We start from the raw sequence: 72089 nt of genomic DNA, 5'->3' as shown, positions 1-72089 counted from the left end.
GTCCGATAGATATCAAACCTCGAAAAGGCACATCCGCGGGTCCCTGGCAATATTCCTGGCAAGTTTCAATGAGATCGGACTGGCGGTCGCAGACAAACAGACAGACACACAGAGATTGCTGGAATTATAGATAGATTATATCGGACCAACCGATAAATGGCCATAACTTGGGAAACATACTCAGGTCCCCAGCGTCAATTGTGACATCATAACAAACGAAGAAGCAGAAGAATTGTGACGCCCCCTCTCTCTCGCCCCCCCTCTCTCTCTCCCCTAGTCTCGCCCTCCTCTCTCCCCTCTAGTCTCGCCCCTCTCTCTGTTAATTGTGACGTCATTCGTGACGTCATAGCACCGTGTCTTGTCATTGGTTGACAGATAAATGGCCGTAACTTGGGAACCGCTCGTCCGATTAATATCAAAACCTTGAAAAGGCACATCCGCGGGTCCCCGGCAATATTCCTGGCAAGTTTCAATCAGATCGGACGGTGGTCATTGAGAAACGGCGGTCGCATAGACACACAGACAGACACACACACACAGAGATTGCTGGAATTATAGAGACGAGTACGTGCCCGTAAAAAAATAAATAAATAAATAAATATTCCAACTGCGAGCAACAAACACCAACCACACAGGCCGTTTCTTCGCTCTGCGTGCCCGTACGTGCGTGGCGCGGAAGTTCGCATATCACAGTTACGATGATTCGCAATTTAGGTTTTAATGGCCAATTATTCAATTAGCGCCAACGTATTTTGCCTTTTCGCAATGTCATCACAAGGAAAAACAAAAAGAGAAGAGAAGAGAGAGAAAAAAATTACTTCCTGTTTCGGAGCATACCAGCACTCTGATGTTACCGAAATTTATGCACCGTCTCATATGAAAACGATCATAACTTGCGGCATTGTGTTTATCTATAAATGCGCATAAGAAATCGAGAAATTATTAGAATACACGAAGTCATCACTCTCCGGAAGTCCGTACGTTGTAATCCGTAATGGGGAACGCAGCTGAGCTTCCCTTCCCCATGGGCCACGCCGACGCAACGTGTCTTGTCATTGGTTTGGTGAATAAATGGCCATAACTTGGGAAGCACTTGTCCGATTAATATCAAACCTTGAAAAAGCACATCCTCAGGGCCCCAGCAATATACCTGGCAAGTTTCAATTAGATCGGACCAGCGGTTGTCGAGAAACAGCGGTCACACACACACACACACAAACACACACACACACACACACACACACACACACACACACACACACACACACACACACTGCTGGAATTATAGTTAGATAATGGAAAATTTGTAATTTTGACAGATGACCATGACCCCCAAAACTTCGGACCCTCCCTATCTTCACAAATATGCATTTTTCACGATAGGAATGGGTAGGATTATAAGTGAGTAATAGAATAAGGTTCACTATAAGCGTAGTTTGAAGTAAATCAGATCATTTTTGACGAAGTTATGAGCGAAAAACGATCTTTTCGTGACCTTGACCTTTGATCCAATTGGACCCAAAAGTTAATGGGGTCATCCAGGGTTCATTGCCCACCTGTGGATTAAATTTGATAGTGTTTGCTAAAGCCGTTTTGTCGTAAAGTTGCTTACAGACAGACAAACAAACAGACAAACAAACCAGACGATTACAATATCCCGCTCCCTCCCGGAGAGTTGGTGTCAAAGCCACCCAATGCTCACCTGTTTATACATTTATCGTTTTTAAAAGACTCATCTAATAATTAATATTTTTTTAAAAAGCATTTCAGTGGTCTGATCCAAATAATTTTAAAGCAATATATGTATTTGTATATTGTAATCAGTAAAAAATAGTGTGGTAGATAAAAACATAAGAAAGGGAATAAGTTGCACCAAAAACGTCAACATTTTCACGCTCACGCTGGGAGTATCGCCACAGCTTTCTGATCTTCGAACAGGCTAGCTAAACATGATCTTTATCCTGTAATTACATCAAAAAATAAAAACGATCATTTTCCTGTAATTACATCAACTAATACAAACGATATTTATCCTGTAATTACATCAAATAATAAAAACGATATTTATCCTGTAATTACATCTATTATTATTATTTTTTTTTTTACGGGCATGCAGTAGTCTATCTATAATTCCAGCAATCTCTGTGTGTGTGTCTGTGTGTGTGTGACCGCTGTTTCTCGACAACCACTGGTCCGATCTAATTGAAACTTGCCAGGTATATTGCTGGGGACCTGAGGATGTGCCTTTTCAAGGTTTGATATTAATCGGACAAGTGCTTCCCAAGTTATGGCCATTTATTTACCAAACCAATGGGAAGACACGTTGTTGCGTGGGCGTGGCCGATGGGGAAGGGAAGCACAGCCACGTTCCCCATTACAGGTTACAACGTACTGGCTTCCGGAGAGTGATGACCTCATGTATTCTAATAATTTCTTGATTTCTTATGCGCATTTATAGATAAACACAATGGCCCAATTTATGATCGTTTTCATATTAGACGGTGTATAAATTTCGGGAACATCAGAGTGCTGGTATGCCACCGAACCAGGAAGTAAATTTTTTCTCTCTCTTCTCTTCTCTTTTTGTTTTTCCTTACCACGACATTGCGAAAAGGTAAAATACGTTGGCGCTAATTGAATAATTTTGTATCAAAAATAAATTGCGAATAATAGTAACTGCGAATAATATCGAACTTCGGGGTCACGCATGTACGGGCACGTGAGAGCGAAGAAACGGCCTGTGTGGTTTATTTATTTATTATTATTTTTTTATTATTACTATTTTTTTTTTTACGTGCATGCACTAGTCTATCTATAATTCCAGCAATCTCTGTGTGTGTGGGTGTGTGTGTCTATCTGTGTGGGTGTGTGTGTCTATCTGTCGACAACCACAGGTCCGATCTGATTGAAACTTGCCACGAATATTACCGGGGCCCTGCAGATGTGCCTTTTCGAAGTTTGATATCAATCGGACAAGCGGTTCCCAAGTTACGGCCATTTTACTGCCTTTTTAGTGTTGAAAAGGTGTATATATGGCAGCTGAAGGTGTCGTTCCACCTTCTCACCTTATCGTGCCAATTTTTCCCCAAATTATTAATAACCGGACGATCACCAGTCCGATCGGATTGAAACTTGCCAGGAATATTGCTGGGGACCCACTGATGTGCCTTTTCAAGGTTTGATATCAATTGGAGAAGCGGTTCCCAAGTTACGGCCATTTATCTGTCGACCAATGACAAGACACGGCGCCATGACATCACGAATGACGTCACAATTAATGTTTATTTATTTATTTATTATTTTTATTTTATTTGCACGATTGACGGTCCGATCTGATTGAAACTTGCCAGGAATATTGCTGGGGACCCGCTGATGTGCCTTTTCAAGGTTTGATATTAATTGGACAAGTGGTTCCCAAGTTACGGCCATTTATCTGTCGACCAATGACAAGACACGGTGCTATGACATCACAATTAATGTTTATTTATTTATTTATTTTTGATTTTTAAATTTTTTGTTTGCACGATTGACGGTCCGATCTGATTGAAACTTGCCAGGAATATTGCCGGGGCCCCGCGGATTTCCCTTTTCAACGTTTGATATCAATCGGACCAGTGGTTCCCAAGTTACGGCCATTTATCTGTCGACCAATGACAAGACACGGTGCTATGACATCACGAATGACGTCACAATTAATGTTTATTTATTTCTTTATTTTTATTTTTAAATTTTTTGTTTGCACGATTGACGGTCCGATCTGATTGAAACTTGCCAGGAATATTGCTGGGGACCCGCGGATGTGCCTTTTCGAGGTTTGATATTAATCAGACGAGCGGTTCCCAAGTTACGGCCATTTATCTGTCGACCAATATTTGCGAGAGAGATAAGAGGGGGACGGGAGAGGGGGGGATGAGAGTGGGAGCGAGAGAGAGGGGCGAGAGAGGAGGGGGGAGAGAGAGGAGGGGGAGAGAGAGGAGGGGGGAGAGAGGAGGGGGGAGAGAGGAGGGGGAGAGAGGAGGGGGAGAGAGGAGGGGGGAGAGAGGAGGGGGGATAGAGGGGGACAGAGAGGGGGAGAGAGAGAGGGGGGGGCAATTCTTCAACACAATTCTTCTTCGTTTGATATGACGTCACAATTGACGCTGGGGACCTGAGTATGTTCCTCAAGTTATGGCCATTTATGATACGGTTGGTCCAATCTAATTGAAATCATGTCCCAATCCAGTCGTCCTTTACACACCTACGGGCCCGTACTAGTCAAAGAATAAAAACGATATTTATCCTGTAATTACATCAAGTTATCCGAGATATGATGAACCAACTTGGGCCTGTCTTGAGTTTCTCGTTCGGAGACCTTTTTGAACACCTCACGGACAAACAACCCGCTAATTACATTCGCGTCGAAAACAAAATGGCGGACACGCCATGACATTTAAACACCTTCGAGGTAATGAAAGTTCGTTACATTCCATTGTTAAATCACCACGATTTCCACAGGAATGCCACGTACAGGATAGACAGTTTCGTTGTTAACCAAATAATCGTATTTTCGTTGTTTAAAAGAAGAAAAAAAAAACACAAACTCACGTTCGGTGGGTGAGGAACAAAACCGTTCCTTGAATATATGCGACGACGAGCCGCCATGTTCTGATCTTTTTCGAGTTGATCTCGAAAGATATTAAGTGAAGAAAACGAGCCGTAGCTCCCCAGAGCTCTTCACCCTCGCTGTTTTCCACTTGAATGAGCCGGTATTGGTGAAACAGCGACTTTATTACGGAAACAACAGTTATTGTCTCCCGTGGTTACAGAAGAAAACATCAACAAACAAACGTGTGAACACTGTGACGAACACAATAACATTCATGACGTCATTAACGTGTGAAGCGATTTTGGACCGCCCACATTGACGTCTTTGTTGTATTTATTTACCTGGCAAAAATATATCAACAAATGTAAAACGTGAAGTATGTCTTCTCTCTACAATAACGTCAAACATTGTAATTATAATATTTTTCCTCTTTTGTTTTTACGTTTGGAGCTTTTGTCGTTGGATGTGGGGAGAGATGTTCATTCCAACTATGCAAGCTTTCACTACGAGCCACGACGTTATAGTGCGCAGCAGTGTTGAACGGTGTGGAGTGTGAGGAGCACGTTTTTGGGTGTACTGTAATCCCCATCATGAATGTCGTGTTAATATTTTATCCCATGAGTTTTCTGAAAAGGAATTTCAACAGAAGGACATTGAGTCCATCAAAGGGATAACTTGAAACTTGCTCGTGTGTGGATGGATGGGTGATGGTACTTCTGTGTGTTCTGTTAGTAAGCAGCTTGCTATCGCTTGTCAAGCGGCTTGCTTGATTCAAAAGGCTGAAGAAAGCACTGCAACGGAACGGAGCGCTCGGAACCGCTTAACAACATGGCGGTCTCCTCGCAAACAATGGTGTCGCGAAACTCGAGCAAATGTTGTCCGGACGTCATTTTCAGGTTTACTCGATCCTCCAATGACAACAAGTTACCAAAACGAATTTATTGTGTTCGCAGCGACTCCAGCTTACGGAAAAGAAGGAAAGAAAGATAAGGAAATGGGGAATCAGGAGGAGGAGCTCCCTGCTAAGCTTATCTATTGGCCCGCCATTGTGCAATTGCTTACCGAGATCATCTCTTCGTAAACATTTACAACTTCTTATCCGAAACTGCTGAAGGGATTGTGACCAAACTTGGCTAAAATGATCTTTGATGTGGTAAACTCAAGTTTATTCCTGACAACTTCCCGCTCCACCGATGAGTAACCTTGGTCATGTTCCACCACCATCGTTTTCAACACCTCACACATTCTTAACTCATTACGGACGGTGGAGAAGTCATTATGCATCCATCAAAACAACCCACTGCGAACGTCTGTCAAATGAAGTATCATTGAGGTCTTGTAATCAACAATGGGGTTCTGTTGTAGTTATCGTAACCTCACCAGGTACTGCAGTCAGTTCGTCTGGTGTTGGCTTTGGGGTGACGGCTGGTTTTAGATCTTTGGGTGTTGAGTTCGAGCACCAGTTTCTTCATGAAATACTGTTACGAATCTGGAAGCCATTGCACACAAACAGCGGTCCCCGTAGCTCAGTTATTTCAATAAGTATGTGTTTATAGTCAGGGCCCCGTTCCTTCTGTCTCATGGGAATTTCGTGTGTGCGCTACGAGTTAATTTTTAGTTAAGTTTTTACAACAACAACAATTACAACAACTACTACGCCATCCACTACAACAACCCCACTGTCCTGCACTCGACCGGTCGCCATTGCCCACATGTTTTTGACTGAAGGCGTGGGCGGAGCCTCCATCGCCTCAGATCGAGGTCCGTCCCAAGGAAGGGCATGGACCGTTTCCTCCAGCCAATGAGCGAAGGGCGAGCATGACACGCACGCCCTAGCCAATTGGGAGGTGACCACGAGTCTTCCGACAACCCCTCGTCCAATCAGGAGGCGAGTGGGAGGAGAAGAGACCCCTCCCACCTCAGAAGGGTCACGTGTTGTCTGGACCAGTGTTGGGCAGACAAAAGTGCATTCTGCAGGATCGTGGCGATTGCGGTCTGTGGTCTTGGTGGCGAGTGCGGCTTGGTCTGGGTCGTGGGTTTGAGTCCCACCGTAGTGGTTTGCGTTGGAGCGCTCGAGCTGGGATCCCCATTCCCGTCACGGACTCCGAGCTCCACAAGTGCGGGTCCGGTGAAACCGCACGAGGCGGGGAGGTAACCTGCCCTCAGCTCGCTTTCCCTCCGAGCTGAAAGGCCGAAATAAAGAACCGACAGGGTCCTGTGTGTGTGTGTGTGTGTGTGTGTGTGTGTGTGTGTGTGTGTGTGTGTGTGCGTGCGTGCGTGCGTGCGTGCGTGCGTGCGTGCGTGCGTGCGTGCGTGCGTGTGTCACACCAGTCTGATAAGTAGAATTGTTAAGTGCCTTGTACATTGTGAATTACATTTCTTATTCGTGATAACCCTGCTCTGTGTCTCCCTCCCGATTAATGTAAAATAAAACCCCTGTTAAATGTTCCAGTTCGTTGTCCGTGCTTTACTTCATTGGCCAAGCAAAGTGTGTATTGAGAAATAGTAAAGCCGTTCGTGCCGTAAATTGTTCATTTGGTCCGGCGCGGCTTTGGTAACTTCCGCTCAGTTACGCCGGATCCGAGTCGATGATAGCGACTCGATTCGGACAAAGTCAGCCGAGGGTGTGGTTTCCCCGGTAGTTGGACGGTGTGAGTACTTAGGTAAATTGGAATTAGACAAGTGGACCCTACCTCACGCCGTCGAAATATTGGCGACCATGGTCCTCGAAGTGACCCGTGACCTTTCGGAGTTGTCCGAGAGTCACGACTTAAATTCCGGGTGTTCGGTGGGAGACGACTCTACTGCTCCCCCTGGTGGTCGTTTATCACCACCTAACCCCGGCCCACAACAATACCATCAGGTGGGTTGACTCAGCCTGTCATGAGTCAGCAAAATGAAGTCAGCAAAATGAGTACCAGCTTACTGGTCATGGGGGCACTGCATCAGCGGCACAGCTGCACCCCCAGAAAATGATGCAGTCAAGCAGTTCACAGGCTGCATGCGAATAAATATAAAATCAATTATATATTTTAAAAAAATGCTCTTTCTCTTTCTCTTTCTCTTTCTCTTTCTCTTTCTCTTTCTCTTTCTCTTTCTCTTTCTCTTTCTCTTTCTCTTTCTCTTTCTCTTTCTCTTTCTCTTTCTCTTTCTCTCTCTCTCTCCCTGCTGGTCGTTGGTGAGTTGTGCGTGGGTGTGGCGTCATGGTGGCTCCGTGTGTGCAGCTGTGAGTACTGTGTTGTTCCTATCCCCATTTCGTTTCCCTCTGTGTCCCCGTACGTGTTTGTGGAGTTTTTTTCCCTCTTTCCCTTCCTGTTGAGACGAGAGAGAGGGAGAGAGAGGGAGAGCGCACGGTAGGTGCTTTGTGTGTTTTCCTTGAAACCTTCGGGTTTCCGGGCCTACGTTTTCATCTGCCTTGTTTTCATAGGCCTGCCATTTATCGGTGGTTTTGCTTCTTCCTTACACTCTTCTTTTCCCTTATACTTCATTTGACCCACTTGCTAGTTGCTTGTGACGGTTTTCCTTTGTTAAACTTAAAAACTCTTCTTTTGTTTTCAGCTATGGCAAACAGTCGTTTGCAGAATAGCATTTACGAGTCACTTACTCGTAAGAATGGGATGTGAGTTAGTCCACCCGACCGGGTTCGGGTCGAGGATGCAGTGATGGGCTTGGCTAAATTCGTTGGTTTTAAAAATGTGCTCGCAGCTTCAAAGATGAACCAACGAGTTGTTGTGTTTCTTTCCGAGGAGCGCTATGTCGCTCAGGCGGTTGAAACCGGTTTGTCTTTACTGCCAGATATTTTCGTTAACGTTAGTATGTTGGACTCACCGGCGGTGAAAATCACTTTATCTAATTTACCACCTTTTGTTAAAAACGAACAGATCTTGTCCGTTTTGGGACAATTTGGCACGGTGGTGTCAAAAATCTCCATGATTCCCTTTCATTTGCGTTCGGATTCTTCAGTCCGCCATATCATGACCTTCCGGCGGCACTGTTACATGGTGTTAAAAAACAACGCTCAATCGCTCAATCGCTCAATGCCTCAGCTACATTGGAAGTTGAAAATCGAAATTATCGATGTACATTGCAACAGAGACAATGACGTGTTTCACGTGTGGTGCCTTCGGACATTTAAAAGGTGCTTGTCCGGAGTATATATCCGGTGGCACATCTAGACAGGAACAAACGCCAATTCTAGTGGCACATCTAGACACTCAGGAAGAAACGCCGATTCTAGTGGCACATCTTGACGGACAGAACCAGATGCCGATATTAGTAATAATAATGGCGCGTCGGGGACGGCAGATCAGCCTTCATTTTCGAGCTTAGAAATCAATAATTCTCCCGCTGATGACGTGGGTTTTATTACCATGTCCTCCAAGAGGAGTTATAAAAGAGGAAGTGGAAGTGAGGACACACAAGCGAGCTGTTCGAAGAAGATAGCACCGTCGAATGAACGTAATGTTTTCTTTTTAGAAACAGAAGCTTCCGCAGCTGGTCTTCTGCTGCAGAATAGGTTCAGTGTGTTAGCTGAAACGGAGGAAGACGCTTCCGTTCATCCCTCTCATGAACAAGGACCGAGCACAACGCCCCAATATGTTGTGGTCACCACTCCGGTCACTGAAACTAAAATCAAAAACCATAAACCTGCTCTCGTCCCGCTCCCTGCTGACGACGAAGTGTCTGAGGTAATGGAGGCAGAAGACATGGCAGCCCCAGAGGGAAAGTGCGAAACTTCCGATATAAAAATGGTAATCGCTGTTACGGTTTTTAAAACTCTGCTGTGTAAACAGCTACACTTTTAGTAGAAGACGATATTCCCGTTGTAAGAGCATCAGCTTCGGTGTGTGAGGAGAAAAATAAAGGCCACTCGGATTATGACTCAGATGCAGTGGCGTGCAGAGGTTTGGTGATGCCCGGGGCAAATCTTGATTGTATGCCCCAAAGACTCAAGTATAAGGCCTAATATACTGAGAAATATTATGAGAAAGCAAAACATTTTGAATATATAAACACAGATGAAACATGAAATAAATGCTTTATTCGATTTTTATATAAATCAATCAAATTTATTCAGTTATTTTCCCCAAATAATACCTCCTGTCACAAAACACCTGAACTACTTCACTTTTTACATCAGCTGTGAGAAATTCTTTTTCAATGCTTATTAAAGCCAGGTCGGTCAGTCGCTCCTGTGACATAGAAGACCTCAGATATGTTTTTATTAATTTCATTTTTGAAAATGACCTTTCACAGCTTGCGACTGAAAATGCGATTGTAAGCAGTAATCTGTATGAAACACACAGCGTCAGAAAGACATCCCTCCCATACTGCAGTAAAGACTCCAGAGCATCTTTAGGATCAGGGGGAACTCTATTCCCTCCAGCTCGAAGGAGCATCACAAAATCAATAATTTCGTCATGTAACTGAATTGCAACCACATCATTGTCATAGTAATTTGCAAAGTCTGAACATTCCTTTTTTAATTTCTCTCTTTCTTGTTCATCTTCAATCACTACTGAATTCAAGTTCAGAAGAAAAGAAAATCGGTCACTGAGTCTTTGAAGACGGACACTGCGGTCTTCAATTTCAGTTTTTAATCTGTTCACAATCTCCACCATTACTCTATTCATTTCTTCTTATGCCGTCAGTCCACTATCTCTTGCTGACTCTCCAGGCATTATTCTTCTTCTCCTTGTTTGTGCAATTGGTATTCCCCAATTTTCACAATATTCATTGGCTAAATCTATTGCATTGTGGATAATTTTGTCATTCTTCAAATTCAAGATATGAATAAGTCCTCTCAGATCACAAGAAGCTTCATGGAACCCCATTTTCGGATCCTGCAAACGTTTTGAGACTTTCTCCACTGATGATAAAACTGAGTACCAAAAATTTAATAAAGCTATAAACGGGAACTGTTGAATAGAGTTCAGTAGCGATCCTGCATCAGATTTAGTTTCCCTTGAAAATTCTCCTTCCAGCAGGTGTTGAAGGCTTGCAATAACGTTGTCACACTCTTCGTGGATTACTTGCACAGCATCATGGCTGAAACTCCATCTTGTGTCACACTGTCTTTTCACAGTCCGAGTGACAAAAGATTTTAATACTTCCCAACGAGAAGTAGATGAAGAAAAAAAAGTAAAGAGTTTTTCCAGAATGCCAAAAAATGTAACAACAGGTTGCACCTCACTTGCATGGACACAGGCCAAATTGTGGCTGTGGTTCTCACAGTTCACAAACACAGCTTTTGGGTTAACTTTAAGAATTTTTTGTTGAATACCTCCTCTCACTCCAGCCATAACTGCTGCATTATCATATGCTTGACCACGACAGTCATTCATGGAAATTTTGTCTTCTTCCAATTTTTCCTGAATTATATTTACCAGGCTGACTGCATCTTTCTTGTTGACTTGAAAAAATCCCAGAAATGTCTCCTTTATTTCTACTTTTCTGTTTTCATCAATATGAACGTAACGCAGAATTTCAGAAACCTGATCTTCATGGGCAATATCTAGAGTTGAATCCAGCATATTGCTAAAATATTTTGCATCCTTAATTTCGGAAATTATATTTTTCTTGACAGTTTCACCAAGAAGATTGATTATTTCGTTTTGAATTCTGTTGGACAAGTAGGTGACACTTTTTGGTTTCTCTTTCCCTCTCTGCAAGTGTTTTGCAAATATGTCATAATATTTGGCCAAAAGTCTGATTGTTGCGAGAAAGTTTCCTGTATTTTCACTGACTGTCTCCCCTGGCTCTGATAACCCAGATATTCCTTCTCCTCGATGTCCACGATAGGCCAGATTCTGTTTTGCCAGAAAGGATATAACCTCGACAATCCGTTCAGTTATAGCTTTCCATCTTTTCTTTTCAGCAGACATTTGCTGTTGAAGTTCAGCATCTATCGTAGTTGAATGATGGAGTCGAACTACGAGGTTCAGGTATTCCCTCATGTGAGCTCTATGAGAAGGGCTTTTCTCATGGTCAGGTATTCTTGGATTTAATTTTCTCCAAGTGGAGAAACCGTCTTCCTTTCCAAAGTTTGACACAGATGACAAATGCTCCTTTGAAAACAAAAAAACAAACAAAACGGTAGCATGCTTTCCGATATGGAGAGTATAACAACCATTTTCTCTCCACAATTTCTCCGTTTGTCGAAACTTTATCAAACCACTGTTTGGAAAATGATCTACCATCCTTCTCAGCAAATGGACCACTTTTATTCTGATATCTTTCAGGGCCATGTTGTAATATTGTCATCTTCAAATGATCTGGAATCAGTTTCTTCAAACAGCCAAAATCGCTTCTTTGCAAAAATATGCTAAAATCTTCTTTATTTTCTTCACATGGATCATCATCCTGACAACGAGACTGAGGACAGAGAGTATTATGTTCTGACCGAGCTGAATCCGTATCAGAAAAATCCTTATCTGCACCCACATCATCTTTTACTTCTCCAGGTTCTCCTACTTCTTCTTTACTTCTTTTTATCCATGCATCTAATGCCCCTCTTTGATGGGACTCATCTTCGACTCTGCCCCTCTTCTTTTCCTGTTCTGTGCTCCACTCGGTTGTACTTTCTTCATCTGAGACATCTGAAAAATATATATATATATATATATATATATATATATATATATATATATATATATATATATATATATATGTACAAAGTGATTACTAACTTATACACTTCTGAGACAAGCTTATTTTCTCTTGAACAAATATTCATTCTTGTATTTGTAGATAATAAGAGAACAAAAAATCTTAATTGGAGATAAAATCATTAAACCATTAAAATTAAAACAATAATATTGTTCTAGATAATAGCTCCACCACCAACTCCCTGCGAGTTGCCAACGCGGCTTTTTATAGCCCGAGGGGAGAAGCCATTGGAGGTTTCGCCACCTGAAATCGGCGCTTCCCCCTTTCACCTCTGAACCTTCACCTCAGGCAGGCTCCACCCCTTTCACCTCTGATTGGCTGGCCTATTCCAGGGCAAAGCCCGTCTTGATCCGTTTATGCAAATCAGCCATTTTGCCGCTGTTTGCTGAGGAGGGCGTTGTGTTGTGGAGATGGCGTGGTTGTGGAGAATAAGCTATACTGCAATAATTCTGAAACTCGATAATAATAAGCACACAAAATACTCGTAACATTTCATTTTCTATCTCAAAAACCGTAAGACTCATGAGAAAATGGGAAGAAAATGGTAAACAATCGGTCAGCTGCAGACAGATAAACCATATTTCATTTCTTTGTTCCTTCGTATCAAATTATTTCACACTGATCCTCCACTGATAATTTTGTGCAATTTATATCATAGACTTGCAAATTAGTGGTATCTGTATTCGAATATTAACATGTTAAGGAATAAATGTCTCCTATTCCGAGATTAAATGCCATAGCAGTCCTCTGATCATCCAGGCTTCACTCTTACTACATCTAACATAAATATTTCATTAAATATCACCAAAAAAACCTATAAAAACGTAGTTGCACCCGTTCTAGAGCTATTCACTGACTTTAGAAGGTAAAAGAACTAATCTCGATGCACAAAAAGCTGAAGAAAAGACGAGTTATGACTCGAGGAAACGCAGGAACAAACAGCCACGTCTGCTTGTTGCTTTTGATGGTTGCACCACGTACATCATGTGCATGAGTGTGGGGGGATGGGGAGAAGCACCATTTTCTCGAGACACAAAGGGTACACCATGTTAAAGGAATAAAGGGCTAACAACTGCCTCTGCAGTGCGGTGAGCCTCCAAAAATTGATTTATCACCGCTGAAATTTTCAAATTACGATCTTATTTCCTTCTCTGATTGAATGCCCCCATCCAATGGATGCCCGGGGCCAAGGCACCGTCGCCCCCACCACCCTCTGCACGCCACTGCTCAGATGGGGCCTCGTCGCTTGCCTCTAGTGCTGGTAGCGAAGTCTGGAATGACCCAGCAATAGCCAAGGAACTGGAGGGTGATGATGATGATGTATCGCCCATAGAAATGACTGATGATGTATGATGATGTATCGCCCATGGAAGTTTCTTCAGGACATTTTTCGAAAGAAAAACGTTAAAATGATAACCTTCTTCCCAAACCGGTCTGGCTTTATAAACTCCTCAAAACGTCTTCTCCTTCAGGCTGAAAAACTTGGTGTGACTGAGTCACAAGTTTTTCGCCTTAGAAAGTGTGTATTGAAAGCTCGGAAGGAGCTACAAGCGCAACCCAACTTTCCTTTACCTGACAAACCTTCCCTACCTACACGATGACCTTCTCTATTGTAACTTTAAATATAAATGGGAGACGTTCGCCCCTGCGTAAAGCTCAAGTAAAGTTGCTTGTCGAGCAAAAACATTTTGATCTTGTTCTTTTGCAAAAAACAAGATGTAGCTCCTCGTGCATGAGCGAATGGACTTGCATCATGAAAGGACAACGGTTCTTTAGCAACTTGACCTGTCCTAGTGCTGGAGTGGCTTTTTACTTAAATCCTTCTCTCTGTCCTGAAAATGTCACTTTTAAGGAGGTTATTAAAGGGCATTTAGCTTCAGTTAATTTCCTTTATAATGGTTATAAACACTCTTTAATAAATGTATACTCACCTAGTACGAGAATGGAAAGAATATAATTTTTCACACAGTTAGAAATGTTCCTCACACACCTTGATTTTTATGGTCTTGTTTGTCCGTGTGGGGACTTTAACTGCACATTGTATCCCACCCTTGACCGTAATGGAGAAGAGCCCCACCCATCAAGTGCAATACCCTTAAAGAGAGCATTGTCTAAATTCTCCTTTATGGATGTATGGAGACTCCAGAACCCATCTGCACGGCAATACACATGGCGCCGATGTGCAAATGGCCGGCCATCTCTTGCAAGGCTAGACATATTTTGCATTAATAATGACTCTTTAAATGTCATAGACCATGTTGACACCACTCCAAGTGGTTTTTAGGACCACCGCATGGTTGTTCTTCATATACTTTCCCCGGCTCGAAATCGTGGCACTGCCCATTGGACCTTCAATGTGAGTCTTCTGCAAGATGACGCTTTTTCTGTCGCCTTTCGAACCTTTTGGAGAGTTTTACTACTACGGAATCCTTCCTACTCCTGCCTCACACAATGGTGGGACAATGCCAAGACCCATATTAGAACCTTTTGTCAGCAATATAGCTCCTTTTGTACAAATAACAAATCCGCGCTGCAATCTCTAATTGCCAAAGAAATATTGTCGCTCCAGTCAAGCCTTCCAACTCCCAGTGCTGAAAGGACTGTTTCTCTAATTGTAACAAAGAAAGCCCTCCTTGCTCAACTCTGTACAAAACAAGCCAGAGGGGCTCTAATTAGGCTGCGAATGGAGAACTACAGCTCTATTGATACTCCTTCCAAATTTTTCTTTGCTTTGGAAGCGCAAAAAAAAGAGAAACCAGCAAATAACTTCGCTGCAGGCACCAGGAGGCCGAACAACACACGATCCAAAAGACATCAGAAGCTTGACGAAACAATACTTCTCTGACTTGTATTGCGTCAGAAACACGAAAGAAGACATGATTAGTTCCTTAACCACTTCTTTGCCCACCTTGTCCGAATCTGCATGCCAACAACTTGACAAGGAAGTGACTGTTGACAAACTTTTTACAGCTTTGCAAACTTTTCCCACAGGTAAAGTTTCTGGACTTGATGGAATCCCTGCAGAGTTCTACAAAGCCTTCTGGGATTTGTTGGGACCCGAGTTGCTTGACCTCTTAATTGATAGCCTACAATTAGGCTTGCTTCCACTCAACTGTCGCAGGGCTATACTTGCTCTCATACCGAAGAAAGGAGACCTCCAGCAACTTAAAAATTGGCGTCCCATTTCGCTCCTCTGCACGGACGACAAGATCTTCTCAAAAGTTCTTGCGAACCGCCTCAAACCTCTGATTGGGGAGATTTACACCCCGATCAATCTTATTGCATCCCTAAAAGGACAATACATGATAGCATTTTTATTGTACGTGATATGATCGATATTTGTATTGCTGAACATAGAAATGTTGGTGTCGTGTTTTTAGACCAAGAAAAAGCTTTTGACACGATTGATCATTCTTATCTCTTTGCTGTTTTACGGGGGTTTGGTTTTAAGAAAAATTTTATTTGTTATATTAAACTATTGTACAATAATATTTTTAGCTTGCTCAAAGTAAATAACATCTTAAGTCAGCCTTTCCCTATCACCAGGGGTATTCGTCAAGGGTGCCCCCTGTCTGGCCTTCTATACTCCCTATCAATTGAACCTTTACTACATTGTTTACGTACACGGCTACAAGGGTTTTATCCTCTGCCGTTAGAAAATCCCGTAAAGACCATTGCTTATGCGGATGATCTCTGCGCAATTGTGCACTCTGATGACGATGTTCGTGCTTTGGTTGAGTCTGTCAAGGAATTTAGCTTGGATCGCTCGACTAAAGTTAATTTGGAAAAGAGCAAAGCTTTTTACTTAGGTCCACGGAATGAAACTCCCCCTCCAACCCTCCCAGGGCAGCTTGAATGGACCAATGAAGGAATACGCTACCTCGGTGTCTTTCTTGGAACTCAAGATTTTATTTCAAAAAACTGGGAATCGCTGATTACTAAAACTGAGCAGCGGTTGATAAAATGGAGGGGATTATTGAGGCAGCTTTCCTCCCGGGGTCGTACTCTGGTCATTAATAATCTTGCGGCATCAATGCTATGGCATGTTTTCAAGGCACTGCAGGCCCCAGTTTTTATCCTTAAAAAACTTAAAAGCTTTTTTGTAGATTTTTTCTGGGGGGGAAAGCACTGGCTTTGGCCAGGAATACTAAGCCTGCCGACTGCAGAAGGTGGACAGGGGCTAATAGATGTGACGAGAAAAGTGATGGCTTTTCGCCTCCTTTCAGTACGAAGGCTTCTATACTCCGACGTCCCATGGAAAGCCTTTGCCCATTGCTTGCTGAAGCGAGCTGGGAAACTAGGCTATGGTGACGAGCTTTTTCTTCTTGATACGAAGCGCGTGGATATGACATCGATCCCTCTGTTTTACCGAAGCATGCTGGAAGCGTGGCAGGCTGTTTCTTTTCGCCGTGATGCCAGTGCTTACTCCCTTCAGATGTTTTTAAATGAACCAATATTTTTAAATTCTTTTTTTGATGGGGTCTGTCGTGACAGATCTTTCATGCAAAAGTTTATTGATGTCGGTGTTACCAGAGTAAAACACCTCAGGAACCCCCTTGTACATAGATGGAAGCCAGCTGCTGATATTGCCGTGGCCACCAGTGTGAGGTCCATCAGAGTTATTGGCAGAATTTTCTCTGTGATTTTACGGACTTTAAAGCAAACCGCGTTGAAATGGGACCCAGAATAGAAGATGCCCTCAATTTATCCCAATGTCCTTTCCCAAATATTTTAATTTTATTTCAAAGTTTTAGGTTTTTTAATCAGATTGAGAAATCCTCAGTGTACAATCTATGTGTTCTCACCCTTTTTTCTGGCAAACTCACAGAGCCACAATCTAATTGGCGAGCACTGCTTCAAGCTAACGTTTCCACAACAATTAAATGGCAGGTGATGAAAAAGAACCGATTGTCAAGCGCTCAGGCGATCTACAATGGCGGCGAGCGCACAACATCCTGCCTTGTAACATTCTGTCCCACCGTATGTGTCCTGAAAACTCGGAATTGTGCCCCTTTTGCGACACCCCAGAGACCATTTTTCACATTTTCATTGAATGTTCAAGGTTGGCCTCGCTTTTTGGAATTATGTCGCGTGTGATCCGGGGGCTCGGTTTGACTTTTACGCATTGTGTTTTTATATTTGGTTTCAATGTCTTGTATCAATGCAGAAATAATGTCTTTTAGCAAACTTTTTGTGTTCTGAGGCAAAACTAGCCATCAATTTATCGAGGAAACGAAAACTGCAGAACACTGACGTTTTAACTGATGATGTTTTAACTATTTTTAAAGCATTGGTTACATCGTGTGTTCTTTTTGAGTTTGAAATTCAAGATCCTGTTTAATTTAAAAACCGGTGGTGTGCGAAGCAATCTTAATGTGGCATGGTTGGTGGTGCTCTGACGATCAATTTGAAATTTTAAAATATTACTTCTTTGTTACCGCTTCCTTTCCTGGTTGTCTTTTTTTTTTGATGCCTGTACGAACTTCCTTGCAATAAAGGAGAAGAAAAGTCAAAAGTCTTTCTCTCTTTCTCTTTCTCTTTCTCTTTCTCTTTCTCTTTCTCTTTCTCTTTCTCTTTCTCTTTCTCTTTCTCTTTCTCTTTCTCTTTCTCTTTCTCTTTCTCTCTCTCTCTCTCTCTCTCTCTCTCTCTCTCTCTCTCTCTCTCTCTCTCTCTCTCTCTCTCTCTCTCTCTCTCTCTCTCTCTCTCTCTCTCTCTCTCTCTCTCTCTCTCTCTCTCTCTCTCTCTCTCTCTCTCTCTCTCTCTCTCTCTCTCTCTCTCTCTCTCTCTCTCTCTCTCTCTCTCTTTCTCTCTCTCTCTCTCTCTCTTTCTCTCTTTCTCTCTTTCTCTCTTTCTCTCTTTCTCTCTTTCTCTCTTTCTCTCTTTCTCTCTTTCTCTCTTTCTCTCTTTCTCTCTTTCTCTCTTTCTCTCTTTCTCTCTTTCTCTCTTTCTCTCTTTCTCTCTTTCTCTCTTTCTCTCTTTCTCTCTTTCTCTCTTTCTCTCTTTCTCTCTTTCTCTCTTTCTCTCTTTCTCTCTTTCTCTCTTTCTCTCTCTCTCATGTGGTGTGCCAGCCATATTGGAAAACGGAAAAAGTTTGGACCTCTGTATCTCTGAAACCACACCGAGGAAAAAATTGAAACTGGACACAGAGCAAGTACTCCTCATGCGTAATGAGTATGATTATTTGATGACATCATAATTGCATATGTAGAACGCCACATCCGATCAGTATGAAAATTTTTGAAGGTCATCTGAGGATAAAATGGTACCCAAAAATATTTTTTTGTTGACGTCATCGGTGATGTGATTCGGCAGCCTTATTGTTTAAAAAAAAAAACAAATCCCAAAATTCTTCTCTGAAATGTTTGAAGCAGTCATCACTGCCAGCATTTATAAAATGGCAGTTCTAATTAGGTCATGTCTTCGAGCATGACCTAATAATATGGGTGTCGATGTCCTTCGAACCGTCCGTCCGTTCACAATGAAGTTGAAGCGGGAGATCTGGTCATTAGTGATCCTGATAGAGGTCGATGAGACGTACACGATGGTATGACTGTCAAGGTCAAGGTTACGAGGCCTTTGAAGTTGCGAAAATGACGATTTTCAAATTCTATCTCCTCCGCCATTTCTCAAGCGATCTTGAATTTGATTGTAGCATATGAATCTATGGGACAATATCTAAATTTGGTCAGGCGGGATTTTCGATATTCGCTTTCCTTTTCGTGTCACGTGACTTCAAAGTTGGCAAAAAAATGCGAAAATGACGATTTTCAAAATCTATCTCTGACATTTCTCACGCGATCTTGAATTTGATTGTGGCATGTGAATGTATGGGACAATATCTAAATTTGGTCGGGACGGATTTTAGAATTTCGCTTTCGTTTTCACGTCACATGACTTCAAAGTTTGCAAAAACTGCCCTACCTTCAGGAGGCTATATATTCTCTACTGGGCATGGTAAAAGTTAGTGAATGGTGTCATTGCATAGCAGCTGACCTTGTATATTTATACATTTTCCGCCGAAGGTGCAAAAGTTTCAAAACCCGAAATGTAAACGTCGGCATTTATTTTCAAAATATAATTTCGTGTGCATACGCCAAAATGCCGAGTCATCTTTAACCAAACTGCGCAGTTCGAGCTGCGCAGTAGTCTTCGGTCATAACTGAACATTGAGAACTTGTGGTATTATAGAGATGACCGTCACCCCCACACGGGGGTAATTTTTTGTCTTATTAATAACGTAACACACCAGCACACAAACGCCACACAAAATACACCACACAAAACTACACACACACCTCACAACACACCATACAAAACAAGTCCTAGCGAGGGTCTGCAATCTCTGATTGCTCTTTTTCTTGTTTATTTATTTAATCAGGACTTTCACCATCATCTCCCTTTGACACCAACCTCTACCAATGAGCCCTTTTGGCCTTCCAGTGGCACATCCCAACCACAATTCCAGGTAAGTACTCCTCTGATTCAGCCCAGATAACTAAAGGAATAAACTCTGTTGGGGAGACAAAATAAGAGCTCAATAAATGTGAAACATTATCAGACATCATGGCAAATATATTCTTGTGGGAAAGCAGTTGGGGTGAAAGGGAGAAACGTAGCCGAGTTATTTCATTTTTAAATTGTCAGCATAAAATGTACAGTGTTTGTGTACAAGGCTCATAATGTGTTGGGGTATGTCTGGACAGCATTAGAGGTCACCCCTCCATTCTGTAATGTGTCTAAATGTCCAACCATTCCTCCCACACTAATCCTTGAAATGGATCCCTTCATAATCTGTCTAAATGTGCTTTAATCTCTTCTTGATCTGTGTGTGAACTCTTAATATGATTTCCACACCATTGCCACAGAAAACCAGAAACTGTGAGGAGTCTGCAACTCCTAGAAATTACACGAAACGTCGAGAAGGGTGTACGATGAGCCAATGAGCACGCAACGGGGTGGAAGCAGAACCAAATAAAACAAGGACAAACGTGTCCAAGAGCCATGTCATTCCACCAGTCAAGAAGAAGAAGACAAACAACGCCGAGCTCTCTTAGAGCCAGTGTTCGCGACTCGAGACGCGGCTAAAAATATATTTTTTGTTACGGCCCGGGTTTCAAGGTTCACCATGAGGAAAAGCACTCGAGTTTCTCCCGAACACCTGGTCCTGAGGTCACAGATAACTCTGCGGTCCAACGGGCTATACTTCTTACGCAGCCATACCCGCTTGATTTACACGACCGGCCTAGCAGAGTTATGCTTCAATGTTTCTGCGATAACTTTTTATTGGCATGGTAACCTAACTGGAGGCCACGCCCTCGGCGCTGCACCTGGTGATATTCTGCCGAGCAGAACAGATCGGTGCAACTCCAGCTAACACAGCAAATCAAGTGGGGTACAACTTCCCATCGAATTATACTTGTACACTGTGTCGGACCAATGAAGGAAAGGACAACCAAGACAAACAGGAAATGACAACCAACAATTATTTATTAACACACACACAAGCAAGCAATTATTTAAAAGTGAGTATGATAGACAAGAAAACAAAAGGCACAAAAATGCAGATTTAACTGTAACACATACTCTCCTTTTTTTACAATCTTATTTACACAAAAGACATGGCCATCTTTCAATCCGGGGAGGAGACAAGAAGAACTCAAGAAGAAAATCATAGTGTGGAGAAAAGAAAAGTAGGGTTGACTCTTTTTCCCTAACGTCACACAGTCCAACGGGGCTGGGCCAGTCCAAATATACGAGGAAGTGGAGGGGGGGGGACAAGGATGGGGAATATAGGCAGTGGAGTGACGATGCGACATGGTGGGATGCATAGCCGTGCCTCTGAGGTGTCCAGACGCAATAGGCAATTCCTCTCCAGTATGAAAAAATACGCAACGGCAAGCAGCTCGCTCCATTTCTGCTGGCCACCCGTGTCCAGAATCTCCCCACAAAACAAACCATGTTCTGCGCTTCTTATGCTGACCTCATTCACACTCTGGGCTACCTCCCTCTCTTTACACACTCTGAACACTCTCAGCTGCTCACTGGACAAAGTTTTGGCATCTCTGTTGATCCACTGTCTTCTCTCTCGGTCTGGCTTTCCCTCTCTCTCGAGGACGAGGACAAGCTACGAGGACCTATCTCCTGACAGGATCTCGTCTTTTTTCCATCTTGTCTCTTGCACTCCTGTCTTCTTCATCTTCATATAGCTTTCTCCATTTTAGCTCATGTGAGCCTCTTCCTCATTGGTGTACATCCGATCGGGGCAAGTCCATGATGCAGCTTGTAGAAAATGCCATTGGTTCTGAGGGAACGTTCAATGTTGCCCCCGCCACGTGAAAGACACCGCGGACGCCCTCGAGCACGTCCCTCGTGCGCAAACGTTCGCTGCACAGTGGTCCACTGCATCCTGCCTGCGAGATGCGTCACATCCCTCCACACACGGGAAAAGCACTGTACCCCTTGCCACGAACATGCATGGGAGAATGGACACAGTCCCAGATGGTGAAGGCAATCCGACTGGCCTAAAGGATGAGTGACCACAGATGGCCTGAATGTGCCCAATTAAACAATGCGCAAATAGAGTGAAAACAGAGAGGGATGGATGAAGGGACAGATGCGGGGCCAAAGGCAAGACCAATGGGGTGAATGAGGGACCGTCAAAATGAGGTTGAGGTTTGGAGAAGGGAACCACCAGGAGACGGAGAAAGGTGGGTGGGGGTGGGGGGGGTGGGTGATAGAACGATGGTATTAAGGAAGGATTGCTGACAGGAGCAGGGGTCGGGGAGGGGGAGGGGGAAAACAGACTGATGGGGGAGAGCAGGAAAGATTGAAAGGAGTCGGGGAGGGGGAGAGGGAAAACAGACTGATGGGGGAGAGGAAGAAAGATTGAAAGGAGCCAGGGGGGGTGGGGGGACAGACCAATGGGGAGCTGAAAGTTGCAGATGGTTTGGGACGGACCGATGGGTGAAGGAGGAAAGGTTGAAAGGAGGAGAGGGGGGAAAGGAAGACCACACCAGGGAAATACAAACTAACTTCAATGCATGCCCCCTGAAAAACCCTGAGACAAAGGGCCAAGGACTATCTACACAGTGACTGAAGAAATAACTAATCCTCGGGTCACCTACATGTCCATGTATGCTCACCGCCTGGGGTAAGTTTCCCAAACCATAACATGATATTGCAAATGCGTCTTGATGCAGAGATTTTTGTGCTATGCACAAGTCTCTTGGTGGACGGTTTCTCTGCGCATCCTCTCTTGGAAGTGACTCTGGGTTCCAGTGTCTCCCCAATGTTCATATACAACCCGACCCCTGCTGCACGGCCAGTGCTTTGGAGATCGGCGGGGAACAAGACCAGGCGGATGTAGCGATTGCCAAGACCCGAGGAACCGTTTCCACCCAAGTATCATGTGGGAGCGGATTCTATCTTTCCGTTTTGTCGATCTGTAATTCATACAATACCTGCGGCGTGAGTGGTTAAGTTACACGGTTCAGCCGATGTGGTTTAGTGGGCACGAGGAGAATTATTAACTTCTTGCTTGATCTCAAACCATCTTCTCTCCCCACACCATTTGCAACACATTACAAACCTGACTGGATCTCTGGATGAATTATCTTTGTTGTGGTGACATTACCTGGTGGTTATAAATAAGTCCTGTTAAAGGTGGATGGATGGGTTGTGGTCTCCAGAAACGCTAGATCAGATTGTGCCACGTGACCACGGTTTGCTTGGCCTTATTGGATTGGTCATGTGGTCACCTATCGGCATAGATCATGGCTGGCTAAGCTGTTCCAACGGGCATGGTAGCAGAGATAAAAGGCCTTGATCCGACCCGGAGCTGTTGACCCACGTAACAACTGCCGTCGTTTCGACACGACTCGCCAGATTCGGATCGGGCTTGGGAGTGACCGGCTGACCATTACAATATTTATGATCTTTCTGGTGAATCCAGCTTTACAATTTTGACCTTTTTAGTCGTCCCAGAGCCAAATCAACAATGATGATAATCAGTGCAAGTGGAATTTACACCACATTGTCTGTAAAACAATACCCGTGACATGGAATTGTTTCTTTGAGATTCGTTTATTTACATTTTATTATACATTATTACATTATTTCAATACTCGCTTTCTGTACAATGGAAACACAAAACGAGTGTGATGGAACCTTGTATTTGTCTGTATACCGTATTTCTCCAGTATGATGTCCATGAACGTCAGCGTTGGAAATGGTTTTTCAAAATGTTTCCCAAAATCGCATTTGATGTCTGTTGTTTTCTGGATGGTATTCCTGCAGTTGTGCCTCCACACAGCAGACAATGATGGAGAATCCTGCTGGCACAGCAACACGTTTGATCAATGGTGGTCATTCCTTTGATGGCAAAGTCGACGCGATCAGTCGAACGTTGGTTGACTAACATCCGACATTGGCTGAACAAAGTAACCACAAGGCCAACTGTCTTGTTCTGTCTAAAATCCAATGTCCAACCAACGTCAGCAATGTGTGCACCACCAACCATGACGACGCCAACCTCAGACCAATGGAGTTTGCTTCCTAGGATACTGTGTAACGAAAACAATATTTTCGACAGTGGCGAGATTTACGTTCGTATTACATTTTGAAATTTTTTTTGCACGTGGTGTAAATACAGGAAACTTCAAAGCACGACAGCTGCCCTTACCCTTAGGCAAATCGTCAATGACAATGTGCAATAAATCCTAAAACGTTAAAGTTGCAAACACCACAGTATGTGCTTCATCCCACCTACTTGGTTACATCTGCTTTCTGTGATGGATGGCGCTGTTTGCCACGTTTTGTGATGCCGAGTAATGGGTGTCATTCTTACTCTGGGTACACATGCCACAAAAGTTGCTCCCCTTCTTTTGCTTACACTCTTCCTGGCATCGAGCAGACGTGATACCTAAGAGTTTGCAGGACGAACACTCTGCCAATAAGCCTCACGCATCAGCTCAGGATTGATATTGTTAAAGGTTTTCATCGACCCCGAGGAGACGCATACCAACACACATTTTATCTATCAACATATCTATTTTATCTAGACACATACCAACATAGATGTAGTTATATCTGTTGTGTTTTATCGAGCTGAATTACCTCTTCCCTCATATCAGTAGAAATGGAAATGTGTTGTGTTTGTAGAGAAGATTAGAACCCCTTTGTGATTCTTCTCCGACTAAATTATGTCTTTCTCTGTCTTATCTCTCTCCTAGCTCTCTCAATCTCTCCCTCTCTCCACCGCATCCACACTTTGAAACACTCAACACTGACAACGAACACGACAAAACCACCAAAACGCCCCCATCTTCTTCTCTACCACTCTTAATTATCTCGTTTCCCCCAGACCGACTGATGCACCTGTGCGTGTAGACACTGTGATTAAGTTTACTGATTAGGTGGGCTTCTGTGCTCGAGGAGTTTTCTTTTGTGCCACTGTTTACCTTGTATACACAGTGCCTTCAGAAAGTATTGACACCCCTTGACTTTTGGCACATTTTGTGATGTTACAGCCTGAATTTACAATCCAATACATTTAAACTTTTTCTCATAAATATACACAAAATACCCCATAATGACAAAGTGAAAACATGTTTTTCGAAAATTTTCAAAGTAATTGAAAATGAAAAATGCTGAAATGTCTTGTGTCAATAAGTATTCAACCCCCTGAGTCAATAGTTAGTAAATTGTAGACGCACCATTGGCGGCGATTACAACTTCCAGTGTTCTTCGGTATGTCTTTATCAGCTTTGCACATCTGGATTTGGGGATTTTCTCACCTTCTTCCTTTCAGATTTGCTCAAGCTCTGTCAAGTTGGTTGGGGAATGTTGGTGAATAGCAATGTTCAATTCTCTCCACATATTCTGAATGGGATTAAAGTCTGGGCTTTGGCAGGGCCACTCAAAGACTTTCAGACTCTTGTTCTGAAGCCATTCCAGTGTTGCTTTGGCTGTATTCTGGTGCCATTGTCCTGTTGGAATGTAAATCTTTGCCACAGTCTAAGCCCTAAGGTCTTTTCCACTCTGAAGCAGGTTCCTCCTCAAGGATTTGCCTGTAATTGGCTCCATTCATTATTCCCTCTATCCTTACAAGTCTCCCAGTCCCTGCCACTAAAAAGCATCCCCATAGCATGATGCTGCCACCACCATGCTTCACGGTAGGGATGGTGTTAGATGGGTGATGTGATGTGACGTATCAGTGAGTGGATCATCACTTGGCTGGGATGTTAAGCTGGGATGCCATCTGCCAGTTTTTGCTGGTGTTGGTTAAAAAGTGACAGTGTTTTTCACAAAGAGTCGGCCTTTACTGCAAATCTGGCCAAATTCCTGCCCAAATCTACTTAACTGGAATTTGAATATCAGGAAGTGCAAGTTTGTGAAATCATTCAATTATAATCTTTTGAGATATTGTGCCATATATCATTTTTGGCCAAATCGCTCAATGGTAAAAAAAAAATCAACTAAAGAATACTCAGAGCCGGATCCGATTTCGGATCTTCACCAAAATTTAATGCCTTAATCGTTGTCACAAACTCAACGTGTACACAAAATTTCATCCGGATCCATCGACAACTTTTTGAGATATCCTGTACACAGACAAATAGACAAAGACAAACAGACAGAAATGGGTGAAAACATTACCTCCTTCACCGTCGGTGGCAGAGGTACTAAAGTAAAAGGGGAGTACAATGCACGTTATTCATTCAGATATTTAACAAAGTATGGTGTGGCACTGTTTTTGTACCTTTGGGTTTTACATGTAATTTGTGAAAGTTGAGACAAATTTCTGAGGGTATTGTGTGTTATCTTGCCTGAGGTTTGGAAGCCAATGTCAAAACACATTAGATGTTAGAAATTAACATGCAAATCTCAGACAAATTTCGAACCTCATTAGATGTTAGAAATTAACATGCAAATCTCAGATAAATTTCAAAAACAGACAACCAGCTCAACATCCCAGCCAATTGATGATTCACTCACTGATACGTCACATCACATCACCCATCTTACACCATCCCTACCATGAAGCATGGTGGTGGCAGCATCATGCTATGGGGATGCTTTTTAGTGGCAGCCGACTGGCAGGGTCTCCAAGCAGCCATCAAACTTATAGACTGGTCTCCTATCGCTACTTTCTCCAACATCAACTCATCCTGGGAATTCTTTCAAAGAAACTTGCTCTCCCTCATGCACAGATTTATCCCCTCTCGTCTTCAGTTGGCCTTCCCTTCCTCCCGCCCTTGGTTCACTGAAGTTTGTGGTGAGGCAGTTGTCCTGAAATAACTTGCCTTTTCCTCATGGAAAGCAAACCCAACTGAGGGCAATATCAGTTCCTTCCATAAAGCTTGGAACAAGTGTGTATCTACCCTCAGGAGAGCCAGAAAACAACATCTTTCTAATCTCAAGTCTGAACTCTCAAACCTCTCTCCCTCCTCAAAATCCTGGTGGCATCTAATCAAATCTGTTTATGGTGTATGTTCCTCCTCCATCCCCTCCCTTACCTCAAATGGCCGCACTGCTGATACCCCACGTGAATAGCTGAATGCCTAAACTCGGTGTTTGTAGCTAAATCTTGTGTCCAAAACCCATCACTTTCACTACCCACCTTACCCAGTCGCACCCAACTGTCCCTGGACTCTGTGTCCTTTTCTCCTGACAAGGTGGAGAGCTTGCTTTCAAACCTCGACTCAGATTCTGCAACCGGTCCAGACAGCATCAGCCCACGTGTCCTCAAAGCCTGCTCTTCTGCTCTTGCTCACTCTCTCTGTTCTATTCATCCTCTCATTTGCTCAAGGTCATCTGCCATCTGCTTGGAAATCAGCAAACATCACAACCCTGCACAAAAAGGTGCAAAAACAGATCCCTGCAACTGCAGACCAATCAGCCTTCTCCCAATCACCAGCAAGGTTCTGGAATCCATCATCGCTTCAGACATCAAATCCTTCCTCTTCTCCAATGGCTTGATTTCTGAGCATCAATTTGGTTTCAGACCAGGTCACTCCACCCTGGATATGCTGCTTCTGCTCTCCCATCAATGGATGGAGGTCCTCAATGCCAGACAGGAAATCCGAGCCCTATCCCTGGACATATCACTTGCTTTTGACACAGTCTGGCACACTGCCCCGCTCACCAAACTCTCTTCCTATGGTATCCAAGGCCATCTCCACTCATGGCTCACAGACTTCCTCTCCTGTCGCAGTCAACGTGTGGCCCTAAATGGAGTTTTTTATCCCCTCTTCCTGTCCAGGCTGGAGTTCCTCAAGGTAGCATTCTGGGCCCTGTTCTTTTTCTGGTTTTCATCAATGATCTCTACGACTCTCTGGAAATTCCTCCATATCTCTTTGTTGATTACTCCACCCTCTGCTGTACCATCGGTCATCCCTCAGACCGGCAAGCAGCAGCTTCTTCGCTCACTGCAGATCTGGATAAAATCACAAACTGGTCTAACACGTGGAACGTGTCTTTCAATCCGGACAAATCTCACACTCTCACGATGTCTCTTCGAAAGGACCATTTAGAACCCCCCCCCATCCACTTTCTCAACAATCCCCTGGAAGAAGTCCTTTCTTTCAAGCTTCTGGGTCTCACTATCTGCCATGACCTTTCCTGGGAAAGCCACATTTCAAACCTCGCCTCCAAAGCCAATCGCCGACTGAGAATCCTCCGTCGTGCAAAGTCCTTCCTCGGCCCACCTGAGCTCCTGACCACTTACAAAGCTTTGGTCCACAGCCTGATGGAGTACTGCTCTTCCCTCCGGGCTGGTGCTCCTGCCTCCCACCTTTCTCGGCTTCACGCTGCAGAAACCAGGGCATTTCAGATCATCGGCATCTCCCGCAATGAGGCTGAGTCTTTGGGCCTCGCACTCAATCACCACAGGTTGGTCGGTGGTCTTTCTGTCTTCGACCGTCTCCTCTCCAGCCTCACCCCCCCCCTGCTCTCTCTGCAATTTGTCCCCATCACATTTCTGCAGGGTGCTCAAGGTCCGCCAACAACCCCCTCTGGTAAAACTACCAAAATCACGAACCACTGCTCACCTTCACTCTTTCATTCCTCTTTTTCCCTGCCTTTGGAATAAACTCCTTCACTCTATTCATTCCCATTCTTCCCTCCAGGCCTTCAAAACAGCTGTTCACCACCACCTCTTGTCATCCCCCATCCAAATCCTCGATCTTTTCTACCCCCGATAATGCACCCAAGCCACCTCCTTCAAATTCCCTGCTTTCCTTCCTGAAAGTCCCTGTAATGTCCATCTTCTCTTCCCCATGTTCCCCGTCCTATCCCTCTCCCTTCCACAGATCTCCTAATGTCTCTGTTCCCCACTGTTTTGTCCTTCCCACTCCCTCCCCTCTTGTCTCCCCTTGCTGTGCGTTGTGTGTTAGCTCTCACACGAGCCTCGACAAGGTATAAAAAATTTAAAAACCTGCATTGTTTCCAGGTTGGAATGTCATAAGACTGAAGGGCCTCATCATAATCATTGTGTAATTGTCCTCGAATGATAAGGAGAGCCCTTTTCTGAACCTATTCCAATTCGTTACTTGGGTGTATTGTGAGGCCAGCATTCCAAACGAGAACAGCATCCTCTAAAAGTGATCTAACATATCCTTTATAAATGGTAAGCAAATCTTCCATGGCCAAGTTAAACTTTCTGAGCATCTCCAGCAGAAACAACTTTCCATTTGCTCTGGTGACAATATTGCGAATGTGAAGGTTCCACTTCAAATCAGATGAGATAATAATATCTCATATTTTCATCTGCTCAACCTTCTGCAGTGCAGTAGCTTGGATTGTCAATGGAGGCCTCGGTAGAGGTTCATCAATGAAACAAACTTCCATAAGGCCATACGTCAGTTTTCAACATCACGTAATTTGTCATTTCCCATTGAGTAAAAACATTCAAAGCAGATTGTAGTGTCATCTTCGGTTGCCTCTTCCTTGAATTCTCAATATGTGTCATGTCATCTGCATACTTAAGGGATAGGATATGAGCATAGTCATCGAGCTGAGTCATTGCATCATTAATTTGGGCCAGAAAACAAAGGGTCCTAATTTGGTATCCTGAGGCACCCCTCCATTGAGGGTTCGATTTCAGATAAGGTCCCCTTGTATCGAACACGTTGAGCTCTTTTTATCGAAGAAACTACATGTCCAAGGAATTAAGGCAGGCCTGACACCCATTTGTATCAACTTTATCACAAGCACATTGTGATTATTCAGATCAAATGCTTTAGAAAAATCTGCTGTTTATCAGCTTGCTCACATAAATTATTTATCAACTTAACAAGGCAGTCTGAAGTGGAATATAGATTATTTATCAACTTAACAAGGCAGTGTGAAATGGAACAACTTAACATGTGCAAAACCAACGCCAAAAGCTGGAAACCATTCAAGTCAAAGTGCTACGGTTGTGTCTGGGTGCCTTTAAAAGCACTCCAGTGTGTTCCCTCCTTGTGGAGGCTGGCGAGACGCCCTTGTCTCTCTGTTGGGAGGGGTCCAACTTGAGGTACTGGGCCAAGAGCATTTCTGCCAGGGACAACCACCCAGTTAAAGCACTGTTCTTGGACTGTTGGGAGTATAAAGTTCTCAGCAAATCCTCCCTCCCTCCTCCTTTTGGACTTGAGTGTGTGAGGGCAACTAAAGAAATGGGTTTGGATTCTTTACCGACTAATCCCCCGAACAAAGTGGCAATTCCCCCCCCCCTCCCCGGACTCTAGAAACACCTCCTATTCACTTGGATCTATTGGGGAAAACCAGTTGGGACAATGTGGTTGTGACTTGTAACCAGGCAGTGGAATATATCAACACGGTTTGGAGCCAATCCATACATGTCTATAGAGATGGCTCGAGATATCCGGAATGAGCTGGAATAGCGGCTGCTTTTTGTATTCCAGACGTTAAGGTGATCAAGTCCGTTCGGCTTTCAGACCATATTTCAGTACTCTTGGCTGAACTCTTTGCGATCGTCTTGGTCCTTGAATGGATAATTGATTTAATCCCCTGAGCGCAGTTATTTTCTCCAATTCTCTCTCTGGTCTGAAAGCCTTGGAGTCCCCACAGTCTGGGTTTAGGCAGGACCTGGTTCTTGAGGTGCTTCACCTTCTTAACATGGTCAGTTGGAGGGGCATGGTCATTGACCTGTGCTGGATACCTGCCCACATGGGCATTGGAAGCAATGAGGCCTGTGATAAGGCAGCCAAATGGGCACTAAGGTTTGATCTTGTAACCTCAATCTCTCTGGGCCCATCAGAACTCTCCAATCTAATTAGGATCCACATTAACAAGAAATGGCAATCTCAGTGGGTGACCACCACCAAGGGGAGATGGTGCTTTGAGGTGCACCTTTGGTCGAGTCCTCTGTCTCGTTTCCTCGACTCTCCCAAAGGGACCAGGGAATCCTCTACAGTCTACAGGCTCAGACTTGGACACTGCACTCTAAACGCCTATTTACATCGGATAGGGTGTAACCTGACGGGGTTCTGTAAGCAGTGTAAAGATCCCAAAGACCTGGAACACATTCTCACTCAATGCCCTCGGTTGGAATAACCCAAATCGCATCTTTTACATTGTCTCCAAGAGTTGGGGATCTCCTGGTCGGATGTACCGGATCTATCCATCCATTGGGACTATGCTCTGTGCAGAGTGTGGGAGCTGCCTAAGCATTTTCCTTGGCTATTGGGCACAATCTTGGACGGGTCACTGCTCCGAAACAGGATACCAGCAAGCTGGCACTCATTTTGCTGACCTCAGAAGGATGACAAGCAGAGTCAACCCTACCTGGTATCAATTCAACAGCTCAGCAGGATTTAATCTCAGGATCCGAGGATCCCTCGCCCACCACCCCAAACCATTAAGCCAACACCAGGCATACCGTGAGTACCCTCAGCACATATGTAAAATCTGGTGTGGATTGGGCTCGCCATACAGCTGAAAACCATAAGTGTGTTTATCACCCTCACAGGGGGGAGCCGGGGAGGAGGGATATTTCTTGTGATACCCATGACCTCATCTTAGGTACCCCGAACACATTTGCGAAATTAGGTGGAGATTGGCCCAGCCATTTCTTTTTCTGGGATTTTCAGGCCGAGACAAAGAAATATCGAGAGAAAATTTCGTTGTTGGGTGAAGGGGTTGTTGGCAGTGCCGGATTAAGCCTCGGATGGCCCGAAGGCACATTTTGAAATTTTAGAGAATGGCCTGAAAATTTTAAATTAGATCTTGAGCTCATGAAAATGGACCCCAGATAAAAGATGAACTGATTCAAGAACAAAATATTTAATACAAAAAAAGACAAATATTTAATGTGAAAAGAAAATCGTTTTATTTTTTTAATCCCTAGATACAATTTGCAGTGTATGAATATATGCATGACAAAAGACGTACAGATTTGGCACTTTGCTTTACAGTTTACTAGACCTTAGATGATTGCAAAGTTTGTGGCCCGAATTTTTGGCTGGCCTTAAGGCACATGCCTTGTCTGCCGAATGGTTAATCCAGCACTGGTTGTTGGGGTGGGGGTAGCTTAAAACCTTGCCCAGATTCTGAAGTACCCACACACACACAATTTGGGGATCTTGATCATGGGAGGTGTCAATTTATTAATGTAATCCTAGCCAACTGGGTTTAATTGATCAGGTGAGAGCCGATTGGCTATTCTCTCCATTCACAGGTGAGAGATGTGGGAGGGTCTTTCTTCATCATTTACCACCAAATACAACATGTCGGTTCGCTGATGGGGGTGTGAAGGGAAGGGGGTGGAAAAAGAGAGAATGAGAGAGGTTGATTCATTCCGCAAAACGCAAAAACGCAAAAAAATCTGAAAACCCACTCCGTGGGAGTACCTCCTGTGCAGCTTCCCTTCGCAGGGCAGCTCACCGGATGATGGGATTGGGGCAAAGCCTTCGGGACCCCCAATCTTTGATAGGAGGGAAACCACGGGGTAACATCCCTGGGTCAGATTGCGGGAGAGTGTGTCGGAGTGGTGCTGAGGTGTCGTCCACCAGACGGCGGTCTCCTTGGGTTAACCTGAGGCGGTCCCTTCGGGTGGGTGCCTGGAATGTCCTATCCCTAAGAGAGGATGATCACCTGTCTCTGTTATCATCTGAGCTCAAGCGTTTGGACATCGGGATTGCAGCTCTCTCTGAGGTTCGGAGACCGGATTGCGGCGAGATAATGGTGGGTGGTTACACCTACTATTGGTCTGGTCGCTCTGATGGTTACCATACCCAAGGAGTTGCTGTAGCTGTGTCCAATAAGCTGACCCCAATGATAATTGAGGTAACACCGGTCAACGAGCGTATTATGAGATTAAGGATTCGTCACTCCTTAGGTGTCATTTCCCTGGTCTCTATTTATGCTCCGACTGAGGCGAGTGATCTTACCGTGAAGGATGCATTCTACGCCACACTCGAGTCTGTGGTTGATCAGTGCCCCAGACGAGATACACTTCTAGTCTTGGGGGATTTCAATGCATCGACTGGAACTGATAGGGATGGTTATGAGGTGTGTGTTGGTCCCCATGGGTCAGGAACTATGAACCAGAATAGCACTAAGTTCCTTGACTTTGCAAGAAGTCATGGACTTAGGGTGGCTGGTTCATGGTTTCAGCGCCCGCAAGCTCATCGCTGGACTTGGTATTCCAACGCTGGCGGTGTGGCAAAGGAGATTGACCATGTCCTCATTGACGGTCGTTGGAGGATGATCCAGAACTGCAGGGTCTACCGGAGTGCTCAGTTCCTCAATACTGACCACAGGCTTGTTGTAGCAACTCTAAAGCTGTACCTTAAATCCTGGAGAATGGTACCATCCCAGCCTAGGCTGGATGTTGCCAAGCTCAGGGATGAGAGAGTAGCTGAGGAGTTTGCGAACAGGCTGAGTGGACACTTGGGGGGTCTGGGTGGTTTGGGGGTCCTGAAGAGTTGTGGAGCACCTTCAAGACCACCGTCCTTGATGTTGCCGGTGGATGCCTTGGAGTTCACCGCAGGGCAAAGAAGAATTTTGTCTCTCAAGGGACACTGGATACCATTGACCAGAGTCGCAGGGCCAGGCTGAATGGCAGAGCTGAGCTGTTCAGGGAGCTGAGGCGTAAAACTGTACGTGCACTGAGGGTGGACAAGGAGGCCTATGTGCGAGGAATCTGTGAGGGGTAGAGCATCACCTGTGGACAGGTGATTCTCGTCCCGCTTACAGGGGAATTCGCGCATTACGTTCATCCAAGCCCATCCCTCGGAGCACTGCAGTTCGAGCAGAGAGTGGTAGGCTCTTGACAGAGGAGTCTGAAGTGAAGGCCCGCTGGGCCGGTTACTTTGAGCGGTTGTACCAGGCTGATCCCCCAGCTGTCGAGTTGGACGTCAAGGGTGTTACAATCCCTGTTGCTGACCCTCGAATCAACTGTGGTCCACCATCGCTTGTGGAAACACGGGCTGCGGTGAACCAGTTGAAACGGGGCAAAGCTCCAGGGATCTGTGGCATCCATGCTGAACTTCTCAAGGCTGGTGGAAATGCTGCACTCGTGTCGTTGCATGCAGTTTTGTGCTCTGCCTGGAACACAGGCATCATCCCAACTGACTGGAAGAGGGGCCTTGTTGTCCCTCTCTGGAAAGGGAAGGGTGATCGCCAAGACTGCAACAACTACCGAGGGGTGACGCTGCTCTCAGTGCCGGGCAAGGTCTTTGCTCGGATAATTCTCGATAGGGTTCGCCACCATCTGCTTGAGCACCAGCGTCGAGAGCAGTCAGGCTTTACACCAAAGAGGTCAACGATTGACCGTATCCTTGCTCTTCGTGTCCTCACTGAACGCAGACGAGAGTTTCGGCAGGGGCTGCTTGCAGCCTATGTTGATCTCTGTAAAGCGTTCGATTCAGTGAATCGGGATGTCCTCTGGAGGATTCTTGGTCTTCGTGGGGTGCCACCGAAACTGATCGATCTGATGTCTGAACTCTACTCTGGTACTGAGAGTGCTGTGAAGTGTGGTGGTACCGCCTCTGACTTATTTCCAGTTGTTACTGGAGTTCGTCAGGGATGTGTACTTGCCCCCACACTTTTCAGCACTTGTATGGACTGGATTTTTGGGAGGATGTCGGAGAGATCAAGTTGCGGTGCATCGTTTGGCAATGTCAAGATCTCGGACCTTGATTTTGCAGATGATGCAGTCATCTTTGCGGAGACTTTAGACATCCTCTTGGGGGCCCTCGAGGTGCTGAATGAGGAGTCGGAGCCGTTGGGATTACGGATTTCTTGGGTCAAAACAAAGATCCAGGCTTTCGGTGACATCTTGGATGCTGCTGTCCTGTCTGTGTCTGTTTGTGGTGAGGATGTTGAGGTCGTGGATAGATTCACTTACCTTGGCAGTGATATTCATGTCTCCGCAGGTTGTGAGCCGGAGGTCAATAGACGTCTGGGTCGGGCCTGGGGAGTCATGGATTCACTGGATCATGGGGTGTGGCGCTGCCGGTACCTGTGCGGGAGGACGAAAGTCCGAGTCTTCAGGTCCTTGGTACTTCCAGTCTTGCTCTATGGGTGCGAGACTTGGACTTTGACCAAGGATCTGAGACGGAGACTTAATTCCTTTGGTACCAGGTCTCTTCGGAGAATCCTTGGCTATCGCTGGTCGGATTTTGTGTCCAACGAGCGGTTGCTGAGAGAGACTCGGATGAGATTTGTCACCTGCATAGTCCGTGAGCATCAGTTGCGGCTGTATGGACATGTGGCTCGTTTTCCTGACGCTGATCCTGCTCACCAGATTCTCTCAGCGAGGGAGTCTCATGAGTGGAGGAGGCCAGTGGGCCGACCACGTGCCTCATGGTTGCAGCAGGTTGACCATCATCTCAAGGAGATGGGGATGGGCCTGGCATCTGCCTGGGGGATGGCCAGACGGAGGCCCCTGGAGTACCGGCGGAAAGTGGACGCAGCGACGCGCTGTTCTGGCACATGCTCCCATACCTGACCTGACCTGAGAGGTTGAGGGGAGGAAGAGAGGGGAGGCAGAGAGGATGGAGGGAAGGGATGGGTGGGGAGAGTGAGGAGTGGTTGAAGAAGGGGAAGTGAAGAATGGGTGAAGAAGGGTAAGCGAGGAAGGGGAGAAGAGCGAGGAAGGGGGATGGAGGTGGGGAGAGCAGCACCTCACGAAACGTTGTCACACAATGCAGGAGGCAGGGGTGCAAGAGAAAAAGAAAGTGACTGAGGAGTGTGGGGAGAGTGCTGCATTTTATTCGGAGGGGGGAGCGAGCAGGGGAAAGACAGACAGAGAGAGGGGGGGGAGGAAAATAAAAAGAGGATGTATGTATGTATGTAAAAAAATATCCATCCATCCACCGGGATCGTATTCTGTGTTGAGCGTTGGTGCTGCCTAAGCAGTCTCCTTGTCTATTGGACACAATCCTGGACAGGTCACCACTCCGACACAGGATACCAGCAAGTATCTGCAATGGCACTCATTTTGCTGATCTCGGAAGGATGACAGGCTGAGTCAATCCCACCTGGTATTAATTCAACAACCAAGTAGGATTTGAACTCAGGATCCAATGATCCGAGTGCCCAACTGTGTCTGCGGACGTCCCCCTGCAGTTGGGTTACTTTTTTATTAAGAGGTTGGTGGCAGGATTTGCACTCCTGCCACCGTCAAACCCTTCATTCCGCAAAACACAAAAACGCAAAGAAATTTGAAAACCCACTCCGTGGGAGTACCTCCTGTGCCGCTTCCCTTCGCAGGGCAGCTCACCGGAAGACGGGATTGGGGCAAAGCCTTCGGGACCCCCAATTTTTGATGATAGGAGGGAAACCACGGGGTAACATTCCCGGGTCAGATTGCGGGAGAGTGTGTCGGAGTGGTGCTGAGGTGTCATCCACCAGATGGTGGTCTTCTTGGGTTATCCTGAGGCGGTCCCTTTGGGTGGGTGCCTGGAATGTCCTATCCCTAAGAGAGGATGATCACCTGTCTCTGTTATCATCTGAGCTCAAGCGTTTGGACATCGGTATTGTAGCACTCTCTGAGGTTCGGAGACCGGATTGCGGCGAGATCATGGCAGATGGTTACAGCTACTGTTGGTCTGGTCGCTCTGATGGCTACCATGCCCAAGGAGTTGCTGTAGCTGTGTCCAATAAGCTGACTCCAATGATAATTGAGGTAACACCGGTCAATGAGCGTATTATGAGATTAAGGATTCGTCACTCCTTTGGTGTTATTTCCCTGGTCTCTGTTTATGCTCTGACTGAGGCGAGTGATCTCACCGTGAAAGATGCATTCTCTGCCACTTTCGAGTCTGTGGTTGATCAGTGCCCCATAAGAGATACACTTCTAGTCTTGGGGGATTTCAATGCATCGACTGGAACTGATGAGGATGGTTATGAGACGTGTGTTGGTCCCCATGGGTCAGGAACTGTGAAGCTGAATAGCACTAAGTTCCTTGACTTTGCAAGAAGTCATGGAGTTATGGTGGCCGGTTCATGGTTTCAGCACCCACAAGCTCATCGCTGGACTTGGTATTCCAACGCTGGCGTTGTGGCAAAGGAGATTGACCATGTCCTCGTTGATGGTCGCTGGAGGATGATCCAGAACAGCATGGTCTACAGGAGTGCTCAGTTCCTCAATACTGACACCGGCTTGTTGTAGCAACTCTTAAGTTGCACCTGAAATCCAGGAGAATTGTACCATCCCAGCCGAGGCTGGATGTTGGCAAGCTCAAGGATGAGAGGGTAGCTGAGGAGTTTGCGAACAGACTGAGTGGAGATTTGAGGAGTCTGGGTGCTTTGGGAGGTCCTGAAGAGTTGTGGAGTGCCTTCAAGACCACCGTCCTTGATGTTGCCGGTGGATGTCTTGGAACTCACCGTAGAGCAAAGAAGAATTTTATCTCCCAAGGGACACTGGATACCATTGACCAGAGTCGCAGGGCCAGGCTGAGTCGTAGAGTTGAGCTGGAGCTGAAGCGTAAAACTGTACGTGCGCTAAGGGTGGACAAGGAGGCTTATGTGCGAGGAATCTTTGAGGGGGTAGAGCATCACCTGTGGTCAAGTGATTCTCGTCCTGCTTACAGGGGAATTCGCGCATTGCGTTCATCCAAGCCCATCCCTCGGTGTACTGCAGTTCGAGCAGAGGGTGGTAGGCTCTTGACACAGGAGTCCGAAGTGAAGGCCGGATGGGCCGGTTACTTTGAGCGGTTGTACCAGGCTGATCCCCCAGCTGTCGAGTTGGATGTCAGTGGTGTTACAATAACTGTTGCGGACCCTCCAATCAACTGTGGTCCACCTTCGCTTGTGGAAATACAGGCTGCGGTGAACCAGTTGAAATGGGGTAAAGCTCCAGGGATTTGTGGCATCCATGCTGAACTTCTCAAGGCTGGTGGAAATGCTGCACTCATATCATTGCATGCAGTTTTGTGCTCTGTGTGGAACACAGGCATCATCCCAACTGGCTGGAAGAGGGGCCTTGTTTTCCCTCTCTGGAAAGGGATACGTGATCGCCAAGACTGCAACAACTACCGAGGGGTGACGCTGCTCTCAGTGCCGGGCAAGGTCTTTGCTCGGTTAATTCTTTATAGGGTTCGCCACCATCTGCTTGAACACCAGCATTCAGAGCAGTCAGGCTTTACACCAAAGAAGTCAACGATTGACCATATTCTTGCTCTTCGTGTCCTCACTGAACGCACACGAGAGTTTCGGCAGGGGCTGCTTGCAGCTTTTGTTGATCTCTGTAAAGTGTTTGATTCAGTGAATCGGGATGTCCTCTGAAGGATTCTTGGTCTTCGTGGGGTGCCACCAAAACTGATCAATCTGATGTCTGAACTCTGCTGTCGTACTGAGAGTGCTGTGAGATGTGGTGATACCATCTCTGACTTATTTCCAGTTGTTACTGGAGTTTGTCAGGGGTGTGTCCTGGCCCCCACACTTTTCAGCACTTGTATGGACTGGATTTTAGGGAGGATGTCAGAGAGATCAAGCTGCGGTGCATCGTTTGGGAATGTCAAGATCTCTGACCTTGATTTTGCAGATGACGCAATCATCTTTGCGGAGATTTAAGATATCCTTTTGGGGGCCCTCGAGTGCTGAATGAGGAGTCGGAGCCACCTGGATTACGGGTTTCTTGGGTCAAAACTAAGATCCAGCCTTTCAATGACATCTTGGATGCTGCTGTCCTATCTGTGCCTGTTTGTGGTGAGGATGTTGAGGTCGTGGAGAGATTCACTTACCTTGGCAGTGATATTCATGTCTCTGCTGGTTGTGAGACAGAGGTCAATGTACGGTTGGGTCGGGCCTGGGGAGTCATGGATTCACTGGATAATGGGGTGTGGCGCTGCCGGTCCCTGTGCTGGAGGACGAAAGAGGAGGCCAATGGGCCGACCACGTGCCTCGTGGTTGCAGCAGGTTGATCGGCATCTCAAGGAGATGGGGGTGGGCCAGGCATCTGCCTGGAGGATGGCCACACGGAGGCCCCTGGAGAACCTACCGGCGGAAAGTGGACGCAGCGACGCGCTGCTCTGGCGCACGCTCCCATACCTGTCCTGACGTGATCCAATGATTCCAAGCCCACCACCTTCACCATGAAGCCAATACCAGGCATACACCAGAGACGCTTTGTCAATGAAGCCAGAAGCACCCTCGACCCTGCAAATCGGTCTTAAAATTTATCAAGGAAACGGGACGAATAGTGTATAATCCCGAGGACTATATATAGCCGATGTCCCTGGGATTATTTTATTTTATTTTTTGTATTTGGCTGTTACCGATGAGTTTGGGTGGGTGGGGTGGCGTGGTGGCTCTGAAAACGCCGTAAAACACAAAGGAAGAAGAAGAGAATGTAATGAAGAAGAAGATGATCGAAGTGGAAGAAGATAAGATAATGTAAAGAAGAAGAAGACGATTAAGGTAGAAGAAGAAGAACGCCAGATTCTTCTCCCTCAAAGAGGTCTCATCTCTTTAAGCGCCATTTTGAATGAGAATTTGCCAAGCGTTGGGTTGTTCACCCACTAACTGGGAATGTGGGCGAGGTTTCGGCTGTCGTGAAACAGCTGCCAAGAGCTTCTGCTGTTGTTAGGAGTGCACGCTTGAAATTGAGGGTGTCCTGAGAAGAAGAACGTGAGTTGTTTGTTTTTCTCATTTATAATTATCAGTTTGACATCGCGAGTGGAGGCCTCGGTTCGATGCTGCAGGCCGCGCCATTTTTTTTTCCTCATAAAGGTGTCGAAATGATTTTTTTACGCGAGTTATGTATTTCATCACATGCCTGATGTTGTAAGCTGTTTGATTATCAAAGGATTGTACACGGACGCTTTTAAAAATAATCGTGTTTTACCACATGAGAGGATTTTTCTTGAGAATGGAGATTATTATTTATTTATTTATCGCTTTGAATGGCTTTCCGTGTTAATTTCAACTTTTAAATTCAATTTCTGTTCTCACTTTTCACATTCGCTTTGGTGGATTGATACTCGACAGCAACGTTTTAAAATCGTGTTTTTTTTTTGCCGTTTTTACATTGTTTTGTGCATTCAAATGAGCACCGTGAGAAACTTCCGTGTTTCCAAACTTCCTAGTGACTTTATGTTAAATTTTATTCGATTTTTGTTTTCAATTTTGCTATTTGCTGGTGTCGCTTCAGACTGGACAAAAACTATTTCCATTTAAATTTGATGAATTTGGGTCGTTTTGAGATTTTTGTATGCGGAATGTGAGGCTTCTCGAATGTTCTCGGCGATTTTATGGCCTTACCTGCGATTTGATTTCTATTTCCACTTTTCATCGTCACTGAGGAATTCAAAGTCGATTGCAACAAGACACAAGTTGTGTGAAAATCCGACCAAAATCCCCTTTTTCATGGAGAATAGCATTCAATTTTAAATACCCGAGATGAACCTTAAAGGGTCGTCATATCTATATGATGTGCCATTCAACTTTTCTTTACACTTCGGGGGTTTCACGAGGTACTCGGCAGGTATTGGAAACAAATTTGACGAAAGACAGACTCTCTACAATGAAATTATAACGTTTACATTTGACCGTGAGGCGATGTGACGTGTGCACGGACGAGCAGGCAACATGGCGACTTTATCTGTAACGTTTATTTCACGGGCGATTAAACTTTTCCATGTCTCGAGGGTTGTTCTCCATTCAACAGCAACCTTTTTTACTTTATGTTATTTTGTAGTCGTTATTTGAACGAATTCATTTAATTTCTTTACTTGCCATTTGTGGTTGAAACTTGTCTTTAACATGAAAGGGATCCTATATGGTATGTGACTCCAGCTTGGCTATGTTGGAACGGCCCACAAGGATTTCTTGATAATAAAGCACTCCAAATTTTTTTTCACTTTCCCCACTCATTTTCATCCCTTCTAATCGCTTGTACACGCCTGTGTCCATGGCTTTGTTTAATTTCCGCACATGTGATAACCTCTACAATCTCTTCTGGGTGTGCGCTGCCGCTTGCCACGTCGCCACAGGGTGAATCCCCCTTACCTGTGGCTGATATTTTAAACCACCCATTAGCCACTGTGGCTAATCCATGTTTTAGTGTTTTTTTTTTTTATCAGTTTTAGACGAATTTTGGGTGATTTTAGCACAGAATTCAACCTTCGTTGAGACGGCCGCCATTTTGTATTGTGGTGAATGGAAGGTCGTGACGTGTGATCACATGTTGCCCGGCTCGAGCACAGAAGAGATAAAGCTGAGGTTCGGCTCGGCCACGGGGTTTGTCCCTGGGGCATTGCCGTTTTATGTCGGCGGCTCACTTGGTGCTCATTGAATGGTGAGAATACTGATTGATATATAATACTGATTTATTTTGCGGTGATTAGTTGCGCGTGTGTACCTTACTGCTTGTACTCCATGCTGCGCCTGTATTTCCTGGTGTGCCCGTAGAAGCGGCTTCAATCAAATGGAATAAAGCCTAAACTCTGAAGGTTCTTCTCTCGTCTTCATTTCAATTTATTCCATTTGGTTTTCTCGGCTCTCTCAACCAACGATGGACAAGATCTACAAACCCGAGAGGTTCGACGCAGACCCAAACGCGACTGACTCAGAAATGAAATGGTCGCATTGGTTCTGTTCCTTCTCACACTATCTGACCATCATCGAAGAGGCAGCTGACAAATTGGCCGTCCTCGTGAATCATGTCTCGCCCAGCATATACAGGCTCTTCTCGGAGTGCGACACTTACGAAGCGGCGATCGACGTGCTGCAAGCGCTCTACGTGAAGCGCAAGAACGAGGTATACATACGACATCTTCTCAACACACGCAGCCGGGGAGACAATCGATCAGTTCCTGCAAGCTCTGAATCAGCTGGGAAAAGACTGCAGCTTCCGGGCCGTAAGCGCCGAGGAACACCGAAAGGAAGCGACCCGGGAGGCATTCATCCAAGGACTTAGATCAGCCCACATACTGCAACGCTTACTAGAGAAAGCGCAACCCACTCTTGACAAGGTAGTTGATCAGGCTCGAGCGATGGATACGGCACAGCAGCAATCTGAGTCATTTGGGACACCGATGCTGCTAATGAACGCTGCTGCGATGGGAACTCAAGGAACCCCACTGGCACAGACACAGCCAGACATAGGGGATGGAGAAACACCCGAGGAGCCGGATACACAGGCCACGTCAAACTCCTCAGCAACTACTCCGGTTGGTAAATGCTTCTTTTGTGGGTACAAAAGGCACCCCCGCCAAAAATGCCCCGCCAGAGATGCCACATGCATGAACTGTGACAAGAAAGGGCATTATGCCAGGGTATGTAAATCTACTCTAAGGAGAAATAAACCCACTTCTGCGGCTCTCTACTCGCAAAATAAACTAACTGCAGCCTCCCCGGGGAATCTATCCAAGGCTATCATCAACGTACGAATTAACAGGCATATGGCTGAGGCACTGATTGATACCGGTAGCTCTGAAAGTTTCGTCAACAGCTCGCTAGTGAAGGGCAGGAAATGGAAAATCCACCCGACAGACAATACGGTATGCATGGCCGCCACATCACTACAGTCCCGCGTACGAGGGTACTGCAATGTCGAATTGGACGTAAAAGGGTACACGCATCGGGATGTAAGGGTACTGGTGCTTCGTGATTTATGCGCAGACGTAATTCTGGGTCATAATGTCCTCAAGCAGTACACGAGCATCGAAATACCCTTTGGAGGAAGCAAACCTCGTCTGATTTTAAATGCCTTGACTACCGCGGAGGTAACGTCCCCCCAGCTGTTCGCTAACCTGTCGCCAGTCTGCAAACCGATAGCGATCAAATCGCGGCGATATACCACTGCTGACATGAATTTCATCACTTCAGAAACCAAGCGATTACTGGAAGAGGGAATTATAGAACCGAGCGATTCGCCATGGCGCGCACAGGTGTTGGTAACCAGCAGTCAGAACCATAAGAAACGAATGGTTGTCGATTATTCCCAAACAGTCAATCGCTTTACCCAACTCGATGCCTACCCCCTGCCGCGCATAGACGAGATGGTCGAACGCGTGGCCAATTATAAGATATTCAGCACCATCGACTTGCGAAGCGCCTATCACCAAATTCCCATCCGAGAGGAAGACAAACCTTACACCGCATTCCAGGCAGGTAGACGCCTCTACCAATTCAGGAGAATTCCATTCGGTGTCACGAATGGAGTAGCTTGCTTCCAACGGGTTATGGATGACATCATCTCAGATGAAAACCTCAAAGACACTTTTGTTTACGTGGACAATGTCACAGTGTGCGGTAGGGATCAGGGGGAACATGACATGAATCTGGACAGATTCTTGAGCATTGCTAGAAAATATAATCTGACTCTCAACTACGAGAAATGCGTATTCTCGGCAAGGTCAATTGACCTTCTCGGCTACACAATAGCCGACGGCACGATTAAGCCTGATCCTGAGCGATTGCGCCCACTTCGTGAGCTACCCCCACCTCAGGACCTGCAGACAATGCGCCGGGTGATCGGCATGTTCGCTTACTATGCAAGATGGATTTCGCAATACTCCTAGAAAATACATCCCCTGGTGCATTGCAAAAACTTTCCACCAGATGCCGCTGTTGTAACAGCTTTCCACAACCTCAAAGATGATATCAGTAATTCCGTGGTATTATCGATCGATAGCTCGGTGCCCTTCGTGGTGGAGACCGATGCTTCAGATCACGCGATAGCTGCTACGCTTAATCAGACTGGGCGACCCGTCGCGTTCTTCTCGAGAACTCTCTCTGGAAGCGAGCAGAGACACTCGGCGATAGAGAAGGAGGCGTACGCCATCGTCGAAGCGCTGCGTAAATGGAGACATTATTTACTGGGAAACCACTTCACGCTCGTTACGGACCAACGATCAGTGGCATTCATGTTTGATGGGAAAAATAACGGGAAAATTAAGAATGAAAAAATTATGAGATGGCGAATAGACCTAGCCTGCTATAGTTACGACATTGTTTACCGGCCCGGGAGGGAAAACCCTGCTGCAGACACCTTCTCGCGGGTGTACTGCTCGGCGGCAATCAGTCGGGCTTTGCAAGACCTCCATGTGTCTCTTTGCCACCCGGGGGTAACCAGAATGGCACATTTCGTACGCAGACAGAACCTGCCCTATTCTATTGAAGATATTAAACAAATGAATGCTTCATGCCCTGTTTGTGCTGAACTAAAACCCAGATTCTATGGTTCGGCTTCTGGCAGACTGATCAAGGCCACTTCTCCCTTCGAGAGACTAAACATTGACTTCAAAGGGCCCCTGCCGACCGAGACAGACAACAGATACATATTCACTGTTGTTGATGAGTATTCAAGGTTCCCTTTCGCGTTTCCGTGCTCGGATATGACCTCGGGCACTGTCGTGAAATGTCTGTCTGACCTCTTCGCTATGTTTGGGAAACCTTCGTACATACATTCAGACAGAGGGCCGTGTTTCATGTCGGCCGGGCTAAAACAATTCCTATTAGAGCACGGCATCGCAACTAGTCAAACGACGGGTTACAACCCACAGGGTAATGGTCAGGTGGAACGATATAATGGAGTTATTTGGAAAGCCGTAACTCTGGCGTTGAAATCAAGAGGACTGGGCCCCGAGCGGTGGGAGGTTACCCTTCCCGACGCTCTGAATTCCATACGCTCTTTGCTCTGCACGTCCACCAATGCAACTCCTCACGAACGAATGTTTACTCACCAACGACGTTATGTTGACGGCCAATCGGTGCCCAGCTGGCTAACCCATCCCGGAACAGTGTTCATGAAACGCCCGGTACGACAAAGCAAGTATGAACCCATGGTGGAAGAGGTCGAACTCATCGATACGAATCCAGAATACGCTCATGTCAGGCTCCCGGATGGCAGGGAGACCAATGTGTCGGTTCGTCATTTGGCTCCCTCAGGCACTCCTCCCGCAGGTACACCACCATCTGGCACTCCTCCCTCTGACATTCCCTCCCCAGGTGTCCCCCCCCCAGGGACTCCACCCGAGAAGGGTGACGACGGAGCTGCCGCGTTCCACTCGAGAGCGATCGGGGAGTCATCTCCGGCGCGAGTCGAGGCTCACCAAGAGGATCGGAAGCCTCCCTCAAGTGAAACCGCCATCTACTCCCGGAGAGGCCGGCGAATAATACCCCCTCGCCGACTCAATCTGTAAAGGGGATTATCGGCATCCTCGATGCTCATGCTCCTATATGCTCGTTACATAATATATCGATGCTCATTACCATGCTCCTACAACTCAAAATAATCCTCACTGCTTGAAATGTATGCTTCTGTAGCGCTGAAGTAATCATGGTGCGTGAGCTGGGCTTCTAGTTACATTTTAAAGACGGGGAGAATGTGGTGAATGGAAGGTCGTGATGTGTGATCACATGTTGCCCGGCTCGAGCACAGAAGAGATAAAGCTGAGGTTCGGCTCGGCCGCGGGGTTTGTCCCTGGGGCATTGCCGTTTTATGTCGGCGGCTCACGAGGTGCTCATTGAATGGTGAGAATACTGATTGATATATAATACTGATTTATTTTGCGGTGATTAGTTGCGCGTGTGTACCTTACTGCTTGTACTCCATGCTGCGCCTGTATTTCCTGGTGTGCCCGTAGAAGCGGCTTCAATCAAATGGAATAAAGCCTAAACTCTGAAGGTTCTTCTCTCGTCTTCATTTCATGTATGTTTTGATTTCGGGAATCACGCGTAATTTCGTACAAGCTTATATGTTCTTCTTCTTCTTTCGGCTGCTCCCGTGAGGGGTCGCCACAGCGGATCATCCGTATGATCCGCATAGTGATTTGGCACATGTTTTACGCCGGATGCCCTTCCTGACGCAACCCTGGTCGCCTCTTACGACACAGGCATATGGTACACCTATTTTAACCGGGGTATACACCGGCCCAGTATACAGGTACTCATTTTGCCGACCTCGGAAGGATAACAGGCTGAGTCAACCCCCTGGTGTATTAATTCAGTGGCCCAAGAGGGCTTGAACTCAGGACCTTTTGAATCCAAAGCCGCTGCCCTAACCACTGCGCTAACAGCAGGCTATATATACTAACTTTCGTACAAGCTTATATATGTATATACTAACTTTAGTGGTTTTAAACTAGTTTCTAGTCAAAAAAAAATCGATCGAAATTACGCATGATTCCCATGATTCTCGTCTCAAAATTTTATTGTAATTATTTTGAAATGTTTTTCCCCCCCCCCCCCCCCCGGAATGATTCGGCGCGACATGCTTCGTTGGGTCATTGGTTGCCAGGTGAGTTTTGACACAATCAGTAGTAGTAGTACCTGTGGTAGGACGAGTTTGTTTGGATGACTGAGTTTGATGGGTGACTTTGATTGGTTGGTTGGATGAGTGAAGTTGATGGGTGAGATTGGTTGTGTGAGTGAGTTTGATGTGTGAGATTGGTTGTGTGAGTGAGTTTGATGTGTGAGATTGGTTGGATGAGTGAGTTTGATGTGTGATATTGGTTGGATGAGTGAAGTTGTTGGGTGAGATTGGTTGGATGAGTGAGTTTGACTGGCATGAGGTTGGTCCAATCCTGGTCCACAACCACCCCATCCCCCACTACTACCTACTAAAGGCACAACGACCATACCCCCCCTCACCCCCACACACAAATTGCTTGTTGTAGAAAGGTTTTGCTTTGTTCTTCATTCATTCAGGGTACTTGAACACAGGATACATCATGTGAGATAAGCAGGAGAATAGAGTACTGTAAGCTTGTGACACCCATCACCAGACTGCTTTATTATAACCTCATGCATACCTGAAACACAAACAAAACATCAGCATGAATTAAAATTTAAAATTAACTTATTATTTCATATTGCTAAAAAAAAAAAACTTTTGAATAAAATATGTGGCTATTTCCTTTCTCCTGTGGCTAATCATTCTAAACCTGGATTAGCCACAGTGGCTAATTCCTTTTGAAAGCCAGAGTACACCCAGCTCTTAACCTTCACTTTCGGACGATGTCGCTTTGTTTAACATTTGTGTTCGATATGCTTTCATGATCACCCATCACTGACATGAGTGCGTGCGTGCGTGTCTTCCTTCTCCAAAACAATAAAACTTTGCAGGCTGAAACCTTGTATGCATCGTCAGAGAACCACAAGGTCGTGTTTGGGTTCATTTAACAACATTTTTGAAGATAAACGGCCTTATTTAATTATATCCTTTATCATGTACATTCTCACCTCAATGTCCCTTCATGAGGGTCTTAATTCACCAATTCTTTTTTTTTTTCCTGCTCTACCGTGCCTTTATGTGGAACAGGCTGCAACAATTTCTTCATGTTGGTGGTTTTTGGATTTTTTGGGGGATTTTTTTTTATCCCCCGCCGCGTGGCGGAAGGGGGGATATTGTTATCACCCGGGTCATCCGTCCGGCTGGCTGGCTGGGCGTCAACATTTATAGCTGTGAGTGCGATAACTCATAAACTGTTCGCCATATCGATTTGAAATTTGGGTCACACATGTACCACCCGAAAAGGAAGAACCCTATTGATTTTGGGCATGGCCGGATCCAAGATGGCTGACTGGGACGGTCCGTCCGGCTGGCTGGCTGGGCATCAACATTTATAGCTGTGAGTGTGATAACTCATAAACTTTTCGCCATATCGATTTGAAATTTGGGTCACACATGTACCACCTGAAAAGGAAGAACCCGATTGATTTTGGGCGTGGCTGGATCCAAGATGGCTGATTAGGGCGGCCATCTTGAAAAAAATGTTTTTTGTAATAAATGGAAAACCGCTTATCTGATTTCAATTATTTTTCAATGGTGGGGGATTCCCCATCTCTGATGGTATATTTTAACTTCTCTCTCTCTCTCTCGCCACTTTCCACACACACCATTGAATGCCTCATCGCCATACCTATGAATCTGGATACATTACAACAGGGGTGCGAATTAACGTCCACCCGGTCGCCAATGGCGCCTAACTTTTGTGCTGGGCGGGTACACAATACTGCCTTACCTGCCCGGCTGGCGAATCACCGGTAATTCTGCGGCGGTCATTTTGTCTGTTTTCATCTCGTTCCAAATCACGCGTTATTGCACGAGATTTGACGGTTTGGACGCATTTTCTCATGCCCAGGTTGGTTTAATGAGTGAATTTGGGTGAATGAGTTTAATGGGTGAGGTTCGGTGAATGAGTGAGTTTGAGGCTTTTGGGTTAATAAGTGAGGTTAGATGAATGAGTGAGTTTCACACGTACAAGGACCTCTTCATCGGAGTCATTCCAAACACGGTCAAATCGGATCTAATTGCCATATACAGTGCGGTGCACATAAAACCAACACTCCATGAGAGGCAGTCTCATTTTCAGAAGATTATGGAGATTATACAGCGTTAACGAAGAGATAGATCAAATAATCTACTGCACACAAGTTTCCTTCATTTCCAACATGAAGCTGCAGACGTTGCACCCTTATTTACCTCGAGTTGTCCAATCAGAGTTCGATTCCGACCGCACCATGAACTGTTGGAGTACCGTTTCGCAGGCAGTGAGTTTCATCGCAGTGCTCCGTCCCCTCGGAGAGCAGTTAATCTGGCCGTCTCGTCTGCTAGCACGAATCGGGGAACGTTACATATCCCACGGTTGTCTTTCACAAAGAGGAAGTGAGTTATTGCCGGCATTCTGAACAAATTGCCAACCAAATCGCCTTCAGTCGAACTCCAGGCCGAGCCAGTCAGTTCGTGAAAGAGTTGGGCTCCCGCTCCCTCGAACTCTTTGTCTTCACGTTAGTGAAGCGACTTTGGGTGAGGTTAGGTGGATGAGTGAGTTTATATGTGATGTTGGGTGGACGAGTAGTACCCCCACCATTGTCCATCACCCACAACCCCCCCTCCACCCACAACCCCCCCCCCAATTGTCCATTAGCCACAACCACCCCATCACCCACAAAAATGCCCCCCCAGCACTACTCACAACCCCCCTGCCCCCCCATCACCCATACAAAAGAGGTCCCCCCCCCATCGCCCGCAACCTCCTCCTCCCTGCATCCCCCCCACCCCACTCATCAAACTCACTCATCCAACCAAGTTCACTCATCAAACTCACTCATCCAACCAACCTCACTCATGCGAGTATATTAAAAGTGTTTGATATCAAAGTTGTTACTTTTGTCTTTATTTTGTCGGGCCGGTAGAAATTCTGCTGGGCCGGTAACTTTTTCTAGTCACCAGCCATGCTGGCCGGTGGATAAAAATGTTAATTTGCACCCTTGTTACAATGCTTATAAATACCTGGAGATGCCAGTGTTTGTGGCTTTAATTCATGTCCACATATTATGCCATAACCTTGAATATCTCAAATTAATCTGAATTAGAAAATTTAATCTCCAGAATTGAACTTGGCAGCAGTTCCAACTGCTGAAGAAAAATGTTCATTTTGACATTTCAGGTGTCTCAGGAGGTGTTGATTGATGGGTGGGCAATCGCTTGCCAAGTCAACCGTTCCTTATCAACCATTTTGTTGGAGTGCTTAAGCCACTTGGTGAGTGTTGTACAATATTATTCATACTGTGACTGAATGAAGACTGCATATTGATGAATTTGAACAAAGTTCAGAGGCTACTGTCCTGCGTTGCCCCCGTGTTCTATTGTGCATCGGGTGGTTACTGGCTCACTGAAAATGTACAATACTGTATTACGTTTCCCCTTTTTAGTCGGTTCCGAAGGAAGTGACTTGTACTATCTTGCGTTATACATCCCATCGCTTCACTTTGGTGTGGATAAAAAATACACATTAAAAAAAAAAAACAAATTAAACTTTTCTTTTTTCAAAAGTTTCTTCAACCATTCAGTTTTTTTTCTTGGTGAAGCCACTGGGTGCATGTTCTTCAAGCTTTGGCGATACCGTGGTTCGATGCTGGAGTTGGGAACGCAAAATATTGTTACGTTTGAGGGGGGGGTATGCATTCAAAGGGTAATTAGGATGTTTAATTAAGTATGCCATGCTGTTCAAGTTTACCAGGATCTCGATGTAATAAGTAGCAATTCAGTGGTGATAAGTTGTCTAGTAAATGTTCATTTCTTCAAGGGGGGAGATGATAATTGTCACATAATTAGATAGGGACACGGGATAGGGTAAGTGTGTCTGCGTAAACCCCTTTTTGGTATTCTCTGGAGACTGGCCGTGACGTCACAGGACAGTGCAGCGGATGGCTCCGCCCCGTGATCACGATTGGCGGAAGGCGATGGCGGTGGGCCAATAAACGGCTCGATTGAAGTGATGAGGACAGAAGGATAAAAAGGTTCTGTTCGGGGTCGAAAAGGAAGAGGAAGAAGATTACAACCAGAACGATCGTGTTTTTTTGGTGTGGAAGCTGTGGCGGCAGAGAGCGTCCTGGTTGTTGTGCTGAATCGATCGTGTTCTTCATCGTGTCTGGGAGCCTTGCCGAGCCTCGTGCCTCGCTTTGGTTGGCTCTGGGGTTCTGCTGACTCGGAGTGCGGGGTCGGGCGGCGGGTGGACCTGCCTCCCTCTCCTGCTCGCGGCTTGGCGCCAGAGCTGGTTCCCTGGCGGCTGTGGGCGGACTTGGGCCAGGACCAGGAGGTCGACAGCACCGCGGTTTCTTCTGCCCCCCTGACGAGAGCAAGGCCGGCTCGTCCGACGCCGATCCAGGGACAGTTGCGTCCACACCACGGTCCAGCCTGACCACCAGAAATAGCTACGTTTTGTGTGTGTGTGTGTGTGTGTGTGTGTGTGTGTGTGTGTGTGTGTGTGTGTGTGTGTGTGTGTGTGTGTGTGTGTGTGTGTGTGCTTGGCGCCTTAGAGGGATTGAGAACTGTATATTCTTTGGAATTGTCTGTGTTTTTCCCCACGCCCGATCCCACACCATCCCGTCGAATCGCCCCGGATCCCTCTTCTTGCCGAGTCTTGTTATTTTTGGTGATAATAAAAACAAATAAACATCATCAACTCAGTGAAAAGCGACTCGTGCCACCTTCCTCGCCCCGCTTGCGGTAGAGCGATTAGAACCGCCATGTTTGGGTTATAAATAAATAAACTGCCTCCATCGTTTCGGCTCATTCTACGTTGGCGGGACTGTTCAAGTCCCGTGGACGTCACATTGGTGTCAGGGTGTTGGATGTTCGAACCCCTCGAAATTATATTTGGTATCGGGAGAATATACCAAGATTAAAATCTTGCCACGAATTGGAATATAAAATTACTACAGAAAAGCGCGCGAGCACGGGAAAATTTTGGCGGGATTTTTCAAATTTAAATTAATTGGCGGCAAACGGGACTTCTGCACCATGGCGGATGTGCAGATGTTTGAGGAGGAAGGCCACGTGTCTGGCAGCGAGTCGGGGGAAGAGGGGAGAGACGGGGGTAGGGTTGGAACCTCCCCCATTCCGAGCGTGGACCGTGCTTCATTGCCCGTAACGGGGCCGGCAGCGCCGGAAACCGGCGCGATGTCGATCCAGACAATGTTGGAACGTTTAATAGGGGACATGACGGCACAAATAGCAAATCAATTCGTGGCACAGAGGGCAGAAATGACGGCACAGAGGGCAGAAATGACAGATCAATTGGGTGTAATGGGGGTACAGTTGGGTGCACGGATTGATTTAATGAGGGATGAATTGGGGGAAAAGATGGAGAAAATGAAAACTGAGATGCAGGAGTGTGTGGATGTTAAATTGGGAGAAATACAAAGCCAATTCGAGGCTAGATTTGAGGAAACAAAGGTAGAAATTACATTGGAGGGGGAAAATATACGGAAAAAATTGGTAGATAAAATTGATGCAACGAACATTCGGGTTGATAAAGTGGATGAAAGCCTGGAACGTCATCGTACCTGTGTGGATGCTCGTATGCAGCTGCAAGTTGAAGAGTGGGGAGAGCTGAGGAAGCAAGGGATGAATTTGGCGGAGGAGGTAAAAGGATTGGAGGCTCGTTTGGACGAACAAGATAAAATTATGAGCCAAGATGAAGTCTTGGATAAAGGCCTGGTAGAGCCGTCTTTTGTAAGTAGAGTGTCCGGGTTGGTTGAGGAGCAGCTACAAACTCGCGATGGAGCCTTGGAGGAGGTTGTGCGGGCCCAGAAGATCCTGCGGGAAGAGGTGAATCGGTCCATTCAACGTTTGGAACAGGAGGCAAAATTGACCCATGAAACCCTCACCACAAAACATCTTTGGCCACAGTGGGCTCCGAAATTGGATACGCAGCCACAAGGGTGTTTGATCCCTGGGCTGGATTCGGACAAGGGAGAAACTGGGAAGCAGGCCACCGTAAAAGTGATCCCCCTGGTAAATTTCGACGGGTCAGGGAGCGTTGAAGCTTTTTTGACGCAATTTGAGTGCATATCCCGACTAAACGGGTGGAATGAGCGGGAACGTACAGGGAATTTGGTGGCAACATTGCGGGGACCAGCCGCAGACGTGTTAAACGTGATCGCGGAGGGGATGTTGACCAGCTCCCACATTTGCGAGGCGTTGAGCCGTCGGTTTGGGTTCGCAGCAAACTGTGATCTGGTGCGGGCTCAGCTCCAGCACCGCAGATTAAAGCCGGGTGAGACAGTGCGGGAGCTGGCACAGGACATTTACCAATCAGTCAGGATCGCGTATCGGGACCTTACAGTGGAGGCGTGGGACAGACTGGCACTAGAGAAATTTTTAGCTGCTCTTCCTGACCCTGAGGTCCGAGCGCTAGTGGAGTTGCAGGATCCACCCACCGTTCACCGAGCGGCCGAGTGCGCGGCCAGGCTGGCCTCGTGGAGTCGGCCGGGTCGGGTTCCAGAGAGGCCATCGGTGACGATCCGACAGGCGGAGATCCAGGATCAGGGAGGAGGGCTGGGAGAAATTGGCATTACCCAAATGCTTCAGAGGATGAATCCTTCTGCTGAACCGCCAGGTCTATCCGAGGTGCCCTTACATAGGTCGAGTCCGGAAATCACTGTCGGGGGTCCGGGAGACTAGATCGGGCTGAGCATATAGGGCCATGCACGGCTGGTGAGATTGTGGCGAAGTGCCTCCTTTAGTGGAAAAAAATGAATTGTGGGAAAATTGGCATGTGTTTGTAAGTTCTGCTGGGTTTTAGAGTGACAATCGGGACAGTGGATAATTGGAAACAAAGCGGGCACGAGTGGCTGTCCAATGGCTGGTGCGTGGATCGGGTGAGAAGTGCTGTGTGAGTTGTTTCAAGTGAAGAAGTGAAATGTATGGTGCACACATTGATTTTTTATTGGACATGGTGTGGTAACAGGGAAGGTCATGGTCGGCGAAGTGTTAGAAATGCAGGTGTCACATGTAAGGCCGATGGGGTGGGGGAGTCATGTGGGTTTTGTGGGTGGGGATGATGTGCTTGTCCACAGGGATTGCGGAAGCTCACGGTGAGCGTGAATTGCGACCCCCTTCAAGGAGATTCACCACCTGGTGGCTAATGGTGACAGTGTCTGGAGGTAACTGGGAGAGGGTCTGGTTGGGCGACCAAGGCGGGTAGGACCTTGGCGACCCAGGAAGGCTAGAGGAGCCAGTGAGACCCCTTCCAGAGTGTTGTACGGGGTTCGAGCTGATGGCTACCAGGGGGGAGGGAATCAAAGGGAGCGGGGCGGAGAAGCGTCCGGGTTGGACTAAAGCTTACCTGTGGGCATGGCATGAGATGCCCCCATCATCTTGTGGTAACCCACCCCACGGCCATGACGGGATTCAGCCTGCATGATTAAAATGAGGACCATGACCTAGAAATGTGATGATGACCATGGTGTGAGTGTTGTGAAGATGTGTGAGTCCCACTCGATCCCGCACAACTTGACAGGTGCAGCAAGGGCATGATGTCCGCATAATTTTGGGGCAAGCAAATTTGAAAATTGGCTCCCCAGGTAACACTGGGTCTATTAGCATCCACTGGGGGAGGTGGTCAAGTGTAAATATCCTGTGAATAGTGTCGTTAAGGCTTAGAGTAGGAATGTAAAGTATAAGTGTTGTGTTTTTGTGGAACCTTTTGTTTCCCCTCCCCAGATCACTGGAAGAGTGCTGGGCAAGAGCGACGATCCGGAGGATGGAGTGCAACTTCGCTCAGTGCTCTCATGTGATAAAATAAAATAAAAATAAAAAAACGAATGATTGTTTAGGCGAGGATAAGGCCATAAGGGGGTAGTACATTAAGCAGGATAGGTAAGTTAGCTGCGACTCGCTGCCTATTGCCCCTCCTACTTTATTTCGTTAGGTTAATTAGGTGTGAGTCAGTAAGTGTTAAGGCTGGTACGGTAGCGCCTGTGATATACCTTGCAGGAGCTGCGGTACCAGAGGAGGGGCAGTGTTACGTTTGAGGGGGGGGGTATGCATTCAAAGGGTAATTAGGATGTTTAATTAGGTATGCCATGCTGTTCGAGTTTACCAGGATCTCGATGTAATAAGTAGCAATTCAGTGGTGATAAGTTGTCTAGTAAATGTTCATTTCTTCAAGGGGGGAGATGATAATTGTCACGTAATTAGATAGGGACACGGGATAGGGTAAGTGTGTCTGCGTAAACCCCTTTTTGGTATTCTCTGGAGACTGGCCGTGACGTCACAGGACAGTGCAGCGGATGGCTCCGCCCCGTGATCACGATTGGCGGAAGGCGATGGCGGTGGGCCAATAAACGGCTCGATTGAAGTGACGAGGACAGAAGGATAAAAAAGGTTCTGTTCGGGGTCGAAAAGGAAGAGGAAGAAGATTACAACCAGAACGATCGTGTTTTTTTGGTGTGGAAGCTGTGGCAGCAGAGAGCGTCCTGGTTGTTGTGCTGAATCGATCGTGTTCTTGATCGTGTCTGGGAGCCTTGCCGAGCCTCGTGCCTCGCTTTGGTTGGCTCTGGGGTTCTGCTGACTCGGAGTGCGGGGTCGGGCGGCGGGTGGACCTGCCTCCCTCTCCTGCTCGCGGCTTGGCGCCGGAGCTGGTTCCCTGGCGGCTGTGGGCGGACTTGGGCCAGGACCAGGAGGTCGACAGCACCGCGGTTTCTCCTGCCCCCCTGACGAGAGCAAGGCCGGCTCGTCCGACGCCGATCCAGGGACAGTTGCGTCCACACCACGGTCCAGCCTGACCACCAGAAATAGCTACGGTGTGTGTGTGTGTGTGTGTGTGTGTGTGTGTGTGTGTGTGTGTGTGTGTGTGTGTGTGTGTGTGTGTGTGTGTGTGTGTGCGCTTGGCGCCTTGGAGGGATTGAGAACTGTATATTCATTGGAATTGTCTGTGTTTTTCCCCACGCCCGATCCCACACCATCCCGTCGAATCGCCCCGGATCCCTCTTCTTGCCGAGTCTTGTTATTTTTGGTGATAATAAAAACAAATAAACATCATCAACTCAGTGAAAAGCGACTCGTGCCACCTTCCTCGTCCCGTTTGCGGTAGAGCGATTAGAACCGCCATGTTTGGGTTATAAATAAATAAACCGCCTCCATCGTTTCGGCTCATTCTACGTTGGCGGGACTGTTCAAGTCCCGTGGACGTCACAATATTTTAGATTACATTAAGTAAAAAATATTTTCACTTGTGATAGCAATGAATGGCCAGGTCATGGCAGAATAGCCGAGAGGAAAACGTACTCGCACCAAGTTGTCCTGCCTGGGTTTGGATCCTAACCCAGCTATGAAATGTCATCCCGGTGTTTCACAGGCAGGGTGATTAATCATCATGGGTGTTAAACTGGGCATCACATCTGTTGGAATCTGACTCTCCTTTCTCCTTTCTCTTTTTTTTTCACTCTTCTTTTTTCACACTTTCCCCCCACCCCCACTCCTTTTTCACTCTCAGAAAAAAATGTCTGGGAGGCAGACGGATGGTTGTTCTTTACAGCTTATGCCCTTTTACCATGTGAGACATAGTATAATGTGAGCATCGCCATGAACATCAGACGCACCTGCTCACCGTTGAGCAACAAATGTGGTCATCATTGGCTAGGTATTTATCGGTATGCCGTCCTGCTGAGGGCAAATAAGCGTGAAATCCAGATAGGCAGCTCCGTTTGATGTTCAACTGATGTTGACCATGTAATCTTTGTCTGTTTGACAGTCGCCTGGCAGAGGCCTCTGGGTTGAAGGTGATAGGACGATGTCCAATGGAGATCAGAGGAGTGCTCCTCACACTGCACATGTTTTGATTTAACCACTGATCACATTACGTGTTTTCTGGTTGAATGGTTTGTATTAGCGGGAACAATCGTCTGGGTGGCAGACGGAAGGTTGTTGTTTGCGGATTAGGCGGTTTTACGGTGTGCGGTATTCTAATATTTATTTATTTATCTATGTTATATTGTACATTATAATATATTATACAGCGTTGCCGTAAAGTCTGGAAATGTAGATAATATGTCATTCTGTAAATTTGAAGATTTCCTTGACGCAAGTCAAATGCGTTGAGGTGATAGTGCTGAGTAGACACGAGGACTTCTGGGGTATGCTGAAGGCACAGATTTATTCAGGGAAAATTGGATATGACTCATCTGAGGAAACGCATCACGGATGCATGCATGTGCAGGGATTTTTTTTTTTGGTATACATTGTCGAGGCTCGTATGAGGGCTAACACACCCGCAGCGCAGGGGGGGGGGGGGACAAGAAAAGATGAGAGATGTGGTAGAAGGCAGGACAAAACACTGGGGAACAGACATTAAGAGATCTGTAGAATACCCCGTGTTCCCCGCCCCATCCCTCTCCCTTTCGGAGAGACATTATGAGTGTGATTTGTCAGGATTGAAAGACATGTTCTACGTGTTGGACCAGTTTGTGATTCTATCCAGATCTGTAGAGACTAAGAAGCTGCGGCTTGCCGGTCTGAGGGATGACAGATGGGACGACAGAGGGTGGAGTCATCAGCAAAGAGATAGAGTTTTCCAGTCGTAGAGATCATTGATTATATTGTTACGGTTCTCGGAACTGTGTGCATTCAACATACAGGTGTCCCAAAAGTCAGTTGTTCCGTTAAGTATATGTGTAGATAGAACCCCTCCTTGTGTTTAGTGGGAAATCAAAGGGGTGTGTTGCGATGTTTTTTTTCGTTAGATTAATAAATCTTTATATCCCCATATTTATAAACCAGAAAAGAATGGCCCAGAATGCAGGCTGGAATTCCAGCCTGGACAGGAAGAGGGGATGAGAGAACTCCATTTGGGACCACACATTGGCTGCAACAGGAGAGGAAATCTTCGAGCCTTGAGTGGAGATGGCCTTGGATACCAAAGGAAGAGTTTGGTGAGCACGGCAGGGTGCCAGACCATGTCAAAAGGACGTAGACACTTGTTCCGAGCTTAATGGAAGGAACTGAGATTACCCTCAGTGGTTTGCTTTCCATGAGGCAAATGCAAGTTGTTTCAGGACAACTGCCTCACCACAAGCTTCAGTGAACCGTGGGAGGAAGGGTGGGACAACTGAAGGCGAGAGGGGATAAACCTGTGCATAAGAGAGCAAGTTTTTTTTTTTTTTTTTGAAAGAATTCCCAGGACGAGGTGGTGTTTGAGAAAGTCATGATTGGGAGACCAGTTTGATGGCTGCTTGGAGACCCTGCCAGTCAGCCTGAGTGAAATGACAGACTCGACAGCGCTGAGGTGGTTCTCGAACAGCCAGAGAGATGTTTGCTTTGACAAGCACGTGGTCAGAAGAACTGATTGGAGCAGAGGAAGAACAGCATTTATTTTCAGGGAAATTTGTCAATCAGATCCAGAAGAGATGGCGTACCATTTGTTTGGATCCGTGTCAGGAAGTTGACCGATTGAGTCACAGAAGTCTTTTGCTGAAGTGCCATGGCAGGTGAGCGAGGTACCCACACCCAGCCAACTGGCATGATGGCACCTGAAGCCACCACATGAGGAAGAGGGGAGAAAAGAAGGTCCATGTTTTCGGATAGTGAGGTGTAAATGGAGTCATCACTGTTTGGTGGATGGTACAGCACACATATAAACATGAGGGAGTGGAGGGATTGCGTAGCCAGAGGTATTCTTGGGGGTGTTGGGGAGTGAGGGCAGGGAATGGAGAGTGAAGAATGGAGTCTTTGATGAAGAGCAACTCCTCCACCAGGACGAGTCTCAGGTCTGTCATACCGGAGGAGGGAGTAACCAGAGTGTCAGAGACGTCTTGAGGGAGAAAAGTTTCTGTTGGGTAGGTATTGATGGAAATGCTGTATTAATTCACAGTGCATTGAACTGCATTTCTCATGAGGAACAGCACATTGAACATAGCATGTATTGTCATCCATCCATCCATCCATCCATCCATTGGGATCATACTCTGTGTAGAGCATTGGTGCTGCCTCAGCAATCTCCTTGCCCATTGGGAATAATCCTGGGCAGGTCACCACTCAAACACAGGATACGAGCAAGCTGGAACTCATTTTGCCAGCCTTGGAAGGATGACGGGCAGCGTCAACCCCACCTTGTATTAATTCAACAGCCGAGTGGGATGTGAACTCTGTATCCTGGGATCCTAAACCCACCAACCAAATCATTAAGCCAACACCAGGCAGATGTATTGTCATGTCATGTCAATAAACCATTTCTAATGTATATTTGCCTGTTTCCAGACTTTATGGCCACCCTGCATTACAATATATTATTTATATTTATGTATATATAATTTATATTATATGTTATATTATTTGTATTATATTTTTATATATGCATGGTGTTGCCTGAAATTGCTTGGGGTCCTCGGATCCTGAGTTCAAATCCCACTTGGCTGTTGAATTGATACCAGGTGGGGTTGAATCTGCGTGTCTTCCTTCCGATGTCGTCAAATTGAGTGCCAGCTTGCTGGTGTCCTGTGTCAGAGTGGTGACCCGTCCAGGATTGTGCCCAATAGCCAAGGAAGCTGCTTAAGCCGCCCCAATGCTCTGAACAGAGTGCGATCCCAATGGATGGATGGATATTTTATCATCCATGCATGCACACACAGAGTTAAAGAATTTATTGAACATTTGATCCATTTTTATACATGCATGAGTATTTGGTGGACTTGCCATTTGCAGATTTCAATGCTTTTACTCTTTCAGGCATAGAAATAACGAGTTCTGAAATTTTCTCTCGTGGGTTTTCTGCCCAGGCTTCCTGCAAAAGTTTTAGCAATTTTGGCGGTGGTGATGTTTTCCTGGAATTTTTCCACTGCTCGATCCAATATTGCCCAGAGTTGTTCAATGGGATTCATGTCAGGAGATTGACTTGGCCGTGAAAGTCTCTTGATCCCATTTCTGTCCTGCCTTTCTATGGTCTTTTTTGCAGCGTGGCATGGAGTTCCATCTTCCATGAACAGTGCTGTTTTTGACCATCTTTCCAGTGGAGAAGACTGGGAGAAGTCCATCCTCAAGGATAGAAATGTGTAATCGTGGAGTTGATATTGCCAACACACTCCACAAGCTCTGACCGACCAGCACTCCATATTGCTCCCCACACCATCTCTGAAAAACCACCGTGTTTGACAGTTGGCTGCAATCTGTTCAAAGAAAACGCTTGACTGCGAAGTCTTCAGACCATACACGTCCACTGTCAAAAAAATTGAGCAAATTGGGACTCACCTGAAAAAAAATGACAATTTGTCAAAACTCCAAGGGTCAGTTGGTCATCTCGGCAGTCCACTTCTTTCTCCTTTGAATGTTGGCTGGTCTAAAGAGGTTTTTCTCCTCGCTGCTCTCCCATAGTAGCCCAGTTGATGAAGGAACCGCACGGCAGTTTTTGAGCTAACCTGGACCTCCTCTGCAACATCTGCTGCCTTGCAACGGGAATTTACCCAGTGGATCCCTTGACAGCTCGAAGACACCTTTCTGAGGGCCCAGATCGACCAGAACGGGAAGCTGTGGATTCCTTCCCTTCGTTGGTGAATTGCACAACCACCTGATTGACAGTAGAAAGTGGAATGCCAAGGTTCGAAGCTTTCTGACACTGGCTGACTTCACCTTCTGATTGGCCAACAATTCGTCGTCTTTGAAAATCAGAGTTTGTGTGCTCCCTGGGTTGAAGGCATTGTTAATTAGCATAGAAGACCCAGGAACTCGTTTCTGCAAAGAGTCGAATATTAGTACAAATCACTGAGTAAAACTGCGTTATTCAGATGAAATGAAGAAATTTAAGGTGTCCATTTACTTCTGTCACGTATGAGATATACAGTATGTATGAGATCATATATATATATATATATATATATATATATATATATATATATATATATATATATATATATATATATATATATATATATATATATATATATATATATATATATATATATATATATATATATATATATATATATATATATATATTGTTACGGCTGTGGAAATTCGCAGAACACCATATAGGTCCTTAGTTCAGTTATGCCGATAAGTCCGTGTTCAGTTAGATTCCCCACCGTTGTTTAATGGGAATTATCCGTGTGGACAGGGCTGTGAGCTTTGAGTTAGCCGTTATTCTTTTACTATCGTTAATTTGGACAACAACCACCACAACCGCATCTCAACCACCTTCTTCACAACCGCATCTCAACAACCATGCCATCCCCACCACAGCGCCAACCACAACCACCTTCTCCACAACCGCATCTCAACAACCATGCCATCCCCACCACACCACCAACCACAACCACCACCACAATCGCCAACATCCCCACAGACAACGGACACCACCATCGAATTACATCTCTGCCACCCAACGCGATGGTTACTGAACAAGAAAGAACGGAAACGGTAAAGAAACCCGTTGCTCAGGAGGAAAACTAGACACCACACTTCTTGGAATTTCCCCTCAGAACTGATAAACAGAAGTGACGGTTGGGCAACGACCGAAAGAATCAAGCTGATCTCTCCTGGAATTTTCCTCCCCCGCGCACTGCGGAGGGAGGGCGATGCTCCGTCGAGATAAAAGGGCGCGTTGAGACGCCGAAGTCTGGTCTTGGTGGGAGTGGGAGCTGCGTGGAGAGAACGGAGAACGGAGCGCCGTGTTGGCGTTCAGTCGGTGGAGAGTCAGTCGGTGGAGCGTCAGTCAGTGAGGGCTGGAGAGGGTGCATCGAGGGTCGCCCGTGCCAGTCACCACGAGGGTGCAGATAACCTGCAACGGTCTCGTGGAACTCCTTCGGTCCGCCAAGTTCCACGTCATAAAGGCCTACGGGTCCAGCCTGACCCCCTTGTCTATGAGGGTGGTCTTTTCTTTGTTTATTTGTGTGAATGTTGTGGCGCCGTGTCACGCAAGTAGAACTGTGTAAGTGCTTGTGAATAATAATAATAGACGGTTGTAGTGCTTTGCCTTGCTCGTGTCTTGTCCCTTCCTGCCAATTCCATTGCTTTTCTGCATACGTGCATGTTAGTGTTTTGCATACATGTGTGAATAAATGTGCGTGTTTAAATGTTAACCCGTTCGTTGTGTCCTCTTTCCCGAATTGAACTGCTATCTTGCATTCGGAATAATAGCGAGCTTTTAATAGCCGATAAAAGAATTGGGTCCACCGAAGTCTCGCGATAAATCACCGCTCAGTTTTCCCAGAACGGAACGAACCGCACGAGCGGTTCGTGTCCAAGCAGACCTCGCTGAGGTACGGTCTCTCAGTAGTCTGCCCACGCGAATACTTTGGTATATCAATAATTCGCGATTGACCCTGTCGTGCGCGGCTAGATTGTTGACTAGGCCATGGTGTGCGCTTGGAGCACACCCGTGACTGGTTTCCGGCGTTGTTCCGGAAGGTCGCGACTGAATTGTCCGTCCGGTGGGCAAGATGGCCGCCATTGGCTAAAGCGGCTGTTTGCACGCCGGCGGGCGGAGATTCGTAACAAAAAATATATATATATATATATATATATATATATATTGTTGTCGTAAGAGGCGACCGGGGTTGCGTCAGGAAGGGCATCCGGCGTAAAACATGTGCCAAATCACTATGCGGATCATACGGATGATCCGCTGTGGCGACCCCTAACGGGAGCAGCCGAAAGAAGAAGAAGATATATATATATATATATATATATATATATATATATATATATATATATATATATATATATATATATATATATATATACATATACATGACACCCACATCTCCCACCTGTAAATGGAGGGAATAACCAATCAGCTCTCACATAATCAATTAAATTATTAAACCCAAGTGGCCAGGATTATATAAATAAATCGATTCCTCATGTGCTCTCTTGCTGAAGAAGCTGTTGTAAAGCTACCCAAGGTAAGCTTGTTGCCGGTTCAAACCATTCCCAGAGTACCTCCAAAGCTGTAAAGACATTCACAAATTATACATGTATGAGAATCCCAATGCGACACACCCCCCTCGGCTGCCTGATCGGTTTCATCGCCTTTTGGTTAATCCTCAGTAACAGCACAGACAGGAATATATAGCAGCAAGGCTCTTGCATGTACCACGTGTATTTGCTGGTATGCAAGGTTGTGATGTTGGGCAAAAATGTGGAGTTGTTGGATTGGTTGGCTCGAGGTGAAAATGCAGCCTCTGTGTGGAACCTTCCCCATTGTTCTCTTCTGCATTCCCAAACCTTCATTTTATTTCTCACACCCATTCTCAACCGCAGCTTGTTGAGGTCAAGGGATTGAAACCGGAGGAGGTTTTTTACTGCCGACGAGACTGGATTATTCTTGAAGAAGATTTCATCTGATGCCTTCCTCTCCAAGCAGGACAGATCTGTTTTGGGTCAAGGTATGGTGGTTAAGGATTGTCTTGCCCTCCTCTTACGTGGCAATACTGCAGGTGACTTCATCATACAGCTAATGCTGCTCTTCACATCACTGAATGCCCTTCCCCACTCCCCGGTCCACCCTCCCCCCTCTAACGGCATCATCCCAAGCTCAGTTTTGTTTTCTCTTTATGGCAGAGTACTGTTCGAGTGTGTAATGTTCTTACCTACACACACACACACACACACACACACACACACACACACACACACACACACACACACACACACACACACACACACACACACACACACACACACACACACACACACACACCTCCCAGTTTTAGAACAAATTTAAAAGGTAAAATGCTTGTTGTCATTTATTTTATGGTGGGGGTGGGTGGGTGGGGGGGGAATACAAAAAAAACCCAAAATAAGTATTTGCTTTTTTCTCAGAAACTTCACACACAATTCTGATATGATGAAACTTGACCATCACTTTAATCACCAGTGATATACCAAAGTTTGTTCACGGCATTAATAAAAAATCCATAGGTATTTACTTCAACATTACACATTTTGTAGGTCATGCATTTCTACTCGTGGTTCTCTGGTTATCTCATCCAGCCACTACCAGGTGAATGCCAAGGGATATTGCCCTGTTTTTCGTTTGCAGTTCACCCAATAATCAAATTCAGCTTGGCTCAAGGGTAAATGTGCTATCTCTATACCTATCTGTGGGATAAAGTTGCAGTTCAACTTATTTTCTGGAATAAATTGCTGTCTTATTCTATTTCTGATTGCAGAACAATGTCCTTCCCAGTCTGCAATTTTTCTTCTCTTGATGCTGCAATAACCCATTCAGTTACGTCATGTATCTGCATGTTATGGGGGTAAATATTGTCCTCTGTCTGAGAGGTTAGTTTAATCCCCCAACCCAAATTGTGGTGGACGGGCGGTCAACACCGACCAGCCCGGATTGCCGAGTGATTTTCCTAAGGAGGCGAACACGTGATCCTCAGATTATCTCGGGAGTGGCATTGGCAGGGCGACGGAACAGATGGATGCACAGCACAAGGGGGTTTATACTCTAATTCCATGACAAATACACGGACACAGCAACTTAAAATAAACACGGATTTAATGAAAATAGGCATATTTACAAGGTTCAATCATGCAGAATGTCGTGAGGTAAACTGAGGTCGACAGTCGAGGTGCCTCTACACACGGACTTTGATACAGCCAAGGGGAAAACAAAATTAAAGGAAATCCTCCCTTTATTATGGCACTTAACTTGTGCCAGAGATGGTCTTTATGGAACTTTGGAATCGATGCGCTTCGTCCTGCACAGGCAGATGCACCCCAAATGGCGCCGAGCCGCTCTCTCGCAGCAGGAAACTTGTGAGGTAATTAACCTCCGCCATCTTCGAAGATGGATGGAGGTTACTGTTTTCACCCTTCTGTTTGTTATCTTTCCAAAACGAAGTTTTTGCAAGATATGTTCGTCAGCTTGTATGTTTTTTTTTTTTGTTGTTTTTGTTTGTTTGTCTGTAATGTATAAAAATTCTGCAGAGCAGAGTTATCATTGGAAATTTTTGTAACTTCACATATCAGAGGCCTATAGAGGTCCCTTTCAGTGCACAAAATTTTGAAGATCAAGGTCAAAGGTCAAGGTCACTTTGTCGCAAATCAGTGGAGTCGACGAAACCCTTATTTTTTGAGTAATTTTGATCGGATAGTCTTCAAACTTCATGGGAATATAGTTCATGGTCTGGCACTCAGCTGATTAATTTTTGGTGGCGATTGGCCTTGACCTTCATGGTTAGCGCCTGAGGTCAAACATACTTGACCCCAAGGTCAAATTTTCAAGTTTTAGTAACCATATCATGTAGTACCTCAAATTGAACACCTCATTGAGTGCTTTCTAGATATGTCAAGCTTGAGACATTATGACATCATTTGGTGACGTTATGAGGCAAAAGCATCTTTTTCATGGTTACTCTGTAGAACGATTCTCATCGGAATCTCTCGTAGGCAGATATTCCTCAAGGAGTCGCTCCTGGTGGATAGCAGCTCTGTTCACCTCAGTGTGACCTTAAAGAAGTCACACGTGGTCACCTTTTGGCAAGATACGGGTCACCCTATGGGTGACATTGGTTTTTTTTTAATTTGTTTGTTTGTGAACAGTATTACGGAAAAACTCCTTGACAGATTTCGACGAAACTTGGTGGGGGGGGGGGTGAGGTATGGTCCAACGATCATGCCATTAAATTTTGGACTTGGTCCCCCCCCCCCAAAAAAAATTGTTCGAGAAAAAAAAATTTTTTTTTTGCATTTCTACATGTTTTAAGTGATTTCCAACCCCCCCCAACCCCCCAAAAAAATGTTGGAGAAAAGAACTATAACTCTCAGCACTGTTGACATCGTATTTAATGAATAAGATATAAGGTTCACTTGAGTCACCTAGCAGTATTGGCGGCGGAGGTTTTGCACTCTCCCGAGTAGTTTCATGAGCGGTATTCGATGCCAAGGCTCAGACAGCCGTGCGGCTTCCTCGTCGATCGCACTTGCTGATACGCTTTCTCCAGAATGGTGCCGCTTCCTTTGGTGACGTACACGAAGCTTCGATGTCTGTCTCATACGATCCAACCAAGCATCTTGCTCCACCACGCGAGCCAATTTGCAGCACGACATGAGAATCTCAGCCATTTTGTCACATGATCCAGAGATTTGTTTGCATGATCCGACATTCAATGACATGAGTGAGGAAAGTGGAAAACAAAAAATTGTCGTTAAACCATTGTGGACTGTTCAAAGTCAAGGCATTGCTGAGCGGGCCAAAAAAAAGGCAAGACAATCGTGAGGTGATCAACGTTGAACCTTGATAAAAGGATAAACATGGCTGTTGATTGTCTTCAAAAAGGGTTTTCGATCAACCGAAACACCCAATTTTCATTCGTGCACTCTTGGAATACATGCAAAATTTCAGGCTGCTAGGTTTCATCATTTTGGAGTTGGAGTGGATTCAAACCCAGGTTAGATGGATCATGGCAAGCGTGCGTTTCTCTCGGCTCTCCTGCTGTGATGTGGCGATTTTGTCACAACTGATTACAGTTTTTTACTTTTAGTAATCATCTTGTTTTGTGTTCCTCACTCCGGTATCAAACCGCGGTATCGTCATGGAAGCTTGAAGAGCATGTGCAAAGTTGCTTAACCAAGTACTCCGACGAGAAGGTTGAAGAAACTTAAAAAAAAAACGTTAATTTTCAAAAAAAATCTTTTTTTTGAATGTGTGTTTATCTGTGCTGAAGTCATGGTCATATAATGAAAGATTGTACAAAAAGGGAGAATGTGTTGTAAAATTAAATGGTTCGCTGAAAATGTACAAGTCATCCTCTGATACACCGCAAAGTAAAGTGGGGCCAACACAGGCGAGTAACCCCTGAATTTTGTTCAAGTCGATCAATATTCACTGATGGTGAGAATATTGCAGACCAATCACCAAGTGGCTTTAGCACTCAAAGAAGCACTCCAAAGGAATGGTTGGCTTGGCAGGCAATTGGTGATCACCGATCGTTCATATGAAACACCCCCCAGAGATGTCCACATTCGACAAATGAACACTTTCTTTTGCAGTCGTAATCCAAATAAAGACCAACACCTGCACCATAGTCCCAAGAAGGAAACCAGACATAAGCACACACAGCTGCTGAGTTCAATTCTGATTCAGCTTTGTTTAATAGATTCTGGAGCTTATGGCATCTGTGGAAATCGAATGAAGCCACAAACTCTGTCTCAAGGCGTTTTCAAGCATTTTAATGTATCCAGCAATTTTATTTTTATTTTTTCATGTTTTTTTGTTTGTTTTTGTCGGTGTGATCAGGCATTTTATGATATGAGGAGGTGGGGAGGGGGGGATTTTAAAAAACCCCAAAACTTTGTTTTAAGATATCCTTGTGGCCTATTCTAAGCCATTGTTGAGGTAAAATAGAGTGAAGGGTTGTTTAAATTAACCCAAACACACAATTTTCACTCATGCACTCCTTTGGAGTTCCTGTGGTATGCAGGCAGTTTTAGGCTGCTCGGTTTCATGGTTTTGGAGTTGGAGAAGACACGTGTACTCACATTTGTTATTGGAGATTGAGGAATTTTCTTACCTTTGCTGCTGTTCAGCAGATTCAGTGCTTGTGTCTTTCTTCATCAGATGTGAATGAGAAAAAGGAATGACATTTCAACTTCAAGCAAAATATAATTTGATGCGAATGTGTGGAGAGATTTATATGCCTTTGCCCACATTGGATGTTAATCCAATGTTAAGTTTGACCTCCATTAAAGGTCATATGAGAGGGAGTGGGAAAGAGATCAGTTGAAGAGAGAAAAACATCGGATGCATCTTACTCATGATCTGCAAAATTATTTTCAAAGGGCACATTACCTTTGACCTGTTGAACCAAAAAATGGAATCTGTTCATCTCAATTGCATTCCATAGATGTGCCCAGTTTGGTTGAAATACCTTCTGTGGTTCACAAGTTATTGTGGTAACAAAATGTTTAATTGAGCATCACATGACTTTGGACCCCAAAATCTACTCCAGTTAGTACTTGCATCATAGTACATACTTATTCCATGTTTGGTCAAAATCCCTTCAGCGGTTCACAAGTTATAATGGTAATGAAAATCTGCTACGTAAGCACGGACGGATGCACAACCCGAAACCATAATGCCTTCAGTTGCTGAGGCATAAATAAACAAATAAATCTGTCAGCGTTTGGCATGGCAAAACTAACGGAGCAACTTGAATAATACAAACGGTGGCTTTTTTTTTGTTTTCATTTCACTACCATATCCAACAATGTATTTTTTGAACTCCAACTTTTCCTCTTTATCTGATTGTCCACCTTGTCTCATCCCTCTCCATTTTAATTTTATCAACTCAGGATTACTGGTCAATGGTACTGCCATGAAAACAGACCATTTCCAATCTTCTACTCTAGACACCAAAATGTGGAATGCTGAAGTGGTGCAGACCAGCTCTCAACTGCAACATATTGAAGGATACGAGCCTGGAGATCGAGCAACTGTACATACCAATGCTCGTTTGAAAGGATTGGAAGCTGAGGATCGATGTCATCTGAGTGCTCATCTTGTCCCGGTTTCTCAATTGCACACATGTTGATGGCTCCAAATAATTGTCATTATTCATGAAAAAAAGTTAACCAGTTTTTAGTCGCAGAAACAAGTAAATCCAAAACAAGAACACTGTTTTTATGTGTTCAAAATCACTTTCTATTGAACCATCCCATTAATGTACTCCTGTTTATCCTGATAAGTTAGTCAAATTATATTTCGATGCTTGGAGAAATGAAATGCTGAAGTACATACTTGTATAATTCTGTGTGTCGTGCGCTACTCCTCCTGCAGTTCTGGGGTGATTACATCCAGACTCGCAATATAGGATCAGCATGACCGCAATTAATGTCAGGGTGTTTTTGTCTTTGCCAGTGCTGGTCAGGAGGGATGCAAATGCTCCATGTAAAGGTGTCGTTTCAAGGGAGGTGGAGGGTACAATGAATATCTACCATTTTCAGTATTCCTGTTCAGTGAGGTTTTGAATTGTAAGCAGTCGGTATGTTTTTGCTTCCTGCATGTAACCTGGGTGATTATTTATTTACATGTATATATATATATATATATATATATATATATATATATATATATATATATATATATATATATATATATATATATATATATATATAATATGATTTTTCACCACCCAAAAATTGGCATGTGGCAGAAGGTGTTGCATGCTTGGAACAAGATTGCCTGAAGGGTGGGTAATCTGCTCGTTCTCATAACGTGGAGGAAATACAAGTTGTACTGGGTGCTGACATTGCTGTTGAGATACACCTTGGTCACGATTTCCTGGTGGAACAAATCTATATGATCAAACAGGTGTACCGTGAGTTCACACATTCATGAAGGGTTACCAATATGTTGGTGCAAATGTGGTGATACATTTTTGACTTTTTTTTTTTTGACAAATGTTGCATGATTAGCATGAAAGCAAATTTAACAACTTTACAGATTGTAGGGTTCGTCCAAATTCTAACCCATGTCCAAATTCTGCCAGTGCAGCTCCCCAGGCTGCAAAGGGGGGCGGGGGCAGGGGCAGGGGCAATCTCCTACGAGGCCGATCCCCTTCGATCAGTGGTTTTCAAACTTTTTTTAGTGGCGACCCAATTTCAGAACCTCTCTACATCGTGCGACCCAAAAGATTCAAAACCCAATTCATAAATATACAAGATAAGATTTCATATTACACAAGAACATTTACTGTTTACTTTATTCACCATCGTCATGTTTTCATAGACGAGTAAACGGAGAATAGCCAACAGTATCCAAATAGTACAGTTGAATGTTTCAGAAGTTTAGTTCGAATTATATTTCGATATATCAGTGAGAAGGATGAGCCTGTTTTTCAGAAACCAACTTCTCTATTCGTGGAGAAGTAGATGACAATGCCAAGATCATATCATGCTCATTTCTCGGCGATTTCTTTACTTTGTTTTAATCACCACCATGGTGGAGAACGACTGCTCACAAAAGTATGATGAAGGATATGGCATGAGAACTTTAATGGCGCGCCGTGACAGGGTCGGGTATGACGGCAGCATTTTGCACCAGAATGTTGACGACGAATTTGTCCGCGCAAGAGCCTGTGCTCCTGAATCCTGCTGGAGTTGTACAAGCTCTTCCTGTGCTGTATCTACATCAGCAATCTAGTCCAGTGGAGCCGTGAAAGGGTCCCGAACCACAGAAAAGGACTGCACATCCACCTCAGGGAAATAGTGCTCGAACTGTTCAATAAGTGACCGAAGGTGACGTGCAACCTCCCCAGAAAGACTGTCGAGCTTAGTATCATCGTACTGGCAGGTCGTCAGATGCTCCACCAGACGGGGGGAAAAAGCTGAAGCGCTTCACAGCTGCTTTGTCTGCCAGTAATTTTAGTCGCCAGAAATCGCTCATTTTGTCGTGAAAAATCATGAGGTTGGCGTCTTTGCTTTGGAGGGAGCGGTTGAGGACATTGAGACGTTCAAAGATGTCAACGAGATAGCACAGTTCTGACAGCCAAGAGTCCGACTCGAGTCACGCTACCCATGCCGGTTTCCCTTGTGTGCGTAGGAACTCCTTCAGTTCATCTTTGAACTCGTAAACGCGCAGAAGAAGGTTTCCTCGAGATAACCATCTGACTTGAGTGTAGAATAATAAATTTCTTATGGTCGGCGTCCATCTCCTGGCAGAATTGCCTGAATAACCTAGTGTTGAGGGCGCTCGATTTGATGTGATTCACCATTTTTACGACTTCTGAGAGCACGCTTTGCAAGGCTTCTGGCAATGTACGAGAGGCGAGCGCTTCTCGGTGAATCATGCAGTGTACCATGGAGGTCTGAGGAGCCACCACCTCAAGCAATTTCGGCTTGAAAATCAGAACGCACTCCTAACATTGCTGGCACGCCATCTGCTGTCAAACCGAGCAACTTTCCGAAGTCCAGATCATGGTCACGATAAAACTGCTCTACTTTCCCCAAAATGTCCTCGCCTTTGGTGGTGGCCTCCAATGGTTTGATGAGCAGAGGCTCATCGACAAAGTTATCAGCCTTGATGAAGCGGACCCAGACGATGAGTTGCACGTACGATGCGATATCAGTGGACTTGTCCAACTGTATGGCGTGCCACGGCGATTCCTTGATCTTCTGTACGACCTGAGCCGTCACGTCCAGACTCATATCTTCAATTCTGCATTGGATGGTGTTGTCAGAGAGGAGTATAACTGCCAGTTTCTTCGCCGCGTCCTCCCCAACCATCAGAGATACCATGTCCTTTGCACATGGCAGCACGAGTTCTTCCGCAATGGAGTGAGGCTTTTTTGTCTTGGCAACATGGAGCAACACTCGATACGAAGCCTCTAATGCCTGAGAATTGGTCTGATGGCATGTACCCTCTCTGTCAAGACGCGTATTCTTGAGTGCAAGAAGTTTCCTCTCAAAGAACGCTCTCTCCTTATCCTGATAAGACTCATGTTTTGTCGTCAAATGCCTCTGCAACTTATTTTGTTTCATCGACTCCTCCGTAGAAAGCACCTCAAAACAACTCACACACTGAGGCCTCTGTGCCCTACTTTTATCCACCACGTAGTAAAATCCAAGGTGCAGAAATTTATCCTGGTAAAAACGTTCTCGAGGTTTGCTGGTGGCCGGTGCTGCCATCACAAATAAGGTCTTGAGTCATACGTGGAGACGTGAATAGACGTTAATGATAGTCTGAGTCTGAGAGGCCGTGGATCAAACCACTAATTTCCCGCCAAAATGAACCGCCCTTCAGCGAGCCCGCGCATCGGCTGGATCCCATTCCAAGCGTCATGTTGCGCCGGTTCCCATACTTTGAACGAACCGTTTATATTACATCCCGTAAAAGCGAACACCGATCGAAAATAGACAATTTTTTTTTCGCTGCAAGCGGACGCCTGCGACCCCACAAAATTTGCTCGGCGACTCCACTTGGGGTCGCACCCCCGGGTTTGAAAAACCAAGCCTTAGATTAAGGGAGGTTGAATCCTGCGGGATGGGGACCAACTCTCACCAAGGCTGCTCCAAAATAATTTTGAATGAAAATTTTTGGCCCCGTATTCTCAAACTGCGTATAACCCCATTAATACTGGCTTTTCTGCCCCCCTCCCCCTTTCCTGTAGCCGCTGCTGGCCTTGAGCCTCGCACTCTCCCCACTTTTCTCCTTTGTCATGAGTCATTAGCTGCTCATGACTGACGGCTCTTACATGACACAAACAAGTGAGTGTTCCAACTGACAGTCCCACAGTGCTCTGTGTTTTCCTCAATACTCCACCACTCAACTTTTTTTTTCGCCAAGGCACACCCTGTGTGCAGCAGGTCGACAACTGCGGGTAGTGGAGTTTATTCCGACAGGGTCTACCCTGGAAACTGACACGACCTCCACAGACACCAGCTCACATATGACAGACATTGCTTCGCTCTCCAGCGTGAGCTTGGACCTGCACATCAGCGGTGCGGCCTCGCTCCCACCACCAGCAGGCTCGCCCGTCACCCCAACACGTCGTAGGCTCGGACACCTGGTTCTCATCCCCCTGCTTTGCTTCCCCACACCCCTTGAACGGGGGGCGGGGGGGCGTTGATGGGTGGCAATCCTGTCTGACCTAACTCAGCTATTTTTCATTGAAAAATGTTGATTTTTTTGGTGTTAGATGTGGCCCACAACAATTTCGAAATGTATTCACTTCAGGTATCCTTGCAAATATTCCTCCTGTGGTAGAAAAGAACTCTATTTCCATGAGTTGGATCAGCATACCAAAGGAGAATCTTTAATTCCGTATATACGGAGGAAGAACATTGAATGATTCACTGAAACATTCGAATGGACTTCACTGAAACAGAAGCCCGAAGCAATTCCTCTTGTACACAACTTGACATTCCAAAGAATGGGAAGGGAGACATTTGGCAACTCAACTACAGGGTTAGCTGATGAGCATTAGGCAAAATAACTCAAAACTGCAATACGTGTCCACTGGGTGTAAGGGAGAAAATGACACAATCGTGGTGAAAGTTTGCAGTGTTAATGTTATCAACCAGGTCATCCTCTTTCATAGGAAGACATTCCTTTTATCAATATGTAGGTCAAAAGACTCTTGGGTAAAGGGAAACATTACTGACTGCATGTAGGTCAAAAGACTCTTGGGTAAAGGGAAGCATTACTGA

At 45.6% G+C, this 72089-nt stretch overlaps 1 long non-coding RNA gene across 1 annotated transcript; it reads left to right on the top strand.

Annotated features, from left to right (window-relative positions):
• The first annotated feature begins 39041 nt into the window (after window positions 1-39041).
• LOC147006328 (uncharacterized) lies at window positions 39042-67980 on the top strand. Its single transcript, XR_015054918.1, has 4 exons — window positions 39042-39331; window positions 49102-49194; window positions 62193-62317; window positions 67236-67980. It is a non-coding gene; the product is annotated as an uncharacterized LOC147006328 (long non-coding RNA).
• The last annotated feature ends 4109 nt before the right edge of the window (window positions 67981-72089 follow it).

This window comes from Eptatretus burgeri, unplaced genomic scaffold, assembly GCF_056783735.1.
Source record: "Eptatretus burgeri isolate ZD-2024b unplaced genomic scaffold, Ebu_testis_v1 Ebu_testis_scaffold_3187, whole genome shotgun sequence".
NCBI classification, from domain to species: domain Eukaryota; kingdom Metazoa; phylum Chordata; class Myxini; order Myxiniformes; family Myxinidae; genus Eptatretus; species Eptatretus burgeri.
This window is presented reverse-complemented; position numbering and strand designations above follow the sequence as displayed.